At 42.8% G+C, this 72089-nt stretch overlaps 1 long non-coding RNA gene across 1 annotated transcript; it reads left to right on the top strand.

Annotated features, from left to right (window-relative positions):
* The first annotated feature begins 17457 nt into the window (after positions 1 to 17457).
* LOC146805525 (uncharacterized) lies at positions 17458 to 54298 on the top strand. The gene is made up of 5 exons (XR_014967467.1): positions 17458 to 17534; positions 17992 to 18082; positions 34988 to 35057; positions 53410 to 53485; positions 54090 to 54298. It is a non-coding gene; the product is annotated as an uncharacterized LOC146805525 (long non-coding RNA).
* The last annotated feature ends 17791 nt before the right edge of the window (positions 54299 to 72089 follow it).

Genomic DNA, 72089 nt, shown 5'->3' with positions numbered 1-72089 from the left:
AGTAGAAAATCGAGTTTAGTATGCCTGAACTCAGAATAATAAGGCACATCTTTTCGTAAGGTTTATTTTAATATACTGCGTTTGCAAATGCCACTTTTAGAAAGTTGGCCTTTGCTTGCCTAACCATCTCAGCCCGCCTCTGCGTGATGTGTATCTGCTGTCTGGCTTGTGTGAGTGACAGGGCTGGGGAAACCCAGATGGGCAGGGCTAGGTAGCCTGGTGGTGAATAGAAAGATTGCACGACGAAAACAAAGAGAGGGTGAGGGAAAATCACTCTTGATCCCCCTGGCTTAATAAATCAACAACGAAAGAGTGAACAGGGGAAGGAGCAAAACTAGGAGTAACAGCGTGGGCAAAAACCAAAATAATGTGTTAAAAGAACCCTCACTCACCAACCTAGTTGGTGACATGCTTCATCATCGGGTTCCCACCAGAGAGGCCGAGTGCCTCTCTGGTGTGCTGCAACGCCTGAACTACAGCGGAGCTGGTTTTTGAATGAAAAGGGAGTGAAATTTAAAAGGTGAATGGTTTTAACCAATAACCAATTTAATCCTGGTAAACCAAAGACCGAATAAAAACAAGTGAGTTGGACAGGAGCCGGCCAATTAGGTAAGACAGGGCTCGTCCGAATCAAGGAGAGGTCAACATGTTTCTGCTTAACATGCCCAGTCGGCTAAGCATTCATCAGGACCATATAGAACACCACGGCGGTATGCACACGCTAAGGTGCACCCTAACCAGTGGCGTTTAGGCGGTAAAACTCACTGTTCTACCGCAAAGCCATCCTACAATTCAGGGGCTAGTAACGCCTGTAAAAGAAAAAACAGACATAACACACATAAAGACATATAGAGACAAACACTTTTTGTCACTTGAATTGTTATACTTTACGTGATTCAGGTGAACACATAATTTGGTAGTTCCGTGCTGTGGAGCGGGTGTGGGTGTTAAATAACGATTTGTGGTTAAGAAACGCCCACAGTGGAGTGTAGTGCTCTATAAGCGACAAAGGACCTATAAATCTATCGACATGTTTCCTTAAGGTCCTACGCACTAGTTGTGCCTGCGAAGAATTCAATAAGTGTATTGACAGATCGACAGACAATGTACAGTCGAAAAAGGCTATTTAGCCGTTATGTATGCCGTAAAAGTAGCAGACTCGTGCAAGTGAAATGCATGCTGAAACGAGCGCACGTAGTGTTTGCCAGGCGCCGTTGCTCCAGTGCATGACTAGCAATAAAAGAATGATAAAAACAACAGCATGGAAAAAAGAACCTCTTACTCAGAAAGTTGGTACTGTTTGCGTCATGGGTCCGAGCGGGGGGTAGTGAGCTATAGTATCTGTGAGGATAGATAAACAGGAGAACCTTATCCATCTGGATACTCTTAAGCAGACTACACAGGGACCAAGGGGATGTGGCAGAAAAGAATTTCCACTTACTTCCATGCTCGCACACTCCCGCGAAATACCTGGTTCAGTCCTACTCGGCCCAGATATTGGTGAGTGTAAAGCGAACCCGGAAGAAATACTAACGGGATCCCGTCACGTGGTCTAAACAACGTGCGTCAGCGTGTGATGTCATAGGAAGGGGTGTGTTGAAACGGACGTGCTCCCAGGCATAAGTAAATAAGGGCTTGGCCCTTGTAAAGGAAAGGGGAACATTATTCCTTAGATATCTGAGCTGTATTTAAAAGAAACTAAGGGCTGTAGTGATATATGATTACTGCATGTAAAAAATGCGTAAACATTAAATCGAGTAGTGCTTTTTCACAGAAAAACCGCTGACCTGATGTGGGTTAACTCGTGTTGGCTGCTAATAGCTATCTGCTTGTAAATGGTTTGTTATGGTAAATGTCGTGATAAAAAAGCTTTGATTGATCATAAGTCAACAAAAGTAGATCTTATGTCAAAATGTAGACCAACGATATGTTAGCTGTCTTAAAGATAATCTTAGTCAAAGGCACAGAAAAAGACACCCCATGATCTTGCGGGTGATTGGCAGAGAAATCCAACGAAATTATAGACTATGCTGCACGGAGGCCATCAGGGTATTATCCTTGATTGGTGAAATTAGGTTAGCACTTTAGTTTTTAAGGACAGAGTTCCACGGAATATTGTCATTAAGACCAGAGACATGAGTCGAAAGGCGATAGACCCATCGTTGTTCTTTCTCGAAGAGTAACTGCTGGGTGTTCGATCCAGGTTTCAGTTTCTCAATGATTGTCCACTTCATGTCATTTGTTGTGTGATTAGCCACTAGAAAATGTTCTGTCAGTTTTGTGCTTAGTTTGCGACAGCGAATAGTGCTGCGATGTTCGCAGATGCGCTGTTTTATTTTCCTGCCTGTCATTCCGACATATCTCAGTCCGCAGGGGCAGGTAATTAGGTAGACCACGTCTGTAGAATTGCAGTTGGTATGCGTTCTCTGCACCCATTGTTTTCCTTGTTCAAGTTCAAGATACTTCGAAGGGGAAGTCAGATGGCAAACACTGCATGAGCCACAGGGGTAGTGGCCAACAATAGGGGGAAGGCCCCACGCACTGGTGATAGACAGATGCTGATCTTTGTCTAGTGCTTTAGGGCGAGTATGAACCAAAGCATCCTTCAGACTTCTCGCTCTTTTATAAGAGAATAAGGGTTTCTCCCAATAGTGTTTATTGCTAGTCAGGATATTCCAATGTTTCCTGATGGACTTACTGACTGCATTAGATGCTGCATTGAAGGTGGTCACACATGTGAGAGGTAAGGAATCCTGACCATCTCTCACATGGTCTTCCAATAAAGCCTCCCGGTTTTGGTTACGGGCTCGCTTATTACTCTTCGAGAGGATCTTATCAGGGTAGCCACGGGCTTTCAGTTTCCAAGTAAGTTCCTGCGCTTGTTTTTTGTATATAGAAACTTCGCTGCAATTTTGACGAAGACGAAGGTATTGGCCAAAGGGGAGGTTTTCCCTCAATGGGCGAGGATGGTAACTGGAAAAATGTAACAAATTATTTTTTGCCGTGGGCTTGTGATGAGTTTTGGTTTGCAAGGTGTTGCCTGTTCTGGTAATGACCACATCCAGGAAAATCATCTCGTCTTTGTTGTGTGTGTGGGTGAATCTAAGATGAGCATCGCAAGTGTTTATCCAGATAAAGAAATCCTGGAGGGATTCCTCCGAGCCCTGCCAAATGATCAGTACATCATCAATGTATCTTTTCCAAAAGAAAATGTTTGACAAACAAGGGTTACGTGGAGCTAGGATGAACTTGCTTTCAAAGTCGAACACGTACAGCCCGGCTACCGAAGGCGCAAAAGTGCTGCCCATTGATGTACCAGTCGTCTGCAGAAAAAGGTCTCCCTTATATTCGAAAAAGTTCTTTTTTAATGCGAGAGTAGCACAGCTGACAACGAAGTCTCGTGGAGTGGTATAGTTCCAGCTACTGGACTCAAGAGTGCACCTTACGACATTAATGGTGTCGTCCTGAGGGATACAGGTGTACAGACTTTCTATATCCATTGTTACCAAGAAAGATGCACCATCTGGGAGAACAATCCCTTGAAGTAGTGCTAGCAGACTCTTAGTATCTTTGAGATAAGTGCTAGTAGATTGGATGAGAGGTTTTAGAAAGAAATCACAGTAGCGTGACAGGGGTTCCAGCAATGAGCCGATCCCGGACACTATAGGGCGGCCAGGAGGGGGTGTTCTGTTCTTATGGGTTTTGGGCAGGGTGTAAAAGTAAGGGATCGTGCCTTCACATTATTTTGGTTTTTGCCCACGCTGTTACTCCTAGTTTTGCTCCTTCCCCTGTTCACTCTTTCGGTTTTGAATAGAAAGATTGACCTGTAGATGGGTGGGAGGAGTACACCTGGACTCTGAATAGGGCTGTGCTCTGCCACCACAATGCTGGCTCCGCCCCCTGTGGAGCATCTGATGGCTCTGCCCTGCACCCTGAAAGAAGAAGCCTGCATCGCATCAACAAAGTGCTCCAGAACTGTACTGAACTAGGCAAGGGCCCCCCTGGCCTGGAAGAACAAAAGAAATGGTGTATAAAAGAAGGAGCCCTGCTCCTAAGAAATCAGATCCGCTTTTGACCCAAGAAGAATCCCTGCCTGAGAAGGAGGTGCCGGGAAAGCTGCAAGGAGGAAGACTGTCCCTATCCTGGGGCACTGGCCTGCAGTGGTGACCTTGCTGCCAAAGGAGAGAAGAGGAACCTTTTGCTTTATTTTTACTTTAAAAAAACTTGTGCTTTTCAAAACGATCTCCAAGGGCTGAGAAGCGAGCTTGCCCCCTGAACTGAGCCCCAGGACCATTGGGCTCAACCTGACCTTCACTCGCCCGCCGCTGGACTGTGGTGTTACTTCTCTCGCCGGAGTCATGACTCTCGTGCCCCCCAGCCCCTCCTTGAGCCGTGACCGGACCGCTTAGCCGCCCCTACCTTGGAAAGAGCCTCGCTCAATCTGAGCCGCTCCCCCGACGCCGTGCTGGGCTGCCCCCATCACGTCGCTCGCCGGAGGCTCGCTGCGCACCTTCACCCCTCCCGCCGGAATCGGCGTTGTGAGCATCTCCAAGCCTCGGACGGCCCGGATGTAGACAGCGTGCCCGTCTGCCCCGCTTTGTTCACTTGCCACCTGTAACACCCCGCTCTTGCCATGAGCCTGAAGGACCAGACCCCCCTCGTGAAGTGTGGGAGCCCCGGACACCGCCTTGCCCTTCTAAAGAGAGCCGCTGAATTCCCGCACCCACTTTCACGAAAAGAAACAAGGTACTGTAATTACGAACTAGACCGCGAGCTCGCATCGGATCCAGGGTCCGCAACGTTCGGTTTTCCCTGTCATCTGACGTGTGCCTCCCGGTTGCCGCTTCAGCGCGAAGTGCGCGAAGGCCCGCAGTTCACCTTGTTACCCGCCTAAGAACTTTCCGTATAAAGAGAACTTTCCGTATGCACAGAGATTGTGGCCCCACCGTTTCACCGTTACTGGGTCTTGTACTAAGTCTGCTGAAAATATATAAAAGCCTTATTTTTGCATACAACCTGCTTGGTGTCCGTTTGTGGTGCATGCAAAGAGGTTACTGTGTGTATAATTGCAAATGCTTAACCGTGTATGCCCTGAAGTTTAGCCTTGACTGCTCGCGCCACGCACCTAGAGGGTGAGCAGGGGTTATTCTAAGGAGTCATCCTTCGCCCTGACTAGAAGTAAAGGGTCCCTGCTTGTCACTGGTACTTGCCTGCGCCAACCAGAGTCCCCTCATTTCTAACAAATACAATACACAAAACACTTGGGGCCAGATGTACGACTGTTTTTTGCGGCTGCAAACGGGAGAACGTCCCAAATATGTGTCCGCAAAAAAAGGGTAATAGCATATACAAATGCTATTTTGCGAGTCCCTGACTCGCAAAATAGCATTAGTGACACTCGCTATTAAGAAGGATCATCCATTCCTAATAGTGAGTGAAAATGCTTTGTACTAGTGTTTTGCAACCGCATTTGCGGCCGCAAAACATTCACAGTTTACCACCGACTTCAAGTAGGTGGTAAACCTCTCGCAAAGCCCCTTTGTGAGTATGTTGGAAAATATTTTTCAAGAGCAGGCGGTGGTACCAGAGACAACTGCCTGCCCTTAAAAAACATGAAACTCAAAAGTTTAATTTTTCTTTTTTAAATGCATCCCATTTTCCTTTAAGGAAAACGGGCTCCATTTAAAAAAAAAAGTTGCTTTATTAAAAAGCAGTCCCAGAGAAGGTGGTCCGCTGAGACCAGCAGGCCACAATCCCTGGGAGGGCTGTCATTCCCAATGGGCTCGCAAATTGCGAGAGTCTCATTAATATTAATGAGCCTCACAATTTGCGACCCCATTGGGAATCGCAAAACAGTGTAATAACACTGTTGTACATTTCATTTAGCACCTCGCAATTTGCGACTCGCAATGAGTTGCAAATAGTGAGGCGCTAAATGAAAGGATCGTACATCCGGCCCTTTATTCATAAGATGAAAAAACATGATTACCAGACCATATACATAAAACTTAGAGGTCGATTAGGATGTAGGGCGGATTGCCACCGCCCGCATGGCAGTGGCGATCTGCTCTACAACACACCCCGCCACCACCCATTTTCCCCCCGACATATTAGTATGGCGGGGGGCCACGGCAGATAGAAAGACCGTCTGCTGGTTTTCTGCCAGTCACACAGATGACCGGGTGGAAAAGGGGCCTGATATGGTGGCAGTGTCTGCTAGATACCGCCATCCATATTAGAAAGGCAGCGGGAAGCAGCCTGTCCGTGGAGGAATTGCCACCATGGAAAGGCATGTGGAATGTGCTTTCAGGGGCCCTTGCGGGCCCCCAGGTTATTGGGGGTGCACATGGAGGGTACCTACGGTACCCCCTACATTGTCAGTGTAAATTGTGGCTGTGAGCACCGCCCACCACAATGCTGGAATGGAGGATGCCACGGTGGCGGTGGCATCCTAATTGCAGGTGCGGGACCGCCACACCACTGGCGACCGGTCCCAGCACCGCTAGGGTGGCGGGCACACTAAAGTCTGCCCGCCATACTAATCAGCCCCTAAGTCATTAAAATACATGATTCGTAAAAACAGTAGATATATCTAATCCTAAATGTTATTCCTTGATCTGAGCAGCATTCTAAATGATATGACATCTATTATCAGCTAAAATAATCCCATATCTGTATAAGGTGAAGCAGTTAAACCTCAAAGTGGTTGTGCATAATAGTAATGTGCAGGAAGCAATCTAATTAAAAATGATAAAAGTATTAAATAGCCTAACATTAACATACTCTTAAACAAGCAATTTTAAAATGTAAGTTCTCCTGAAACAAACAGTTTGCAGGAATTTGCTAACCGCAAATACAATTTTTTGGGATGTATCACTTTTTAAAATCCTGAAAGCTGCCAAATGACATGTTGTGCCCATCTTGCGGCAGATGGGCACAATCCATTGGTGCCGTAGGTTGCTATACTCAGAGCAGAAGAACATCACATGCATCTCATCCTCAATGCTCAAACCACACACATGTCATGTTGCAAGATCTTGGTTTAAATGCCGTTTGCCTGTGAAAGATAGTATAGGAAGAGATCCATGTCAAAAAGGTAAAAACAGCTTCCTTGATAGGGGCAGGATATTAAAGATCTAAAAACGGCTTAAATACTGGGAATGACTTAAAATCTAAAAACATGTCAGTCAAAGACCCGCTAGAGCTGATAGTTATATATCTCTCATTTATGAAACTCAAGCAGCAAGTTTTTATCATCTTAAAATCATTATTACGAATCACAGTTGGATCGTCCCAGTAGCTCTGCATGCCAAGTTTGCCCAGCCAGTCTGAAAAAAGTTCGACCCAAGGTATGTTCCTTGCTCCTGGGATGTTTAGTAGGTCTAGTAAAGAGTCTCTGTATGTGCCAAGTTCTGGTGTAGTCCAGAGTCGGACCCAGTAAATTATAGTTTTTAAAACTACTAGATCAGCGATTCTTTTCATGAGGGGTGAGCTGGATGGGAGGGAGAGCAATTTCCTAATGAATGTATTTTCCGCTGATGCCAACAAGTGAGAGTCAGCATATCCCCAGATCTCGGCCCATACAGATCTGCGCCCTGGGCTGTTGCTCGATAAACTTCCAGGGCGGGTGAGACTAAACTTGATGCTGTTCGGTTAGTCTCACACCCAAATAATGAAAAGTATGTACTCTTTCTATGGCCTCTCCACCTGCATTAACAGAACAGCATTTCTTTTTGGTCTTCTCAAAGACCATATACTTGGTTTTGTGTACATTCAGCTCTAAGCCTCAACAGTTACAGAAACTTAAAAACTTATCAATTAAAATCTGGAGTCCCATAGGTGTTTTAGAAATCAAATGGGAGTCATTGGCAAATAAAATAATAGGAATCGTCTTGCCATTCAGGGCCAGTGAATAATTCCTACATTGCTCTAGGAGTGCTACCACATCATTAATATATAGAGAAAATAAGGTGGGTGTCGGACTCCTCTTTTAATGGGGATATGTTCTGTTTGTTCTCCGTTCGGGCCCCAGCAGACTTGTGCATAAAATATTTAGCTGTAGTTTATTCAATAAATGTACTAAATTACCAGGGGCCCTCCTTTCGATCAAAGTCTGCCATAATATTTGTTGAGGAATTAAATCGACTCTGCTCAAAGATCAATAAAAGCCACATAAAGTTTTTGATTCTGTAAAAGAATGTACTTCGAATAGAAAATCTAAAATCTAAAAATCTGGTCTATTGTGCTGACCTTTGTCCTAAAACCAGCTCGGAGGGGAGACAATATTTTATTTGTACCCAATCAAGAAGCCTTTCCAAAATCGGTTTAGAAAAATATTTTTGGGCATTATCGATAAGGCTAATAGGCCTATAATTTGATGGGTCACTTGCGTCTCTCTTTTTGTGGATTGCTATGATTTCAGCCCAGAGTCAGGAATCCGGTACCATATCCCCGCTGCTATTGCGTTGGACAGTAGGTTTAAATATACAGACCAGATCAGGGGTTCTGATTCATATAAGTTTCCAGGGATTTTAATTGGGCCAGGAGCTTTGGCAGGTTTTAGGGAATTGATTGCTCTACCTGTGTCATTAGGACTAAAAATGATCAGGGTAGTGGGACCCAAGGCTATAGGATCATCAGTCTTATCAGTAATAGTGCATAAATCATGCAGGTCCCCAGGCACATAAAGGGAAGAGAAATGTGACACCCATTTATCAGGTAAGATATTATAATTGTGTGATTTAAACTTATCTGCCTTTGAATTGGCAATGTTTTTATTTTTATTAAATTGAACCTATAGGTGTCTCAACATTCTGTTAATTTCTGCTCCTGTTGCTTCTGGTTTGATGTATGTGAATAGCTTTGGAGGGTTTGTTAATTTACATACCCAAAGTGAATTATACATTTGACATTGAGTCCAAGATTTTCTTCCAAAGATTATTATCCCAACTTCTTTTTGCCTTTGTCAGGGCTCCCTTATAGGTGGATCTTCCTACACTAATCCTAGCCCAGTTACCCTCAAGTACAGTCTTTCTTAACAATGCTTTTGCTATTTTACACCCTTCATCAAACCATTTTCTTCCTTAGCAGGGTTCAAATTCACACTGGAGACCTTCTTGTACAGGACCATTCTCAACTCTTCAAATAAGCCAACATGTATATGAACATATGAAAAATAGGAATTTCTTCCTCACTAAGTCCCACATATTTCTCAAAATGCATAATGGCAAGACTATAGAAATGCCTCTATAGTTCTTGATTAGACATTACATTTGGCCATGAGACATATCAGGGATTGTTTGTTCTAAGGGGATCAGGTACAATGGTTGTGCAAACATTTACTATATGTCTCAACAAATCTCCCTCCAGAGGAACTTCTAAGGAGTTATGATCACTATCAAGACGCATTGCAATTGACATGTCAACCAAAAGTGGCCATAATCTCAAATCAACAAGTACGTAATCGGGGGCGTGGCTTCGGAGCCGTTGGTGATGGCCGCTGCTTTCGGGAGCTCCGCGGCAACGTAGACAGCGGAGAGTTTCCACGCTTCTTTTCCTCTGTATTGGACCGCAGAAATCGGCATTTCCTTCGTTGGAATACCTCAGCTATCGATGTGAGGATTAGCGGAGAGTTTCCATGCCGTTAAGGTGATTTTATATCGGAAAATGCGGTCAGTCAGAACAGCGGCCGCCATTTTGTTTTCTGTGACGATATTTTCCTGATGCATTCGTTGCCTTTTTATCAGTGCCATTCACTACAGGATTTCTACTATAACATATGAACAAAGGTTTTTCTTCATTTGCGTTGTAACTTCCTGGTCTTCTTTGTGACAATTATTGGAGTACCTCCTGCAGAATCTTTTTTCTTCATTTTTCTTTTTCTTTTCAACATCGCTTTGTTGCGGATTTCCTCTAACTTTGACAAGTATTGCTATCCGAATTATCTCTCCTTGCGACCGTCTCTTCCATCACCAAAAGAGACTTTGTCTTCCTTCTCTTCATGGCAATGCCGCGTGGTGCTCGTAGTGGTACTCGTACTGGGGCTCACCAAGCTATCTCCCCGCCACTGGCTGATAACAACCCTTTTAATGTCCTACGAGATAATATGGATGAAGCTCCCCCGGAATCCTCTGACCCTAAAACCTCCTCCTTGGCGGATACTCGCCCCAAACAACTCTCCAAACTACCAGCAGCTTCGCCCTCTGGCAAGCGGGTAAAAATTAACCCTCCTTCTCCTACTAATCCACCTTCTTCAGTCTCTATGGAGCTTCTCCTTGATGAAATTCGTGCTCTGAAGCCTTATATGGAGGAAACTAATTTGCGCTTACAAAGCCTTGAAGACAATTGGTCTCACACCATCCAGAGAGTTGTGGCCCTTGAACAAAGAGTTGACGCGTCTGAGGATACCATACATCAAGTCCCCATTTTACAATTGATCGTCTTAAACAGCAAGTCGAACAATTGGAAAACCGCAACAGGCGCAACAACCTGCGTATTTATGGTTTGGTTGAAGGCCTTGAAGGTTCTAATCCAATTTCATTTTTCCAGTCATTCTTACCTTCTCTTCTTGGTCTTCCTGAATCTCCTCCTTTGAACATTCAACGCGCTCATCGCTTGGGCCGGATGTCTGCTTCTTCCTCCTCCTCAGCGAGACCTAGAGGTACTATCTTATATTTTCTGGAATATACTGACCTGCTCAAGGTACTCCAAGCTGCCAAACAAAAAGGAAAGATTTCTTGGCATGGCTCCAACCTATTTTTTACTCAGGACTATGCCAAAGTGACTGCAGACCGTCGGAAAAGGTTCTTGGAAATGAAACCTGCTCTTCGAAGTCTTAATGCTAGATATGGCCTTTTTCATCCATGCCTTTTTAAAGTGACATATAACAACAAGACTGTATCTTATGAAGACCCTGCTGTTCTCCAACAATTTTTGAATACTTGTCGTCATGAATCTATGGATGTTTCCAGATTGTAACTGTTTTGTTTTCCTCATGTAGATTGTTTGCTGTTTTACTGTATCTGGTTCTAATGTTCCGCATTGTTAACATTTGTATTTTGTCTTTTTCCCTTTAGTTTTGGATATTTGGGCCCCTCTATGTTATCCTCTTCAGTTTTCCTGGATGACGTCCTCCCTGTCGTTGTTGCCCTGTGGATTCCCGTTCGGCGTTCCATTTCCCTGATGTGGTTCCAACACCCTCATTCTTTCTTGTTTTCCTGTGGTATGTCATTTGCCATTGTGTTCTTACGTATATGGAATTGGTTTATTTTGCTTTGTTGTTCTCTTCTCTTTATTCTATTCTCTTCTTTTGCTCCTTTCTTCTTTCGCCACCGTTGTTTCATTCTTTTTCTTTTTACTCTTACCTCTTGCTCTTTTCTTTCTCTTTATCTCTTTCTCTTTATCCATTTACTTCAATCTGTTTTTTACCTCTTTTTTTCACCTGTTGATTCCTATTTTCTTCCTGTGTTTCATTCTCGTTTTCTCATTGTACTCTTTGATTTTCTTCCCTTTTCAATGCAATGTGTTTATGGCGGTTCCTTGGTTGTATTTATTAAATTATGTATCTGCTTTTCTTTCTTCTCCTTGCAATGTTTTGTTGCTCCTTCTCTTACTAATGTAAGGATTACTATCCAGTTTTTCTCTACTTATGCTTTTCTGTTTTTCTTTTATTTACATTTTCTTCCTTATCTGTGAATGTCTTTGAATATTTTATCCTGGAATGTTAAAGGTCTTGGGTCACCTATTAAACGCCAAAGAGTTTTGTCTCATGTAGCAAATTTAAAAGGGGATATTGTTTTTTTACAAGAAATTCATGTTAAAGATACTGAAATTCCTAAGTTGCGTCGTAATTGGGTTGGTCATGTTTTTGCCTCTCCTGGGTCTGGGAAGCGCAATGGTGTCGCCATTTTATGCCATAAGAGGTTAGACGTTCAGCTTGTCAATCAAGATAATGATTCAGATGGTAGGTGGGTAGCAGTTTCTCTGTTGATTAATAAAATTCCTTTGACTATTATTAATATTTATGCTCCCACTGTTCCAGATAAAGTCTTTTGGCCCCATATTCTTTCCCGGCTCATGCAAGTCACTGATGATTATCTGATTTTGGGTGGTGACTGTAATATGGTTATAGACCCCTTTTTGGACAGAAGATCTGATTCTAGGTTCTCCCCCTCCCACATGCATTCTTTGTTTACCTCCACTATTTCCCAAAGAGCCCTTGTTGATTCGTGGAGGCTTTGCCACCCTACCCTTAGAGAATACACTTTTTACTCACCTCCTCATTCCTCCCAGTCCCGATTAGATTATATTTTCATTTCCAAAGCCCATACTCAACTTATTACTCACTCAGACATAGGTTCTATCTTAATTTCTGATCACGCTCCAGTCTCTTTAAGTCTGGAATTACTCCCCCCCGTGAAAGGCACTAGGAGATGGAGGTTTAATAACTCTCTTTTATTGGACTCACAGTTTACACCAGCTTTTATGGATTTTGCCTCTTCATTTTTTGTGGACAATGTCTCGCCTCAGTTAACCCCTTCCCTTATTTGGGATACATTTAAAGCCGCTTCTAGAGACTTCATTATTACATTTGTTGCCCGTAAGCGTCGTAAAGCCTCTCAATCTACTCATTTGCTTAACGCACAAATTAAACAACTAGAACACTCCTTTTACCTCTCTAAGAACCAATCTGACCTGGATAATCTTATTAAGGCTAAGCTCTCCTTTAATAAAATTTCTACTGATTCTGCCAATTTATTTTTACTTAAGTCTAGTGCTAAATATTACACTGCCCAAAATAAAGCTGGTAATCTTTTAGCTAGATACCTCAAAGTCAAGAAGGAGCGTACTAAAATTGAATCCATTGTTACCTCCTCTAATGTTGTGGTTCATAAAGACGAGGATATTTTGGCTGAATTTACGGATTTTTACCAACGTTTATATACTCCGGAATCCTCTCCGGTCTTATCCGAAATTACTCGATACTTATCCTCCATTGCTCCACCTTCCTCTTCAGAGGTTGATTTCTCCCCTTTAGAAGCTGACATCACGCACAAAGATATTCTGGAGGCTATTCAAGTTCTAAAGAGGGGTAAGGCTCCTGGCCCCGATGGGTTTACTATAGAATTTTATTCCCATTTCTCCTCCTTACTTCTTCCAAGAATTCACCATCTATTCTCATCCTTTATAACATCTCAAAAATCTGACGGTACCTTTCAGGAAGCCCTTATTTGTCTTCTCCCCAAAGATGGTAAAGATCACACCTTCTGTAAGAACTATAGGCCCATTTCTTTAATTAATTTAGATTACAAAATTTTTGCTAAGATACTTGCACTTCGTTTAGAAAAAATTCTTCCACAACTAATCGCCAAAGAACAGTGTGGATTTATCAAAGGACGTCACTTGTCTGACAATACCCGTCTTTTCTTTAATGTCTTAAGTAAATCTCATTCTCATAAGACGTCATTGGCAGCTATTGCATTGGACGCTGAGAAAGCTTTTGATAGAGTCAACTGGAAATTTATTTTTTCTTCCCTTTCTTGGTTTGGTTTTGGCCCTAAGTTTCTTTCTTATGTCTCAATGCTCTATTCTTCACCTAGGTCCTTTATTTTGGCCAATGGCCTTGTCTCTTCCTCCTTTCCTCTTCTTCGTGGTGTTCAGCAGGGTTGTCCGCTTTCTCCGCTCCTATTTATATTAGCATTAGAACCTTTTTTAACTAAAATTCGTATGAACGCTGATATTTCTGGTTTCCCTTATGGTTCTACACAGTTAAAGATCTCTGCATATGCAGATGATATTTTGTTATTTCTCTCGAATCCTCATACGTCTCTCCCAGCATTTTTATCAGAAGTTTCGAACTATGCATCAGTGTCTGGCTATAAGCTTAATGTAGACAAGTGCGAAATCCTTCCTCTTAATAAATTCTGTTTTCATGCCGATTTCTTAACTTCTTCCTTCAACTGGAGCCCAAACAAAATCAAATATCTTGGTCTTTGGTTTACACCTTCTATTAAAGACACTGTGGCTTTGAATTTTAAAAATTTACTAGCAGCTCTTACTGCTTCTACGAAACAATGGCATCCTTTGTTCTTATCTTGGTGGGGTAGATTAGATTCTATCAAGATGATGCTGGTACCATTAGTCTTATTTCTCTTTTCGAATCTTCCGGTTCACATTCCTAAGTTTTATTACAAGAATATCTATTCCGTATTATCTACATTTTTATGGTAAAACAAAACTGCCAGAATGTCTTTTTCTAGACTTAAGTCTCCTAAGCATTTAGGTGGTGTCAATTTTCCTGACTTTTCCTCATATCATACTTCCTTTTTTCTTACTCATTCTGCTTCTTTCATTTCTGACCATACTCCTGACCCCTCTTCTTGTCCTTTGTGGGTAGAGGTTGAAACTTCCTTTTTTCAGCCCTTTGCGTTTGAAGAGTTTGTTTCATTGTCACAAGTTCCAAAGAAATTTTCTCTTCCTATTCTTCAACATGTTTGCAAGACCTTTCAACCTATTATTTTGCATAACCTGGATGACCGTGCCCGTTTTTTACAATCTCCTATTTGGTATAACTCTCTTATCAAGATTAAAAATAGATCTATTTTTTGGAATGATTGGCTATCTCTAGGTCTTAAATGGACTCATCAACTCTTTCATGATGGTTCTTTTATCCCCTTTTCTGTTCTTCAAGATCGTTTCTCTCTCCTCCTCTCCTCTTATCCCAAATATATTCTATTAAGAACGGCGGCTCAAGCTACTTTTGATGCTCTTACGGGTACATCCATTCAATATAACTCTTCTCTCATTTCCTTACCATTTTTACATTCTTCTCCATCTGCGTCTAAAAATTTACAAAAAATTACGGGATTCGTCTGCTCATCGAGTGAAATCTGCTGTGGAATGTGCTTGGGAATCAGATTTAGATGACTGTTTTCCGCTTACTACCTGGGATAACATTTGGATCAAAATAAGGAAATCGTCTAGAGCGGCAAATACAACTCAAACTCTATTTTTTATATACAATAGACTTTTAATCACCCCACATAAATTACACCACATTGATCCTTCTATCCCATCCATCTGTTGGTCCTGTTCGGCTTTAGTGGCTGATCTTAAACATATGTTGTTTACTTGCCCTGCTGTTCACCTTTTTTGGGGCAAAGTTTGGCAACAAATCAATTCAATTTTTTCCACCAATTTCCCCTTTTCTCTTTCTCATATTTTTCTCGGGAGTCTCTCACAAATGTGGTCCTCCTCCAACACTGATACCTCTATTGTTGATCTCCTTCTTGCTGTGGCATTTCAACAAATCACGAAAGCTTGGAAGGATACCTCCCTTATTTCCTATCAAGCATGGTGGTATGGGGTTTGTTATAACCATAGATTAGATAGAGCTTATGTCCACCCTATTTCCCTTGCGATTAAAAGGGACTTATTATGGTTACCCATTACCTCTTTTTTGAATTTGTCTGCCCAACCCATTCCCTTACATAATCCTTGCAGGGAGGAAGTACCTTAACCTCCTTGATGTTCTTGTTATTATTAATAATTTTGATAGTATTAATGTATGAAATTTGCCAATTTGTTCTATCTCTTGTTGAATATTAATTCCTGTATTATGAAATCATATTTTTTCTTTATACTGCCAATTAATTAATATATTGTTGTAATATGTTTCTGATGATACCCCTTTTTCTTTCCTTCTTTTCTTCTCTCTGTTTTTCTCTTTACTTCTTTTTATTGTTCTGAAATGTTTTACATTGTATTTTTTTATCTCAAATGTATATTATTATTGTATTGCAACTTTTTCGTTCTTCAATAAAATCCTCTTTAAACTGACAACAAGTACGTAATCGAATATACTAGTGCAATTTCCTCTTTTGAATGTTACCGATCTGTTGGCATCAGAAGCAGTACGCCTGTTACATGCTCTAAGCCCCCTGCTAATTGTTAATGATGCAAGTTGTAGTGCAAGATTGGAGGGTTTTTTATTGGTTCACCTGCTAATGTAGGTATATCCCATATTTCGTCTTCCAGTCTTGTAATCTCATTTAGATCCTCAGAAGGTTCAAATGAGAGGTTAAAATCTCCTGCAACAATCATTTTTGTCTTGGCTTGCAATTTATCCAAAACGTCTTCTAGAAGTGAAAGGGTAGGGGATTTATCAGATCCCCTTAAGGTTCTAACATAAATATTAAAGATAGCTATACTAAATCCTGTGAAAAAGGTAATAATAACCCCCATTAAATCACGACTATCAATGGTCATTTGTGTGGCTATACTAATGCATCCGTTTCTAATGAAAACCATAAGGCCACCAATCTCGCTCCCAAATTGCCCGGCTGGTTTTACATCTATACTGAGAGTGGTATACCCATTTATAAATACCTTCTCTGTTGCCCAAGTTTCTTGAAATAAACAGATATCATATTTTGATATATACGTCAACCATTCCAGGTCAACCAACTTATTCCCAAACCCGGCTACTTTCCAAAACAATAGAACCGTTGGTATGAAATTTGGGCCTGCCTTTGCCTTCTCACATGAGTTGGTATCAACCCCCTCAGGTTACTCATTGCGTTAACTTTGGTCATCCTAGCACAATCCCTGTGCTCATTGATGGTGTCACGGCTCCTTTTTGAATAAGGTATGTTGGATCTGACTGCCTTAACACCATCCATGAGTTCAGTGTTGTTATCTATAAGATAATTGACAAAAAATTCAATTACCTCAATAGCGATTGTATTTAACCCTCCGTTATCCCCTGGCATACAACCCACTCCCAATACATTTTCATCTGGTGCACATAGGAGAAGGTGACATGGGATCATTTGGGGATTATACATTAGTCAGTCAACCTCTTCCAGATTTGTTTGATCCGACACAGGCTCCCTTTGAGACTCAGCTGGAGGGGGCGATGCCCTCAATCTTATTCCCATTTGTTTGCTCCTGGACCATTGAAGGCAACATCTTCTCGGAAGGTCAGACGAATTGTCAACACAATGAATTTACCAACTGTAAAACACGGAATGTAGTGTATGCAATACAATGTCCATGCCCAAAGAACTATATAGGCAAAACCAGCCAAGAGGCAAAACAAAGAATTGTACAGCACCGATCACACATTAAAAATAAAACATTGATGGCCCCCATGGTGAGCCATTTCGTTGAAAAGGCTCACACTGAAAGAGACTTTAAGTGGACCATACTCTGTTCAATTTCACCTAATCCTCGAGGAGGAGATACTGAGAGTTTGCTATTATAAAAAGAGGCGTACCTCATTTTAAAATTTGATACAGTACAGACAGGGCTTTATGAGATGTCCGAGGCAGCAAGGTCGCAGTCATAAGCACCCTCCTTATAGAAACCATTTATTAACACACTTTATTTAGGACTACATTTCCCAGAACACACATGCTGATCAAATAATCCATTTCAGGTTTTGCTTTTCAATGACCATTCATATTCCTGCAGCAGCGCCAGAGACAGGCTTGTTTCCTGCTAAAACGACCGCGTTTACACGTTTAAAACAAACAGTAAGTTAAAACTGCCTGAAATGTCCCCCCTGAGAAGCACGCTAGTTAACAAATTGACCCTGCTCACCGTCATTTTTAAGAATACAGCATTTCAAACGTGCTCATGCTCCGAGAAGTTAAATTCCGGAGCTCGCATTTCTCCGTTTTGAAATAATGAGCCCCTTTTGTTGAAAAAGCCTCCATTAGAGACACGCGCTCATTAAAAAGTCTGCTGCTTAAATTTGAGGATTCACGACAGTTGAAACGTTGGATTACAGTTTAGAAGTCCTCAGACCTTTAAGCACGTAAATGTCATGCTTTTAAAAGCTGCCTGGACACAGATGTATATCCTTTTTACAAAAGACCACCTGATGCTTAGACATAACAGGTTCATTTCAGAAGCAAGTGTCACATATTCAGAGTTAGTCCTTAAGTTATGTTTGACGGTGCAATAAGCATTGGTATTTTTTTTAAACAGGCATTCTAACTATGTATCGGAATTGATTCGTTGAACTGATGCAGCGACCGTTGGCTTCCATTGGCACATTTAAGAACCGCAATTAACGCAGGCAAGTTTTTTTTAGTACAAATAACAAATAAGTACGCTTCCTTCTACATTAAACACATCATTTATGAACAGTCCTCTTCCTCCACAGGCCTTACTAATTAATCTTGTACCAACAATTTCTGAATACTACCGAGCAACCTGCAGCCGCCACAAAAGGTGCTAAGCGTATCATTGGGGATTTATCACACCACTAATAGGTTGATAGGTGTTAGGAACCCACACCTTGTGTTTTTTCTGATTTCCCTCCATAGACACCACCATGTCCAAGTCCTGATGAAAACCCCTTAATGGTGACGGGGTTGGAAACGCGTTGATGACAGTGTCTGGGAAAAGCTAACCTCGAGGGCTTAGGGAGAAGGTTCAATTAATTTCCCTCCCATGTTACCCTAAACTTGATCAAAAGGATCCCCAGAGCTGTGCATATAGGCAGGAGAATTTATAGTGGTTTGTACATTTGGACTTGCTACTCCGCCTGATTGCTATTTTTGATTTATGTACTGGTGCTTTGACTACCTTATTTTTGTTTCCTCAACTGCACAAAAAATTGCTGATGTATTATACACATTTGTATAAAATGGTCTACATATATTATTTGTCTATGTAATTCATATGTTGAAAAATGTTATCAGTGTATATTGTCCTTAATGTTTGACATGACTTGAATGTCAATAATCTCATAAAATCTTTCAAAAAATTGTGAAATAAATCACACGAGCCTCTGAATTGATTCCACTGGCTCAGTTGTGAATAAGTTCTAACTAAAGCTACTGGATATTCATGCAAAAATATAAAAATATAATTTAATTTCACTGCAGTAACGGGTGCTATGCAGAAATACTCACATTTAACTGCAGTGTGCAAAGTATTACGGGACATGTACTTACTACTAGGCACGTGAAAATGAATTTAAATAAGCACTCATGGCCTGTGGAGTTGACTCACCTGTGATCAAGGCAGTTAGGACCTTGTTTCTATTAAAAATGCATTTTTTTCTTTTTCCCAATATCTTTGGCGCTGTTTGACAAATCTTTGCAACATTTTCAAAACTAATGGCCACTCACTAACTTCAGATGATGTGTTGAAAATTTCGGGGTGATTTGTCAAGCGGGGGCTAAGAAAAGGTGGGATCCCAAAACACATTCTCTCCATGTTAATTTCCCTAGGAAACTTTAGACCCGGCTAAAGCCTGAACTGCTGATCAGAATTACACCAAATTTGGCAAAATGGTCGCTCTTGGTTCAGTAAGCACTCTTTTTGTTAAATGGTGTAAATCCGTTCAGTAGTTCCTGAGAAATGTAAATATTTCTCAGATATACAACTGGGGACGCGGAGGATCCGCGAACCCTCCCAATCACAAGAAAAAAGGTAACAAAACATGAAAAAAAAAAAAAAAAAAAAGGGGTCAGGGTAGAAACACACTGATCCCCTAGGCCTGCTCAGGGGGTCCCCAAGGGCCAAATAAAGCATTATTTTAATTTTTGGGCAGGATTCGCGGTGGATCCGCGAGTCCGGCCACATTTCTTTTAAAACATGATGTGCTCTTTGTTTCCTTTAAGCCCCTGGGTGGGCCAGGTCCCGGGGGCAATGAAAAAATGTGATGGTCCCCCCGGGGACTGCCACCCACAGGGGCTTATAGATTGAATGGGGAGGCTAAGTGGACCCCCGGCTGCCCCGGGGAACGCCACCTACACAGGGCATTTTTTAATATAGAAAGTGCGTGGGGGCTCCCGCTCCCCACGCTGCCCCAGGGTCTGCCACTTCTCCAGGGTTAATAATCTTAAATTCATGAGTGCCACCTCAATGAGGCCAAATTCATAAAGATGCGTGGGGGGACTCCAGCCCCCCCCCCCACACAGCCCTGGGCCTAAAACACTGTTAGAGGGTGGCCACATGGACCCCTTTGGGGCTGTAAATGGCCCTGCGGACCACCACCCCCCAGGGCCAGCTCCAGCAATGTCATGGGTACTCACCCCCATGACATTGCAGTTTGCTATGGCTTGGCGGGAGCACCGCTCCCGCCAAGCCATAGCAAGCTCAGGTCCGCCTCATGGAAGCGAGGGCAGGAAAAATGCTCTTGCTTCCATGAAGTGGTTCCAAATTGCTTTTGGGCAGAGCCAATGCCCAAAAGCAATGTGGCTCCCCTGCATTGTCAATGATGTGGCCATGCCCCCGAAGATGTTGTCCCGGGGCAATATTGGCCCAGGTATGGTGGTCACTCAGCCCCCCCAGGCCACCCAACTCAAAAGCATAAGGCCTGGCCCCAGGGGATGGGGTCCCTGTGCCGAAATTAGCCTGAGGAGGGGGGCCAAGCACCCCCCTAAAACCCCCCCACAAATTAATACAGGGCAGGCCCCAGGGGATAGCGCTCCCGGGGCCAAAACTGGCCCAGGAAAAGGGAGCCACATGGCCCCCATTCCTAAAAAAAAAAAAAAATGCTGGGCCCCTGGGGATGGAGTCCCCAGGGCCGAAATTGGCCTCTGGAGGGGGGACAGCGGCCCTCCTCCCTTTTTATAACTATTGAAAATAAAAAATATTTAAGGCCCAAGGGGATGGGGTCTCCGGGGCCCAAAAAGGTAAAGGGAAGGGGAGCCACACAGCCCCCCTTTCTAAAATTACAAAAGAAATCGGAAGCCGGCAACTCCGCCCCCTTTCTCCACGACTTTGCAAACGCACCTCCTGGTGCACTCTTGGTTGGGGGATGAAGTCCCCTTTGCTGTTGAGGGTTGTTTTCGGTCAACTAGCCCACCTATAACCTCCAGAAAGACCCACACAATGGGATTGATCGGAGGTGGTCAGAGGCCATGCCCCTTTTTTCACCACACTGCAAAGGCGCCTCTCAGTGCATTGCTGGTGGGGTGATAGGGTCTCCTTTCTTCCTGAGGGCCTCAGGAGTAAAGTAGACTTCATCCTCCAAGCAGCAGTGTGCCAGAAGGCGCTTTTGCATAGTGGTGGAGAAAGAGGGCGTGGCCTCTTGCCACTTCTCAGCAATCTAGCTGTGCAGGGCTTGCTAGAGGTAACAGGTAGGCTAGTTGGCCCCTAAGGACCCCTAGCAGTGAAGGGGACTTCATCCCCCAACCAAGAGCGTGCCAGGAGGCGTGTTTGCAGACTGGTGGAGAAAGGGGGCATGGCCTGCTATCAGAACTCAGCAATCCTCATGTGTGGGACTTACTGGAGGTAACAGGAGAGGTAGGTGTCCCACAGGGATGTCCTTGGGGCCAACTACCCCTCTTGTTACCTCCAGTAAGTCCCACACAGTGGGATTGCTATGAGATCTTTGTAGGCCCTACCCCCCTTTCTCCACCACTCTGCAAACGCACCTCCTGGCATCCTAGTGGTTGGAAGATAAAGTACACTTTACTTCTGAGGGACCTTGCGGACCAAGAAGGCCTCCTGGTACCTCCTGTGAGTATTTCACAACGGAATTCAAGAGAGCTGGCCAAGGGCCCAGCCCCCTTTCTCCACCACTCTGCAAATGTGACTACTACTTAGTAAAACCTTAGAAATTCACTGAAAAAAACACAAGTTTCAGGGACGTTATAAATGAAATTAGCATAAAAAAGTTCGAAATTCACGGAAAAAATTATAGGTTACAGGAACGATATAGTTAGGCTGACGTTTCACTTGTACAAAACCTGTGAAATTCAGACGTTATAGTTAGCTGAGCTAACAATAACTTGCGCCCCCGCAATGCACTGCTGATGATGATGTCACATATTACATCACTTATGACATGGTCAGTGACATCACTGAGGACATCTCAAATTACATCACTGACATCATCCAGTGACTGTGAGTGTTTCTAAAAAGTTTAGGATATATATATATCTACCTGTGGCACCGGTCCCCCTCGTTTCATGACAAGTCCACAAGTGCAGGACTTGAGAATCCGCCATCCACGGCGGCGGGACTGCTCCGCGGCTGGACAGGCCGCTTAACATAAACACCAAGAGTTGCCCCACTGAAGCAGTCACACACGAGGGGGCATATCCATACTGCTGCCACAGGCGGTAGCAACACAGCGCTTCTGCCACGCTTCCTCTTTTGGAGCCATGTTAGCGGCCTGTCCAGCTGCGGAGCAGTCCCGCCGCCGTGGATGTGAAGTACTGGGTATTTTAGTCCCAGCGGTGCAGGGGCACACACCCTATGACTTCTGGGTTCACCCTGTTCCAGACCTACAGAAACACAGAGTCTTCTGGGTGAAGTCAAAGATCGTTTATTGGCTGCAGACCAATTACAGGTATCCTAGAAGTACAACAGCGTGTATGTTCTCAGGAGACTGCTGAAAATCATAGAAACGGACTTCATCTTAAATACGCTTTTCCCTGCCTCAAGCATACATTCCTAGGTTTTATGATACGGTAATAAACAAGTGTACATTACAAAGAAAAGGCAGAGTCATGATGACCATCCCACATTCCAGTTCGGCCAGCCCACAATGATTTACACAGTAAGGTTCAGATCCCACATTTGATATCAATAGGCCCCAATAAAACACGGGCAGCTCCTGTTTTGGGAAACAAGTCATAAAGCAAGAACAGTCAGGTGTGAAAGAGATTAGCCGGAGGCTCGTGTAGAATGAAAGGGTTTTATGATGGGTTAAACCCTGATGCTAATCACAGGTGGACGGAGGAAGGGGAGCTAGTGAGACCAGTTTGACCTGGGGCAGCAGAGCCAGCTGCCCAGGTCACAGAGAAGTCACGGGAAAGCACATGTACTGTAAGGCCCGTATCTGCTCCATTATAGCCTATGTGAGGGCAATCACAAGATGGCCACTGCCTCCAAAATGGAACCCGCGTAGTGAAGCAGAATAACGTGTAAACAGTGCATTCATAGCTAGAACGATATATAAAGCACTCGTACATACCGCATTAATCATTTGCGGTTCGCCAATACCAGGATAGACAGGGGTAGGGCCCTGTCCCCTACGCGGTCACAGAGATTAAAGTACGACAGACCCTCCTTTTGCCCTTACATAGGCAATCACTATACTCATCTTAATCCGAGTCTAGGTCAATGTTCACAAAGTCATGGAGATGTTGCTGTAGCATCATCCTATTACTTAGCTCGTCCCTCGATACAGGTTTCCTTACACATAAGGTAGCACAGAGGCCACATATCGCAGGAGCACACTGTATGCACAGACAGAACAGGAAAAGAATGGCTAAGATCATTCCAATGACCATCAGAACTTTCCAACCCCAGGCAGATATCAATTCCCAGAACCACCCCACCAGTGACCAATCTCCTTTATCCACGTGTATGGATTCAGATATTTTATGGAGTTTGGAGATGGCTTGATAGACTGTTGGAGCGTTATCTGGTATGAAAATGCAGCAACTAGATTGGATAACCTTACATACCCCACCGCGGTCTGCAAGAATAACGTCTAGAACCATGCGGTTCTGCAAAGTCATAAGGCGATCCGCTTGGAGCTCAGCTGTCAGATTACCAAGGGCACCAGCCGTTACATTTACAGTGGATTCAACCACACGTGTCAGTTGTCTCAGGTTCCTACTATTCACCATAGGTCCCCAAAACGGCAGGAAACCCAAAAAGAAGTCTCTCGCTTCTTGACCGGCAGTATCCTCCTTACTAATCACACCTCTCACAACTCTGGTCTTGTGATAATCAGAGGCAGCAGTAAAGGTAGGCGGTAGCAAGTTCGCAATATAACATGTGCCCGAGAAATCAGGGGGCAACCATGTATATGCTCGGTCATTGCAGATGAAATATGTGCCCTTGGCAGCCAAAAATGCAGGGGAAAACTGTGACAGGAAGGTGTATGTTTCAGTACAGTCACTTCTTCCCAGTTGAGCTCTAGGATTCTGACCATTACCCTGTAAGCAGAACCGACCTATGTGGGGTACGACCCAGATTGGAGATGAGATTTTTCGCTGTCTTTCACCCAGACTAATACTATACCCCGTCGCGTTCCATCCTACATAAGGTCTCAATTCTTCTTTGGGAATGGATGAGTATGCATCAATATCTCTACTCATATCGGCAACTCCTTTCATCAAAGCCTTATTATTGGTGATAGGTCTGATGGAACGCGGTTGGCGAGGGGAGTACGTATCTAGAGCATAGAGAAACATGGTCTGGAATGCCCATGACGATCCATTGTAACTAAAGGGCAGCACCAAATAGGGAATACCCTTGTTAATGGTATGTGGCATTAACCCACACACCCAGCAATTGGTCGTATTCATTACTAGTTGGTGCTGGTGCAAAAGCTGGATAAACGAGTTATTTACAAATTCTGATCGTCTGGTTTGTTCATGTTCAGGCAGAGGGTGAAAAGAGTGAGAGGAGGCAGTAGAAAGAGGTATAGGCTGTACAGTGGGCGCAATGGTCTTTTGAGAAGAGAAAAACACAAATCCTACAATGAACATTATTATACTACACAGCGTAAATAGGCACAGAAATACAAAACATTTACTTTTTACAATTCTACACATCCTTGCTTTAGAGTTTATGTCCTCAACGGGTCTCTCCATCTTAAAAAACTCCATCCTCTAAGCGGGCCGCTCGCGGCGGATGAGTTTCTTCTGCTAAGGAGTACGCCTGTCAGTCCAGGTAAAAGCCCTAGACCAACCAGAACCGTTGACCTAACGTCTTCGGCCTGTACCCCAAAGTCTTGACACCGCGACCCTGCGGCTGAACCTGGATGGTGGTTCGAAAAACAAAAATCAAGAAAGTCCTTCAGATGGGAGAGCCAAAAATGTCAAAAAGGCAATAGTAAAGAAATCTTTATTTGTCCATGGGCCTTGGTCTCAAATTATAGCGGAGACGGCCAGGTGCTGTTTGGTCTTGGAACAAAAGTTCAGGCTCAGTGGTGTCCAGTCGATTTGATGGTGGCACAGCTTCTTGCAGAATATTGTCACTCTCTTGGTCTGAAACTGTGCCTCTTATGCGTGCGTCACTGAATGGTACAAAACGAGGTACAATGTCTGCCTCAGAGTCAGCGATACCCTCCTGGACCCACCGGTCATATGGCAAAGGCAAGGGGACTACTTTGCAGTGGGTGCCATGGATCCAGTGTTTCTTCCCCTTCACTCGCACCGCTGATCTCGTTGATAAAAGCACAAGGTGAGGGCCGATCCAGCAAGGCTCGTCGTTGCTCTTGCGCTGGAAATTTCGGACCAGGACCCACGAGCCAGGGTTGATAGGGTGTCCAGGAGGTTCAGAAGCTTGGGGAAGAGTATCATGTACCTGTTGGTGCAAAACACGCAGTTTAACAGTCAAATCATACAGGTAATCGAGTAGTACTGGATGCTCAATCTCACTAAATTTCGTAGGCCTCGGTACACCCCATACGTTGGCCGGGCGGCCAAAAACCACTTCGTAAGGACTAAGTCCCACTCGTGAGTGTATGGTTATTCTGGTGGACAGGAGTGCTAAAGGCAGAGCATCAGGCCATTTAAGACCGGTGCTCGCCTGAATTTTGGCCAGCTTGAGCTTTAAGGCTCCATTGTAGCGCTCTACTAGTCCAGCTGATTGGGGGTGATTTGCAGCGTGGAACTTTTGCTTTATGCCTAAACCTTCACATACATTCTTCATCACTTTACCCACGAACTCACTTCCATTATCACACCACACCATTCTTGGCATTCCAAACCTAGGGAAAAATTCTTTCACAAGGGCTTTGGCTGTGGATAGGGCAGTGTTATCTTTCAGAGGATAAGCCTCTATCCATTTTGAGAAAGCACAAACAACCACCAGTACATATTTCAGGTTGTTGCATCTTTCCATGTGAATAAAGTCCAGCTGCAAAACTTCGAATGGACATGATGGGGGTGCAAAGTGACCAGCTGGAGTTGGGGTTCCCCTACCAGGGTTGTATTTCAAGCATACCACGCAATTCTTGACCACATTCTCTGCACACTTGGGAATTCCAGCATTCTGCCATACTGGAGCCAACAACTTACAAATTCCTTTCGTACTGATATGTGCCATTCCATGTGCCATAGTAACCACTGGGAGCACATATGCGTCAGGTAGCAACCATCGCCTATGTTCTGTCAGATCAATCCAACAACCATTCTCATCCAACTTACCCATACTTTCTCTCCACTTGCTTAGCTCTTTCTCTGTGGCCTCAGCTTGAAGCGACTTCACACTCTCTATTGTATTCTCACACATTCCGACATCATCAACCCATCTTGCGGGGCCTGCAACATACATTCTAGTCTTCACATTCTGTGCTGTTTCTTTCGCGGTCTCATCAGCAAACGCATTCCCACGTCCAACATCATCTGTAACTTTCCTGTGCGCACTGCATTTCATGATCGCAACTTGCAACGGTAGGGTCAGTGACTCAAGGAGATCATTCACCAACTTGCCATTCTGAATTTTAGCTCCATGCGACGTCAGAAACCCACGCTCTTTCCACAGTCGCTCAAAATTATGAGCCACGCCAAAGGCGTACTGGCTATCTGTGTAAATATTCACTCTCATTCCTTCAGACAACACGCACGCTCTCGTGAGGGCGATTAATTCTGCTGCTTGGGCCGAATTATGTGGCACTCGTGCAGTTTCCACGACCGTGTGTAAAGTCGTGATAGCATATGCAGCAGTCGTGTCACCATTAGGGAGCTTGAAACATGAACCATCCACCCATAAAGTGCCATCACACTCAGTCAGGGGAGTATCTTTTAGATCTACTCTCCCTTTCGTCTCTTCCTCTGTTCTGAACAGACAGTCATGTTGCTCAATCTCATCTGAGTCTGCTGGAATTGGCAATAACGTAGCTGGATTCAGCGTATTGCATCTCTTTATGTGTATGTGATTTGCTAACAGTGTAAGCTCATAGCCTGATAATCGCGCACTAGTCAAGTGTTGTGTCTTGGTCCTATTTAATAATGTGTCTACAGCATGTGGAACCATAACGATCAATGTGTTGTCCATTACCAACCCAGCAGATTGTCGGATAGACATCGCTGCAGCAGCTGTCGCTCTCAGACAGCTTGGCAATGCCCTCGCTACAGGGTCCAAGGTGGATGAAAAATATGCGCATGGGCGCGGTCTGTCGCCAAAGGGCTGTGTTAACACTGACAACGCACATCCATCTTTCTCGTGAACATACAACGTAAAAGGTTTGCTGTAGTCAGGAGTACCCAACACAGGAGCTGAGCACAATGCATTGCGCAATTCCACAAAACTTTTCTGGCACTCCTCAGACCATGGGAAAGGATTCGGTGTGTCTTTGCATGTTAAGGCTAACAAAGGTTTTGCCAACAAGGAAAAACTAGGAATCCAATGCCTACAGTATGAGGTAATGCCCAAGAAAGCACGTACTTCTCTCTGTGTTCTTGGCACACTCAACTGTGCAATGGCTTGAATTCTTTCTGGCATCAGTTTCCTTCCCTCCTTCGACAAGAGATGACCTAAGTAGGTCACTTCTTGTCGACAATATTGCAGCTTAGAGAGAGACACTTTGTGATGGAAAGCAGATAAATGGCGCAACAATGACAATGTGGCTTCTTTGCAAATCTTTTCAGTATCTGCGGCGATTAGTAAATCGTCCACGTATTGAATCAGAATAGCGCCACTAGGTAAAACAAGTGCATCAAGCTGTGCTTTCAAAGCTTGACTGTATATGGATGGACTCTCACAGTAGCCCTGGGGAGCGCGTTTGAAGCGGAAGCTTCGGCCTCCCAGACTAAAGCCAAAAATATCTCTGCTCTCCTTTGCAATTGGGATGCTAAAGAAAGCATTCTTTAAATCGATCACTGAAAACCATGCAGCAGAGGCTGGAATCATCGTTAACAAGGCAGTTATATCAGGGACAACCGGAAACTGTGGCACAACAATCTTATTAACCTCTCTAAGATCAATCACAAATCTGTAAACAGGTGGCTGTGAAGGGTCCGTTCGTTTTAAGACAGGTAAAATCGGACTATTGCAAACGTTGCCTCTTGTTTCTTCAATCACACCCTTATTAATCAAGTCGCTGACAATGTCTAACAATGCTTTTTGGCCTTCATTAGAGATCTTGTACTGTGGAATACGTGGCAGTCTGACATTAGCCTTTAAAGTCACCACGTATGGCGGTATCTCCAAGAGGCCCACATCATTGGGACCAGTAGCCCAAAGGGCATCCGGAAGGGATGACAATTCAGGTGGCATTGTATTTTTAGACAAGTACATTGGGGAAATCCCTTTCTTACCTAATGTAAGTTGTACTCCTGAAGGAGAACAATACAGTGTAGCGTGCAATCTTTTCAACAAATCTAATCCTAGCAAATTCTCACCACAACCTGTCGTCAGAATCAGGGGTGCTTTCAACTCGCAAGGCCCAATAGAAAGTGACATGGGACTAGAAATCGGGTTCCTAACCGAGGCGCCAGAAAAACCTACTGAAACATTTATATCGCCAGACAAAGGTGCGCCAGGGAGTTTTGAATGCATGATTGAACTCTTTGCAGCACCAGTGTCTAGCAGAAAGGGCTCCGTTACATTTTCTGTAGTTACCTTAACATACGGTCCACTCTGATCCACTGGCACTGAAACAACTCCCTCTCTCTGTCTACGGCTGTCCTAGTAATCATTATTTTCTGCATCGCCGTCCTTTGCATAATAATCAATATTGTAATACTGAGCTGTATTACTAGTCGCGTTAGCTTGCTGGTCAAAACTATTGATGGTATTTTGAGGCGGCAGAGGACGCGCGTTCTGGGGAGCATTTCCACGCCCTCTGCCTCTAGGAGCTTGCTGACCACCCCTACCTCTTGCGCCATAAGCATTACCGTTCCGCTGCATTAATTTAGGGCAACTATATTTAAAATGACCTTCCTCTTTGCAGTATGAACATTGGTTGGGACCTACAGGGACACGTGGTTGATAATACCCATTCATTTGCTGATTGTTCTGAAATTGTTGGGGTTGGTGATAGACACCTTGGGGTTGCCTATAATTATTCTGACCTCCACGTGGCGGATAGGCCTGCTGCAAAAGGACCTTCGTCTTTAGTTCCTTCGTTTTCTTTTCTGTTCTATCCTTTTCATCTTTATCTCTGTTTTCATAATACTGTGCAGTAGCCAGTATTTGCGCTGAAGAGGAAACAGCCCAAGAACTTTCTGAATCTTTTAACTTTTTACACAGGTCAGGAAGTAGATTCTGCACAAACTTATCCACAAATAACCGTTGGCCACCCTCAGTACTCATATCTTGCCCACTGTGGTCAACAAACGTTTCTTCAAACCTAGTAAAGAAGTCTGACACTGTCTCATCTTTCTTCTGCTTGCATGCAGATAACTTGTCCCAATTTACACGCATCGCGGGCATTATTGTCTTCATATACGTGATGATTCTACCAGGCAGTTCTGCTACTAAAGGCTCAGGTTTCGCACCACCAGTTTGTCTAGCATCAGCAGCGATGATGTTAGCCTATGTGTCTCCTAGTTCTGCAGCATGATCCGTATTACGTATGGATCCCCACAAGGGCTGTGGAACCACATTCCCAAACAGCATATCTACATCAGCCAGATTCATTACACAAGATTCTGCAGTCTGTGACAACTCCTTATAATAACCAGTAGGGTTTTTACGGGGATCAGGCAATGACTGCTTGAGTGCTAACACCTCAGATCTTTTCCATGGAACATGTACCCAAATACGCTGGAAATGTGCTACGACAGGTGGAATAGCATTTGCATCAGCGGGTCTCCAAACTGGGGGAACCTCACGCATCGGATATTGGCGTGCTTTTACCCTCTTTCCCACAGAAACATCAGGTTCAAACAACGACCGTTGACAATCATCATTCCTGAAAGACAATACAACCGCAACTGCTTTATCTACCTCGCGATCCACAATTATACCAGTTCCAAAGTCAAACCTCACTCTACACAACTCCTGCGGGCTCGGGTCTTTACCACTATCCTCCAATTCTTCACAGAGAATTTCGCACATTTTCTCAAACACATATCTCTGTTTTGGGGCATCCCACTGATGGAAAACGTTGACAACTGATTCCACATCATACAGTGAAGGGAAAACAATCCATCTACGCGCCATACTATCTATTACCTTTTTCTCATCAGGGTTAGGCAATTGACTACGCAGTTGCTTATGCTGTAAACCAGGAGTCGCACCAGATGACTCAAAAAGAGGCGACATTAATGTAGTAACCACATTAGCTAAGCGCTGTCGCGCTGAAGGAGAAGCTGAGGCGAAAACAGGGGGAAAAACAGAGGGAAGAAAAGAGGATGCAGAAACAGGTACTGGAGTGGTGGAAGGAAGAGTGTCAGGGGAGGCAGCTGCTGAATTAGGCAAAGTCGCAGGAAGCGCGGGGGCAGTCGGGAACACAACTGGCGGCCCTTGAGAGGGCTGCGCTATATGGACAAGAGCCGGCTGCGCAGCAGCTGGCGGTAGCGGCAAGGCTTGCAGTATATTAACTGGAGGTGGCATATTCACAAGCTGGGGAGGTGCCGTGGCATTTTGAGCATACGGGGGTGGTGAACTCAACAAATGCGACATCAGGGGATCTTTCTCCTTTTCTTCTAACTCATTCTGCTTAGAGTGTGGTAAGGCTGGGTAACATTTGTCGATCCCTAACTTACGCTGCCTGTGCAATTGCTCATTCATCTGCTCCTCCTCATTATCTTTAAATTGTACAGCTGCTTGCATTACTGTCATACCTCTCTCCCTTTTATTCTTTTTCGCTAGCTTAATTTCCTTCTGTTTGGCTTCCTTTCGCCATAAGCGGAAAGAGTCAAACATCGCCGGCCGGGCTTTCTTTTTGAACAATTTAATTTCTAAATTATCTAAAATATCGGTATCGAAACTACCATTTTGGGGCCATTTTAAAACACCGTCTTTCCTGGTGTAGTGGATCCATACTTCGTTATATGCAATGGGGCCTACGCCATGCTTTACATAGAGCTCATAAGTTGGAGTTCCAACCGGAGGGACCGGGCATGATTCCTCCAGCTGGAAATCTTTTCCACAACCCAAACAGAATAATCTACCAAATATTCTAGAACCAGGCATCTTTGCTCACTAGTCTAGATCCAAACGTCAAAGGATTATCAATTACGATAGTCTCGTGAATACACGAGTCCTCTGGCTTTGGCGTTTGCAAACTCCAAATTACCAAATCAAACGATCCCGAGGGATACCAAAACAAATGGGAGACGCTCCACTTATACTTAACTGAATATTGCTGATCGGTGGCGTCACCAGAAGACTCTCTCGATTGTTTCGCTCTCTCAAAACTCGTCAAGGGTCCAAAACAGGTCGATTAATCAGGGCAGCAGTCCTTCGTAGCCGTCGGGACGCGGAGAACCTCGCAGAAAAGACTTTCGGACCACGTCGACATGCAGGGGTCGATGAAGTGGCGGCCTTCCTCCGGAATTTCCACACGAAGCTCCTCACGAACCTCTGGCTTGGACTGGTACCGCTGAAATCGGTCCGAGTTGGGCGCCAAACTGAAGTACTGGGTATTTTAGTCCCAGCGGTGCAGGGGCACACACCCTATGACTTCTGGGTTCACCCTGTTCCAGACCTACAGAAACACAGAGTCTTCTGGGTGAAGTCAAAGATCGTTTATTGGCTGCAGACCAATTACAGGTATCCTAGAAGTACAACAGCGTGTATGTTCTCAGGAGACTGCTGAAAATCATAGAAACGGACTTCATCTTAAATACGCTTTTCCCTGCCTCAAGCATACATTCCTAGGTTTTATGATACGGTAATAAACAAGTGTACATTACAAAGAAAAGGCAGAGTCATGATGACCATCCCACATTCCAGTTCGGCCAGCCCACAATGATTTACACAGTAAGGTTCAGATCCCACATTTGATATCAATAGGCCCCAATAAAACACGGGCAGCTCCTGTTTTGGGAAACAAGTCATAAAGCAAGAACAGTCAGGTGTGAAAGAGATTAGCCGGAGGCTCGTGTAGAATGAAAGGGTTTTATGATGGGTTAAACCCTGATGCTAATCACAGGTGGACGGAGGAAGGGGAGCTCGTGAGACCAGTTTGACCTGGGGCAGCAGAGCCAGCTGCCCAGGTCACAGAGAAGTCACGGGAAAGCACATGTACTGTAAGGCCCGTATCTGCTCCATTATAGCCTATGTGAGGGCAATCACAAGATGGCCACTGCCTCCAAAATGGAACCCGCGTAGTGAAGCAGAATAACGTGTACACAGTGCATTCATAGCTAGAACGATATATAAAGCACTCGTACATACCGCATTAATCATTTGCGGTTCGCCAATACCAGGATAGACAGGGGTAGGGCCCTGTCCCCTACGCGGTCACAGAGATTAAAGTACGACAGATGGCGGATTCTCAAGTCCTGCACTTGTGGACTTGTCATGAAACGAGGGGGACCGGAGCCACATGTAGATATTGGTCGCATTGCAGCAAACCTGCCTACCACTTTTGAACTATTTCAGTTTCAATATTGCAACAATGGTGCTTGGGATATTACGGACATTGCAGTGACCCACTGGGGTTTTTTAACGGGACTCAAGCCTGGCTCAACATTGAGGAACTACTATAACCAGCAAGCCATGCAAACTGTGAACGCCCATTTGGGCGGGGCTTACATTTACAATAAATGTCCTGAAAACGATCTGCTTCATCTGTGCACCTGTGTAATGAATTGCCTGCCAGTGATCAAGGGTTTGTTAAACTCAAAACGCGTTTGGCTCCAAAAGAGGAAGCGTGGCAGAAGCGCTGTGTTGCTACCGCCTGTGGCAGCAGTATGGATATGCCCCCTCGTGTGTGACTGCTTCAGTGGGGCAACTCTTGGTGTTTATGTTAAGCGGCCTGTCTAGCCGCGAAGCAGTCCCGCCGCCGTGGATGGCGGATTCTCAAGTCCTGCACTTGTGGACTTGTCATGAAACGAGGGGGACCGGAGCCACAGGTAGATATTGGTCGCATAGCAGCAAACCTGCCTACCGCTTTAGAACTATTTCAGTTTCAATATTGCAACAATGGTGCTTGGGATATTACGGACATTGCAGTGACCCACTGGGGTTTTTTAACGGGACTCAAGCCTGGCTTAACATTGAGGAACTACTATAACCAGCAAGCCATGCAAACTGTGAACGCCCATTTGGGCGGGGCTTACATTTACAATAACTGTCCTGAAAACGATCTGCTTCGTCTGTGCACCTGTTTAATGAATTGCCTCCCCCTCCCCAAAATGATTTTTTTTTTTTTAAATAAAAAAGGGCCGGCCCCGGGGGATGGGGTCTCCGGGTCATAAGTGGCCACAAGAGGGGGGAAAGGCAGCCCCCTCCAAATAAAAAAAAAAGGCCCATGCCCCGCTGGATGGGGTCCCCAGAGCATATTATGGTCTCAGGAGAGGTCCGATTTATTTTTTATTTTTTTTATTTTTTTTTACATATTGGGGGCAGGCCCTGGGGAATGGGATCCCCAGGGCCAAAAAATTAGAAAAAGAAGGGGAGCTACACAGCCCCTCTTCTTACAAAAAAAATAATAAGAATTTAAAAAACGGGATCGCGGATGGAGGCCACGCCCCCTCATTGCACCACTCTGCAAACGCTCCCCCTGGCGCGTTTGCAGAGGGGGAACAAATTCCCCTTGAACACTGGGGGTCCCTGGGGGCCAAAGAGCCCACCAGGTACCTCCAGTGTGCGCCAGGGAGCTGCGTTGCAGAGAGGTGTTCTGAGGCCACGCTCCTTTTACACCTATCTGCAACACAGCTCTATGGCGCTTACTGGAGGTAGCTGGTGGGCTAGTTGCACCCCAGGGACCTTCAGTATTCAAGGGGAGTTAATCCCCCAACTTAAAACGCACCACGGGGCGCGTTTGCACAGTGGTGAACGAAGGGGGAGTGGCCTGAGGTGATATGTCTGCAAACACACCCTGTGGCACGTTTTAAGTTAGAGAATTAATTCCTTGTCAATACTGAGGGTCCCTGGGGGCCAACTAGCCCATCAGGTACCTCCAGTAAGCACCACGGAGCTGCGTTGCAGAGTGTTATAAAAAGGGGCGTGGCCTCTAAACACCTCTCTGCAACGCAGCCTCCTGGCACATACTGGAGGTACCTGGTGGGCTAGTTGGCCCCCAGGGACCCACAGGATTGAGGAGGAATTAATTCTCTAACTTAAAACGCGCCACAGGGTGTGTTTGCAGGCACATCACCTCAGGCCACGCCCCCTTCGTTCACCACTGTGCAAACGCGCCCTGTGGCGCGTTGTAAGTTGGGGAATTAATTCTCTTTCAATACTGAGTGTCCCTGAGGGACAAATAGCCCAACAGGTATCTCCAGTATGCGCCAGGGAGCTGCGTTGCAGACAGGTGTTCGGAGGCCATGCCCCTTTTTACACCTCTCTGCAACGCAGCTCTGTGGCGCTTACTGGAGGTACCTAGTGGGTTAGTTTGACCCTAGGGGCCCTTAGGATTGAAGGGGACTTAATCTCTCAACTTAGAACGGTGACCGGGCATGTTTACACAGTGGTGAAGGGAGGGGACGGGGCCTGACGTGATGTGTGCAAACACGCCCTGTGGCGCGTTTTTAAGTTGGGGAAAAAATTCCACTTGAAACCTGAGGGACCATGGGGGCCAAGTAGCCCACCAGGTACTTCCAGGAAGCGCCACTGCGCTGCGTTGCAGAGAGGTGGTGCAGGCCGTGCCCCTTTTGACATCTTTCTGCTATGCAGCTCTGTGGCGCTTAGTGGATGGACTACGAATTCCGATTTACTCACCTGTTATCAGGAGAGACCTCAGTGCTGCATCTTTGAGCCCAGTACTGATCCTGAAAAGTAATTCTAACCATACTTACCAGTAACTTGTATTTCCTTCCATAGGAATCCATTGTCTGGTTTTCACCTGAAAAGTTTCCAAGTGACTATTTTCACAAACTAAAAATATTCCTTAAAAATCGCCTGTATGACTTAAATGCATTCTTTCAACTGTTTACAGGAGATGCACCAGTGCTGGATCCAGGATCCACCACTGATTAAGAAAAAGTGACGAACACGCTACTTACCTGGTAAGTGAATTTCCTTCCATAGGTTAACATTGACTGGTTTCACTTGGAAATTCTTCTAAGTGTGGAGTTTTGGAACTTTAAAATATTCCTATAAAATTAGCAGAACTACGAATTCCGATTTACTAACCTGTTATCAGGAGAGACCTCAGTGCTGCATCTTTGAGCCTAGCACTGACCCTGAAAAGTAATTCTAATCGTACTTATCAGTAACTTGTATTTCTTTCCATAGGAATCCATTGTCTGGTTTTCAGCACAAAAGTTTCTAAGTGTCTATTTTCACAAAATAAAAATATTCCTTAAAAATCGCCTGTATGACTTAAATGCATTCTTTCAACTGTTTACAGGAGATGCACCAGCCCTGGATCGAGGATCCACCACTGAGTAAGAAAAAGTGACAATAACACTACTTACCTGCTAAGTGAATTTCCTCCCGTAGGATAACATTGGTGATTCTATGTGAAACAATTTCTAAGTGTCAACTTTTAAAATACAATAACATTCCTTAAAAATCACTACTTTAACCAAAACGCTTTTACTCAACTGTTTACAGGAGATGTCCAAGGACTGAATCTAGGATCCAGTCCTGTGGTTAGAAAAGTAATTCATAAAGTAACTAATTGCATTTGACTAGAAATTCACATTGAGCTCAATGGTGCATTGTGTTTGAAATTGTGTTGCCCATTGCAACAACTGTAACTACTGTACATAAAGGTTTATTGCCTATTTGCAAAGTATTTAAACTAAAGTAATTAATTCTGCCAAAGTATATTTTGTACTTAATGTAAAAATGTAATTATAATGTAATTTAAAAAATAAAATATCTAAAAATAAATAGTGTAAAAAAATGTAGGAAATCAGTAACAAAAAAATCAATATAACAATTAAAACATTTAAAAATTGGACTTTACAAAACCTTTGAAATTCACAGAAAAACCATAGGTTTCAGGCGCGTTATAGTTAGTTGGACATTTCTCTCGTACAAAACCATTGTAATTCCCCCATTATAGTTAGTTCAGCTAACTATATCTCGCGCGTCCGCAATGCACTGCTGATGACGTCACATATTACATCACTCATGACATGGTCAGTGACATCACTGATGACATCACTGATGACATCATCCTTGTGATAGTGGCAGACCTCCTCTCACCATAATAGAACCTTTGATACACACACTCAAAAATAGAAACAAACATTTTCAAATGAATGGACATAGCAATACCAGTTACAACACACCAATTCAGTAATTCCAAGATCTACACACATATCCACTCATTCACCAACAGTCCTATACAGTCACTCATACATGTACTCACTCATCATGTACTTATACACCTATACATTCTGTTACACAGTGACACTCATCCATAGAGTTACTCAGACACATAGTCACACATGCAAACAAAGTATCAAACATCCATTAAATTGCATATATACACTTAAACACACACCACCACACTTACTGCTACAGAAACATACAGATACTTACTCTCTTAAACAATCACTTATAGAAACACAGACTAATTTATACAGGAACTCTTCCAATCTCTCACTCTCACATATACTCACTTATATACACCAATACTCACAGATACTAGTTTACAACATATGTAGTTCCTCATGAAGACACTATTGAGACAGTCATTCATACTAACATACCCATACACACACTCATCCACCCATACAGTGCTACACACATGCTGTCTCCAACACATACAAACAGTGAGTCACTCATTCATGCATCTATGCACTATGTAATACCCCCCACCGAACCATACAGACACTCATACTGATACTCCAAAAACCAACTAATAATCTAGCTAGACACTCATGTAGCTACTCAACAACCCATGCAGCCACTTATACACAAAGTGAGAGAATAATACAGATATTTACATATTTAAAGATTACTTACTAACCCATGTATTCACGAAGATACAGTTAATCAGTCAGTTATTGAATCAATTTTCCCCCCAAAAATGCATCCATTTAGACACTAATATACCCATTTATTCTTCCATCGACCTTGAGATATACATATATAAAACATTTGATTTTCAGAAAAACACACATTCACTGGATGATGTCATCCGTGATGTCATTTGAGATGTCATCAGTGATGTCACTGACCATGTCATGAGTGATGTAATATGTGACGTCATCAGCAGTGCATTGCGGACGCGCAAGATATAGTTAGCTGAACTAACTATAACGGGGGAATTTCAATGGTTTTGTACGAGGGAAATTTCCAACTATCTATAACGCACCTGAAACCTATGGATTTTTCAGTGAAAATATATGCGCCAAGGTGTATTAAACAATGACTGACTGTATAATTGAGTGACTATACGTCTCTCAGTGAATGTATCGGTGAGTGACTAATCTGCGTGAATGTCTGTATCAGTCTGTCAGTTGGTGTGTAAATGGTTGCATGGGTTGGTGAGTAGCTGCTTGAGTGTCTATATGGGTTATTGGTTCATTTTCTATGTACCTTTATGAGTAAAAATAAATAATGTATTGTAAGAATAAGCTTTAATTTTTCTTGCATATTATGGCAACTGGACTTTTATTTAAGCCCCAACCTATTTGTAACTTCCGTCCACAAATCACATTAGTTGATGTCAGTCTCTACCTTGTTTAAATGAAGGACTGTTTGCACTTAAAACTTTACTGGTAGCTAATGTTTGCTCCATATAACTATTAAAATACTGAATAAGACTTGTGTCCAGGACTAGAGCATCTCTATTTTGTACATGCACATTTAGTCTATCTATCCTGTATATGTTTGTGGGCCATTTACTACCTTGTTTTCTAAAATGATCTTTGGTTTTATAGACTAATTTGAGGAGCAGTAGCTGGAAAGGTATCATCAGTGATGTCATCAATGAAATCATTTGAGATATCATCAGTGATGTCATCAATAATGTAAATGAATATGTCAAGAGTGATGAAATACATGAGATCCTAAGCAGTGCATGGCAGAGGATCAAGTTATAGTTAGGTCATTGAACTATCACTGATGAAGTTTAGTGTTCTTTTTGTTTTTTAAATCAGAACTACAATGTCAATTTACCCCTTGGTATTTTCATTACCTTTCTAAGTTTTTTTTAAATGTACGCTAAGATCTTATTACTATACCTAACAATAACTTAACTTCTAGTGTTTTTGTAGTAAAAAAAACAATACTATATATATATATATATCTATATATATATATCTATATATATATATATATAAATATATATTATTTATTTATTTATTTATTTTCTACTGGCGGTCGCCAGTAGATAGTTATAGTTAGGACCTGGTTTCCATAGGAAAAGCGTTTTTTTGTTTTCCCAATAACTTTGGCGCCGGTTGACAATCTTCGCGAAATTTTCAAAACTGATGGCCCACTCTGGTCAGCTCCTATCCTGAAAGTTTCAGGGTGATTTGCCAAGCAGGGGCCGAGAAAAAAGGGGGTCCCAAAACATGTTTATTTCATGTTATTTTCCATAGGAAACTTTAGACATGGCTACAGCTCGAACTGCTGAACGGAATTACACCAAATTTGGCAAAAAGGTAGCCCTTGGTTCAGAAGGAGACCTTTTTGTTAAATGGTGTAAATCAGTTCAGTTGTTCCTGAGAAATTAAAAAACATAGAGGTTGAAAAATGCATTTCCCATAGGAAACTTTAGACATGGCTACAGCTTGAACTGTTGAACGGAATTACACCAAATTTGGCAAAAAGGTAGTGCTTGGTTCAGAAAGTGTTCTTTTTTTTTAAAATGGTGTAAATCCATTCAGTAGTTTTTGAGATATTAAAGGAAAAAAATCTTTATATATCTAGGCGGAACCTAAATACACAAGCAGAAGCTTGGCTCTAATTGGCTGCCAACACTTGAATCCAGCCTAGCAACGCAGCACATGTGCTGCTCACTACACAAACACCACTACACTACCCTAAACACTAAAACAATACCCCAGCATGACCCCCTACACTACCCAAACATTACTGTACTACCCTAAACCCTAAAACACTACCCCCAGCATGACCCCCTACATTACCCAAACATCACTGCACTACCCTAAAACCTTAAACACTACCCCCAGCACGACGATCCCCTGCACTCCCAAACAACACTGCGCTACCCTAAACCCGAAAACACTACCTCCAGCATGACCCCCTACACTACCCAAACACCCAGCGCTACCCTAAACCCTAAAACACTACCCCCAGCACAACCTCCTACACTACCCAAACACCAATGCGCTACGCTAAACCCTAAATCTACCACCAGCATGACACCCTACACTACACAAACACCACTGTACTACCGTAAAACCTAAAACATGACCCCCTATACTACCAAAACACAACTGCACTACCCTAAACACTAAAACATGACCCCCTACACTACAAAGACACCACTGCCCTACCCTCAAATCTAAAACACTATCCCCAGCATGACCCCCTACACTACAAAAACACCACTGCACTACCCTAAAGCCTAAAACACTACACCCTACACTACAAAAACACCACTGCCCTACCCTCAAATCTAAAACACTACCCCCAAGCATGAACACCTACGCTACCCAAACACCACTGCACTACCCTAAAACACTACCCCCCTACACTACACAAACACCACTGTGCTACCCTAAACCCTAAAACACTACCCCTAGCTCTACCCCCTATACTACCCAAACACCACTGCGCTACCCTAAATCCTAAAACACTACCCCAGCACAACCCCCTTAACTACGCAAACACCACTGCGCTACCCTAAACCCTAAAACACTACCCCAGCACGACTCCCTACACTACCCAAACATCACTGCGCTACCCTAAACCCTGAATCTACCCCCCGCCCAACCCCCTACACTACCCAGACACCACTGTGCTACCCTAAACCCTAAAACACTACCCCCAGCAGGACCCCGTATGCTACCCAAACACTACTGCGCTACCCTAAACCCTAAAACACTACCCCAGCACGACTCACTACACTACACAAACACCACTGCGCTACCCTGAACCCTATAACACTACCCCCAGCACAACCCCCTACACTACCCGTACACCACTGCGCTACCAGAAACCCTAAAACACTAACCCCAGCACAACCGCCTACACTACCCAAACACCACTGCGCTACCCTAAACCCTAAAATACTACCCCCAGCATGACCCCCTACACTATCCAAACACCACTGCACTACCCTCAACCCTAAAATACGACCCTCTACACTACCCAAACACTACTGCACTACCCTAAAACACGTCCCCCTACACTACACAAACAGCACTGCACTACCCTAAAACACTACCACAAGCATGACCCCCTGCGTTACCCAAACACCACTGCGCTACCCTAAAACCTAAAACACTACCCCCAGCACGACCCCTACACTACCCAAACACCACTGCACTACCCTAAACCCCAAAACACTACCCCCAGCATGACCCCCCTACACTACACAAACACCACTTCACTACCCTAAAACACTGCCCCCAGCACAACCCCCTACACTACCCAAACACCACTGCACTACCCTAAATTTCTACTCCCTGCATGACCCCCTACACTACCCAAACACCACTGCACTACCATAATCCCTAAAACACTACCCCAGCACAACCCTCTACATTACACAAACAGCACTGCACTACCCTAAACCCTAAAACACTGCCCCCAGCATGACCCCCTACTCTACAGAAACACCACCGCACTACCCTAAACCACTACCCCAGCATGACTCCCCACACTACCCAAACACCACCGCACTACCCTAAACCCTAAAACACTACCCCCAGCATGACCCCCTATGCTACCCAAATACAACTGCACTATCCTAAACCCTAAAACACTACACTCAGCACGACCCCCTACACTACAAAAACACCACTGCACTACCCTAAAACACTACCCCAGCACACCCTCCTATACTATTCAAACACCACTGCACTACCCTAAGCCCTAGAAAAGTACCCCCCACCCCTTGCCCAATCCCCCTTACCTGTCACTATTCATGGTTCCTGCTTCACGTCGTCTCTGAGGGGCGGTGCATGTCGTTGTGAGGAAACGGAACAGCCTATGTTTCCTTACAACGACGTGGATCGTCTACATTTTTTTAGAACGTATGGTCATTTACCATACATACCTTTACAACCAAATTAATTGTAAAGGCATGCATGGTAAATGACCATACGTTCTAAAATAATGCGTAGTAATGATTTTACGATGTACAATGCATGCATGGTAATGCATGCATTGTATTGGTGTTGCGAAGTAAAAAAGTCGTTGTAACAGCTGTTTACCGATTGAAGCTGGCCCCTGTTCTTCAGTGAGTCTTTTAATTGATCAGGAGGAAGGAATATGCTTTTTTACCGAAAAGGGCATTCCTGACTGTTGTATTGTGAAAGTGTCTGCGTGGCCTGGTTTCACTACCGGTGAGAGAGTGGAAGAGTCTGTTTCGATCTAAAGGAGTTCTGTTTTTGGACGGGACTGGCACAACACGTCATCAGAAAACACAGCAAATGGAAAGCATCCTCCCTGAAGTGTGGAGCAGTGCCATGAGAGGTCAACGAGTGTGGGTTCCACCGCAGTTTGACCGTACTGTGCCGTTCTAGGTTACAGGAGGCAGAAGCGGCATCCATCGCAGGTCCTCTTGTACACTAAAAAAGGACCAAACAATGCTTTCCTTTCTTTTCTTCTTCTGCTGCACCATCTGTTCTTCCTCCTCTACTGCATGTTGATCAACTTCGGCAAAACTAGAAGCCATAGTTGTATTAAAAATAAACAAACACACAAAAAATGTATTTCAATATAAAGAGAAGCAAGAAACAGGTCTTCTCTCTATCAAGGACACAAAGTAAGGGAAATATCAGAAGGATAGATCCTCCCTCTTTCACAATGAAATTGATTTCAACCAATCCGATTCCTTTTTTCTTTTGCTGACATGAAGTCGCGTAGGGTGTACGCACTCGTCACGCACCCGTGAAAATCGTATATATCATTATACACTATAAACAAAAATTTCTATAAACTTTTAATAAGTATATTAGCAAAACTGTTCAGTCCAATGTATTCAAATTTTCTATATTAATTTTTTCAACTTTAAAAGTATGCCGAAGTCTCAACTTCGGCTCGATCTCAGCGCGATCATGGCACAACCCCGGAAATACGTGTGGGGAGATGTTCCCACATTAAGCGGCTACACCACACATTTCTTAACTTTACTTTCGTCGAAATTATATTGAAAATAATACTTTAAAAATACTTTTATTAATAAATTTAGACACACACTTAAAGGAAAACTTTTTTTTATAATTAATTTAAAGATATTTCATACTTTACAAATTATGCCAAAGTCACGACCCCAGCGCGACTTTTCAAAATGGCTACCGGAATGCGCGCAGCCATTGTGTAGGATGCGCGAAGGTTGCGCGACTTCTGTATAATATTTTTTTTAAAAGAATGAATATAGTTTTCCTAACTGAAAATGATTCACAATTTTTTTAAATATATATATGTATAGAAATTTATAAAAAATCATAGGATTGAGGTACATTAGACTTACAAATTTTCTTTTAAAAACCTTTGAAATTCACTGGAAAAACCATAGGTTTCAGGAACGTTATAGTTAGTTGGACATTTCACTCGTACAAAACCATAGAAATTCCGGTGTTATAGATAGTTCAGCTAACTATAACTCGTGCCCCCCGCAATGCACTGCTGATGACGTCACATATTACATCATTCATGACATGGTCAGTGACATCACTGATGACATCTCAAATGACATCACTGATGACATCATCCACGTGAAAATCTGATGCACCTCCTCACACCTGAATATAACCTTTGATACACCCACTCTAAAATACAGACTACCATTTTCAAAAAAATATACACATCAATACCAGTTACTAAATACATGCTGATTGATTCCTAGGTCTACACACGCATCCACTCTTTCACCCGTACAGTCACTCATACATGCAGTCACTCATCAATACAATATCATATACACTCATACACCTATACAGACACTGCCACATATCCAGCTACTCACACACCTAGTCAGTCATGCAAAGAATCAATCATACTTCCTTTTAATCACCTATTCAGACACCACCTCACTTCTTCATACAGATACTAACACATAATTACTCTCTATTAGAATCACTGATAAAATACACACTCATCCATGCAGCCACTCTCACAATTACTGACTCTCGCATATAGTTATTTATATACACCATGTTATGTTATGTTACGTTAGAACTATATTTCTTGAGCGCACGGCTACCCAGAACGGGTGTCCCGGCGCTTTGGCAGAGAGTCCTGAACACAACCAAGAAAAAACCCAGCGGCAGAAACACTGTAGGCCCACTGGTTAGGCGGAGAAGAGGAGCGTCTTGAGCTCCTTTCTAAAGGCCAGAAGATTGTTAGCCTTGCGGAGTGACAGAGGGAGCTCATTCCACAAACTGGCCGCCATAAACTGGAAAGACCGGCCTCCCATCCGCACGCGTTTGATCACTGGTACCTCCACTTTAGCCAGGTCAGCAGATCTCAAACTCCTCCGGGGAACGTAGAGAGCAATCCGCTTCCTGAGGTAAGCTGGGCCAATGCAGTGGAGGGCTTTAAACGCCAACGTGAGGACCTTGAAACTAATTCTGCTAGGGATAGACAGCCAATGCAGCCTACCGCGCAGTAGAGAGGCACTGGCTCTCCGTGGAAGGCCAAAGATGGCTCTGGCCGCCGAGTTTTGGACAACTTGCAATCTGGATACCAGATATTTAGGCAGACCAGAGAAAAGTGCGTTAGCGTAGTCTAAACGCGAGCCCACAAGTGCTTGCACGATGTTCTTGCGATATTGAAGGGAAAGCAGTGGGAGAAATTTCCTCACCATCTTCAAGATACCGAAACATTTCCCTGCCAGGCCCGTGATGTGGGGACGAAAAGAAAGACTATCGTCAAATACCACACCCAGATTTTTTACTTGGGCAGATGGTTTCTCAGGGGGGAACATGTCGGAAGGCCACCACGATTTCCAGACAGGGTCCTCAGCGCAGCCAAAAAAGAGCAACTCGGACTTATCCGAGTTACATTTCAGGTTCTGGTGCTGAAACCATGCAAAAACAGCACTCAGGCAGTCTCTGATTCTGTCGCCATTAAAAACCTCTCCCTTCCATCACTCACATATACTGCCTTTTACATATGTGCTTACTTGCACATGTACCACTGAGACATCCATTCACTCACCAACACACCCATACACATGCTCAACCACCCATACAGCTGTTTCCACATGCACTCTTTCACCCATACACCCAGTGAATCAACCACTCACACATCTATACACAGTCACAGTCACACACCCCCCACCCACCCACACACACACACTCAGGCAGGCATACAAATGTTCAGGCAAGCAATCAATAACCCATATAGACACTCCTGCAGCTACTCATCAACCCATGCAGCAGCTTACACAACAACAGACTGACTGATACAGACTTTCACACAGTTTAGTCACTAACCCATGCATTCAGAAAGACACATTTAATCACTCACTTATACAGTCAGTCATGTACTCCTCCATACAGACACTTATACACCCACTCATTCTTCAGTACAGCTTGGCATATATATAAAATAAATTTAAACTTTACGGAAACACACAGACACTGGATGATGTCATCAGTGATGTCATCAGTTATGTCACTGACCATGTCATGAATGAAGTAATATGTGACGTCATCAGCAGTGCATTAAGGTGGTGCGAGTTATAGTTAGCTGAACTAACTATAACACCGGAATTTCTATGGTTTTGTACGAGTGAAATGTCCAACTAACTATAACGTTCCTGAAAACTATGTTTTTTCAGTGAATATATATATATATATATATATATATATATATATATATATATAATTACCTACTGGCAGTCACCAGTTGGTAGTTATAGTTAGGACCTATTTTCCATAGGAAATCTGCAACATTCTATTTGGAATAACGTTGACGCCGATTGACGAATCCTCGCAAAAATTCCAAACTTTTGGCCAGCTCCGGTCTGCTCCTATCCTGAAAATTTCACGGTGATTCGTCAAGCGGGGGGCCGAGAAAAAAGGGGGGTCCCAAAACACGTTTTCCCCATGCCTTTTCCCATAGGATCTGTTGACGCAGCTACAGCCCGAACTGCTGAACGGAATTACACCAAATTTGGCAAAGAGGTAGTCCTCAGTTCAGACTCGTGCCTTTTACTTAAAAGGTGTAAATCCGTTCAGTAGTTCTTGAGAAAATTAGAGTTAAAAAGATAGATATATCTGGGCGGAGCCTAACCACACATCTCATCGTGAGATCTGATTGGCTGTCAGCACTTCATCCAAAAAGTGTTGGCAGCCATCTTGGGACCAATATACATGATAGCACCTCATTAAAAAGCATTGCAGTTAATAGAAGGTTTTAAGACTTTAGTTACATTATAAATCATTTGTTGATGGTACCATACTCATTTTAGGAATTGTGGTGTGTTCTAAGGTGATTTAACAATGTGAAAAAGCCTTCAGCTGTGATATCATGAATCATGTTTGAGAGAGAATTATTTTCACATGCTTTTCCCACAGAGGTTTGGAAGGTGATCTGTAAGCTAAACTGAGAGCATATTTTCTGTAAATTCACATTATCTTTCTTAGTCATGTGAGAATGAAGTCTGACATTCTCAGTAAAACATGTATATCCAACAAGGGCAGAGACTGTCAGTTGATTCCTTTGTGTTCTACTGCAGCTTCGCAGAGTGTTCTAAAGAACAACTAGAGCGCAAACACTCCTACTTATGATAAACGTATGGCACACCTGAAGCCGTCTTGATTGGAATAAAGTGGTAACTCTTAAAACATTTAATTTAAAAAGGAACAAAATGAAGGGGTTCATTTTGCCATAGAATGTATGATTAGTGCTGCAGAATGAAAAAGTAGGACACATTTTGAGAGACTTCTCAAATCCTCTTCTATTTCATTAAAGAATTCTGAAATGCAGACTGAAACATGCACTTTCAATACCAGCAGCAGACTTCCCTGGTGAGCAGTAGCTTTACTACAGTGATCTAATGAGCAACTAGAGTGCTAACATTCTGAATTTATGGCAAATGTGTGACACATCTGAATGCCTTCTTCATTGAAGCAAAGTAAAAAACTGACAGTATGCCTACTGAGGAGACTGTAGCAAATGAGGAAATTAGGAAATTCATAACCAGTCTCCCAAGAAGGCCACCGGAGTCAAGAGCCCAAATGTAGCACAAATATCACCGAGATGTAGCCCAAGTATAGCCCAATGACAGAAATCCCAGAGTGTTTTAAAGAACAACTAGAGCGCAAACACTCCTACTTATGATAAACGTATGGCACACCTGAAGCCATCTTGATTGGAATAAAGTGGTAACACTTAAAACATTTAATTTGCAAAGGAACAAAATGAGGGGGTTCATTTTGCCATAGAAATTATGATTAGTGCTGCAGAAAGAAAAATTATGGCACATTTTGACTTCTCAAATCCTCTTCTATTTCATTAAAAAGTTCGGACATGCAGACTGAAACATGCACTTTGAATACCAGCAGCAGACTTTCCTGGTGAGCAGTAGCTTTACTACAGTGATCTAATGAGCAACTAGAGTGCTACCATTCAGAATTCATAGCAAATGTGTGATATCTGAATGCCTTCTTGATGGAACCAAAGTAAACAAGCATTGAAAATGCAATAGGTCTCACCCTCGTTTAAGTTAAAGCAATTCTGTTTGTCATTAGATGTCTTTTTAGCTTTGCTTTTATTAGTGTTTTTCAAAATTTCATGTACATAACATGCATATATGTATATGTATGCATGCATTTATATTTGTATTTATATAGATATGCAGATTATATATGTTTATGTGTATATATATATATATATATATAATATATATACACATACATATATATATATATATATATATGCATATGCATATATGTGCATATGTGTGCAGGTAGAGGTAGAGGTGTAGAGGTAGAGACGTAGAGGTAGAGAGAGAGAGGTAGAGAGTAGTAGAGAGAGAGGTAGAGAGTAGAGGATGAGTAATAGAGAGTAGAGAGTGTAGTAGAGAGTAGTAGAGAGAGCAGGAGAGAGTGAGAAGTAGAGAGTAGTAGAGAGTAGTAGAGAGTAGTAGAGAGTAGTAGAGAATGAGTAGTAGAGTGAGTAGTATAGAGTAGTGGAGAGAGTGAGTAGTATGAAGTAGTAGAGAGAGTGAGTAGTATAGAGTGAGTAGTATAGAGTGAGTAGTATAGAGTGAGTAGTATAGAGTGAGTAGTATAGAGTGAGTAGTATAGAGTGAGTAGTATAGAGTGAGGGAGTAGTATAGAGGGAGTAGTATAGAGGGAGTAGTATAGAGGGAGTAGTATAGAGGGAGTAGTATAGAGGGAGTAGTAGAGAGTGAGTAGTAGAGAGTGTATTAGAGAGTGGAGTAGTGGAGAGCGAGTAGTGGAGAGCGAGTAGTGGAGAGCGAGTAGTAGAGAGCGAGTAGTAGAGAGCGAGTAGTAGAGAGCGAGCAGTAGAGAGTGTGCAGTAGAGAGCGTGCAGTAGAGAGCGTGCAGTAGAGAGCGTGCAGTAGAGAGTGAGCAGTAGAGAGTGAGCGGTAGAGAGTAGGAGAGAGTAGTAGAGTGAGTAGTAGAGAATAGTAGAGAGCGAGTAGTAGAGTAGTAGAGAGTGAGTAGTAGTAGCAGAGTGAGTAGTAGCAGAGTGAGTAGTAGCAGAGTGAGTAGTAGCAGAGTGAGTAGTAGAGAGTGAGTAGTAGAGAGTGAGTAGTAGAGTGAGTAGTAGAGTGAGTAGTAGAGTGTAGTAGAGAGAGAGCAGAGAGTGGTAGAGAGCAGCAGAGAGTAGGAGAGTGAGTAGTATTGAGTAGTAGAGAGTGAGTAGTAGAGAGTAGTAGTAGAGAGTAGTAGCGAGTGAGTAGTAGAGAGTAGTAGCGAGTGAGTAGTAGAGTAGTAGCGAGAGAGTAGTAGAGAGTAGTAGAGTGAGTCGTAGAGAGTGAGTGGTAGAGAGTAGCGAGTGAGTGGTAGAGAGTAGTATAGAGTGAGTAGTATAGAGTGAGTAGTATAGAGTGAGTAGTAGAGAGTGAGTAGTAGAGAGTGAGTAGTAGAGAGTGAGTAGTAGAGAGTGAGTAGTAGAGAATGAGTAGTAGAGGGTAGTAGAGAATGAGTAGTAGAGAGTAGTAGAGAATGAGTAGTAGAGAGTAGTAGAGAATGAGTAGTAGAGTGAGTAGTATAGAGTAGTAGAGAGAGTGAGTAGTATAGAGTAGTAGAGAGAGTGAGTAGTATAGAGTAGTAGAGAGAGTGAGTAGTATAGAGTGAGTAGTATAGAGTGAGTAGTATAGTAGTAGAGAGTGAGTAGTAGAGAGTAGTAGAGGGTAGTAGAGAATGAGTAGTAGAGGGTAGTAGAGAATGAGTAGTAGAGAATGAGTAGTAGAGAGTAGTAGAGAATGAGTAGTAGAGAGTAGTAGAGAATGAGTAGTAGTGTGAGTAGTATAGAGTAGTAGAGAGAGTGAGTAGTATAGAGTAGTAGAGAGAGTGAGTAGTAGAGAGAGTGAGTAGTAGAGAGAGTGAGTAGTAGTTGAGTGAGTAGTAGTTGAGTGAGTAGTAGAGAGTGAGTAGTAGAGAGTGAGTAGTAGAGAGTGAGTAGTAGAGAGTGAGTAGATAGAGTAGTAGTAAATAGAGTAGTAGTAGACGGTGAGTAGTAGAAAGTAGTAGAGCTTGAGTAGTAGAGCTTGAGTTGTATAGAGTGAGTAGTATAGAGTGAGTAGTATAGAGTGAGTAGTATAGAGTGAGTAGTATAGAGTGAGTAGTAGTAGACAGTGAGTAGTAGAGCTTGAGTAGTAGAGCTTGAGTAGTAGAGAGTAGTAGAGATTAGTATAGAGTGAGTAGTATAAAGTGAGTAGTATAGAGTGAGTAGTATAGAATGAGTAGTATAGAATGAGTAGTATAGAGTGAGTAGTATAGAGTGAGTAGTATAGAGTGAGTAGTATAGAGTGAGTAGTATAGAGTGAGTAGTATAGAGGGTAGTAGAGAATAAGTAGTAGAGGGTAGTAGAGAATGAGTAGTAGAGGGTAGTAGAGAATGAGTAGTAGAGTGAGTAGTATAGAGTAGTAGAGTGAGTAGTATAGAGTAGTAGAGTGAGTAGTATAGAGTAGTAGAGAGAGTGAGTAGTAGAGAGAGTGAGTAGTAGAGAGAGTGAGTAGTAGAGAGAGTGAGTAGTAGAGAGAGTGAGTAGTAGAGAGAGTGAATAGTAGAGAGAGTGAGTAGTTGAGTGAGTAGTAGTTCAGTGAGTAGTTGAGTTAGTAGTAGAGAGTAGTAGATTAGTAGAGAGTGAGTAGTAGAGAGTAGTAGAGAGTGAGTAGTAGAGTCAGTAGTAGAGAGTAGTCAGTCAGTGTCAGTCAATCAGTGTCAGTCAGTGTCAGTCAATCAGTGTCAATCAGTGTCAGTCAGTCAGTGTCAGTCAGTGTCAGTCAGTCAGTGTCAGTCAGTGTCAGTCAGTCAGTGTCAGTCAGTGTCAGTCAGTCAGTCAGTGTCAGTCAGTCAGAGTCAGTCAGTGTCAGTCAGTCAGTGTTAGAGTCAGTCAGTGTCAGTCAGTCAGTGTCAGTCAGTCAGTGTCAGTGTCAGTCAGTCAGTGTCAGTCAGTCAGTGTCAGTGTCAGTCAGTCAGTGTCAGTCAGTGTCAGTCAGTGTCAGTCAGTGTCAGTCAGTGTCAGTCAGTCAGTGTCAGTCAGTGTCAGTCAGTCAGTGTCAGTCAGTGTCAGTCAGTGTCAGTCAGTGTCAGTCAGTGTCAGTCAGTGTCAGTCAGTGTCAGTCAGTCAGTGTCAGTCAGTGTCAGTCAGTGTCAGTCAGTGTCAGTCAGTGTCAGTCAGTGTCAGTCAGTGTCAGTCAGTCAGTGTCAGTCAGTGTCAGTCAGTGTCTGTCAGTTTCAGTCAGTGTCTGTCAGTTTCAGTCAGTGTCAGTCAGTGTCAGTCAGTCAGTGTCAGTCAGTCAGTGTCAGAGTCAGTGTCAGTGTCAGTGTCAGTCAGTCAGTGTCAGTCAGTGTCAGTCAGTGTCAGTCAGTGTCAGTCAGTGTCAGTCAGTGTCAGTCAGTGTCAGTCAGTGTCAGTCAGTGTCAGTCAGTCAGTGTCAGTCAGTCAGTCAGTCAGTGTCAGTCAGTCAGTGTCAGTCAGTGTCAGTCAGTCAGTGTCAGTGTCAGTCAGTGTCAGTCAGTCAGTGTCAGTGTCAGTCAGTGTCAGTCAGTCAGTGTCAGTGTCAGTCAGTGTCAGTCAGTCAGTCAGTGTCAGTCAGTCAGTGTCAGAGTCAGTGTCAGTGTCAGTGTCAGTCAGTCAGTGTCAGTCAGTGTCAGTCAGTGTCAGTCAGTGTCAGTCAGTGTCAGTCAGTGTCAGTCAGTGTCAGTCAGTCAGTGTCAGTCAGTCAGTCAGTCAGTGTCAGTCAGTCAGTGTCAGTCAGTGTCAGTCAGTCAGTGTCAGTGTCAGTCAGTGTCAGTCAGTCAGTGTCAGTGTCAGTCAGTGTCAGTCAGTCAGTGTCAGTGTCAGTCAGTGTCAGTCAGTCAGTGTCAGTGTCAGTCAGTGTCAGTCAGTCAGTGTCAGTGTCAGTGTCAGTGTCAGTCAGTGTCAGTCAGTCAGTGTCAGTGTCAGTGTCAGTGTCAGTGTCAGTGTCAGTGTCAGTGTCAGTCAGTCAGTGTCAGTGTCAGTGTCAGTGTCAGTGTCAGTCAGTCAGTGTCAGTGTCCCAGTCAGTCAGTGTCAGCTAGAGCAGCTCTGCTGACCTGGTTCTCTGGCTCTAAAGCAACTCTGCTGACCTGGTTCTCTGGCTCTAAAGCAACTCTGCTGACCTGGTTCTCTCTCTCTAAAGCAGCTCTGCTGACCTGGTTCTCTCCCTCTAAAGCAGCTCTACTGACCTGGTTTCTCTGGCTCTGCAGCAGCTCTGCAGACCTGGTTCTCTGGCTCTAGAGCAGCTCTGTTGACCTGGTTCTCTGGCTCTAAAGCAGCTCCGCTGACCCAGTTCTATGGCTCTGAAGCAGTTTGGCATTAATAGGAATAAGAAATTCAGCAACAATTCACGAGAATACGCAATAAATTGCTTTATCAACTGCAATACCGATTTCACGGTATATATGATTATATGTGCCTGCCAGAAAAAATACTTTGGGAGCAGTATACGCAGTTTGAAACTGCGTATACAAGAACATGCAAGAGCTATAAAAAATGGCAATGACAAATATCCAGTTTCAATACATGTTCAATGTGAACACCCCAATGACAAAAATTTCAAATTCATTGGTATCGATCATGTTAAGATGCCAGAACGTGGAGGCGATAGACAATTGATCTTGCGACAACGAGAGGCGTCATGGATATGTCGTCTTAGAACTGTGCAGTTTGGTCTTAATATCTATGATGAGATGCATCACTTCCTATGATCTAACTGGGGAAGGGAGTGATCCACATATGTTATGACTATGTCGCGCCATACATTTACCTAACTTGATCTGTCTATAAAAGTCTGTAACAGCACACCGATTAGCCACCTTATTTAATCTCTTTGAATTCTGTGTTCAATTGAATATATGAATATGAATCAATAACTATTATATAAAGACATGTTATGACAATGAATTAGTATAATATTGTTCTAAACACCTTTTACCGATATATTGACACGCTGACTTTCTAAAGATACCTAACGTGTACACCAATTCTGTTAAAAACTTGCCCATACCTTACCTTATGCACACTAATCATTAATAAACATAAATAGATATTTTAAAGTAATGAATAAATCATATACTGTTTCAAACGGATTTGCTATGGCTTCAATATTCACGGCATTGTATTTGATGCCAACAATATATCTATTCATGAGTTATTAAACCCGTATAATTTGTTATTATATATTTGGAATGTTGTTCTTGATAAGTTGGCTGGCCTTCACCTGTTTACTAAGATATATGCTTTAATTACATTAGACGATTTTACCACTCTAAGATGGCCGCGCTAGTAGTCCCGACACCTTTGTCAAAACGAACCAGGTGCCATGTAGGGCACGTGATATGAATAAATTTAGGTGTTGGGTTTAAATTGTTATAAAACGGAATGAAAGAAACTAAGCAACTAACTATAAAAAGTAAATTTTTATAGTTTGAATATTGCCCAGAATACTTTAATTAGCTTTCACCTTTAATTTTATGCGATGATGTTTACAGCATATGTGATCTTTACACCATTCCAAGATGGCCGATAGTGTTGCACCAACATTTTTGACAAACACTCTAAACGAGATACAGGGCACGTGACACTGGTATCATCGGGCGCCGGATTTAAAAAGCCGAGGTCAATACGCACACGGCTTCGCTGAAATCATGTCCTGAGTCGGTGGTTACCAGATCGTCACAAGTAAGTTGATTAGATAGAAAATCCCTGTTTAACTGAAATGCAATATGGGCTTGGTACAGTTGGAGGTTTAAAAGAGGAGGACTTTTCACATTTTAATTAGCGTACTCGTTTAAACAGATGCACGCGGTTTTTGTCGATTCTAAATAGACGTAACTAACTCCGCGAGTATTTTACACCGACACGGGTTGGGTGGGGTGTAAATACAAGAGGCACGATCTTTATGATCGGTTGTGCTCTTGCAATTCTCCGTTACACGCGGTCATAGTTCATTTCCGAATATATGTGAAAAGATGATGAGATCGTTTAGTACATGCGAATATGATCTCGTATGGAGCAAAGATTGCTAATTGGTGTTATGAGGCCCACATAGGCGGACATTTACATAGCACCTGTATTTTAGTTATATATGGAGCGAAGACTCTTAATTGGTGTCACGATGACGTATACAAGTAGACATTTATTCTTTAATATGGAAAAATATTTCTTTCTATGTTATCGTGTTAATAAGTGAGAACAAGGAAAAATGTTTCTATGTTAATTTTGAAATTTGTCTGTTTCATTGTCACTTCTCTAAAGATAATTTGGCCATATCATAAGCCCAAAATGTGACTACAGTATTGATCCATTTATAAAACATGTTATGTATTATAGCTTTTAAAATGGAATTTATGTTTTAATATTTATTCTTAGCAATGGAACTACATGATTATGTAGTACGGTTTTATTCTTTAAAAAAGTTTAGTGTACCAATAAATGGACATCACTACTGACTAATATGGTCAAGCAAAAACTATTTTGGTATGAAGATGCAAAACGTCATTAAGTATAAAATTAGAAACATAACAAATATGGAATGAATATTTAAAGACTATATAAATATATTTATTATAGAATACTTTATGACTTAGATAAAACCTGAATCGTGGAAACCATATCCAAAAGAGCGGCAAGACAGAAAAGAATCATACTCACCATATCATTGAGGTATGCAAATTAGATATGACTTGAAAGGATGACATGTAATAGCGATGTAAATGTTTATTCCTGACCTGTGTTAAGATTACCTTATACAATGTGAAGTTATTCAGAAGTTAAATGCACATATAATATACTCAGATTTATCGAATTGCATATCATAGAGTCAGCTCGCACTGCATGATTTCAGCGGCATAAGACAATTTGAGCATAGGATAGTGGCAATGAGGATATGACATTGGATGATAACAACACTATGTACTTTTTAATGAAGCTAGATGTACCTAAAAAGTCTTTACCCAATATGTGTTTTGTAGGCAAGTATGATATCACATATTTGTGAGTTAAGGCACTCATGAATGTATTTATGAAGTCATCAATGCAGAGAATAGTTATTACTGAGAAACAGTAACACTGATGTTTTCTCATGCCTTCCATAGGCTGGGCCCTCCGTCTGTGCATGTAAAATGCTTTGTGAATGATATGGTCAATGTAGAACTATACAGATATGTCATGTTTTTGTTTTGTGAAGGAATCAAAAATGATTTTCAAACAATGTTTAGAGATGCTAACATTGAATCCTAAAATTCTTTCGTGTATGCTCTTTTGATAGCCCTGAAGAAGTCTCATGGGAGACGAAACGCGTTGGCTATGGCTATGAAAATATGAAATATGACATGGAAGAAATCTTCACTCAAAATCAATAAAGAAGAAAAAATCTTTACATGTTATATGTGTCGTATGCTTTATCAGAAGTTTACTTGTTACCTGGAAAAGATACAAAAGTGTATAGGTACTTGGAGACCTTACGAAAGTACATAGTGCTGAACCTCCCGTGTATCCAAATAATATAAATATATTAAAATAAAAAATGAAAACAAGAAAATTAATCAATATTTCAGTTTTAATAATAAAAAATGTGTGCAATTTTCAGAAAAATATATAATTTTATTTAATGAATAAAATATTTATAAATAAACAGTTAAAAAACTGTAGAAAATCAGTACAAAAAAATAGATATAACTACTATCACACTTAAAAGTTAGCATTTAAAAAACCTTAGAAATTCACAGAAAGAACCATAGGTTTCAGGGGTGTTATAGTTAGCTGCCCATTTCACTCATACAAAACCATAGAAATTCCTCCGTTATAGTTAGTTCTGCTTACTATAACTCACACGCCCGCAATGCACTGCTGATGATGTCACATATTGCATCATTCATGACATGGTCAGTGACATCACTGATGACATCACTGATGACATCTCAGATGACATCTCAAGTGACATCACTGATGACATCATCCACTTGACAATCTGATACACCTCATCATACACTAGTATAACCTTTCATCACTCACTGTAAAATACAGAGTACCATATTTGAAACCATTGACACACCAATACCAGTTACTACATACCCACTCACTGATTCCTAAGTCTACACACACAACTACCCATTCAACAACAGAATCATCTATACATGCAGTCATTAATAATTAGAACACCATCAAATGCACATATACACATATATAGACATTGATACATCAGCAGTCATCTTAGTCGGTTATGCAGTCATCCTACTCACTCATGAAAAAAATGTATCGCACTTAAATGTACTCACTTACACAATTATCCAACAACACCTCATTTATTCAAACACATAGTAACTCATCTTTAATATTTTTAAAAAAACACCATTACAATTATACACTCATTCATATAGTTACTCTCACAATCACTGACTTACACATATTTATATACACCAACACAAACATACAATGCCTTTTATTTTTTTACTTTGTTGAAGATGTACAACTAAAACATATATTTGCTCACCAACACACAAATAAATACACTCAGTCACCCAAACAACTGTTTCCACATGCACTCTTAAACCCATACACCTAGTCAATCAACCATTCACACATCTATACATAGTTACACACACCCCATCCAACCACACACAAACTCAGTGTCCCATACAAATACTCACCCAACTAATCAATAACTAATATACACTCATGTAGTTAGTGACCAACTGATGCAGCATGTTATACAACAACAGAGACAGTGCTGCACACATTCACATAGTTTAGTTACTAATCCATGTATTAAGTGAGACACTTTTAATTACTCACTTAAAAAGACAGTCAGCTACTAAATCCTCCATCTAGACAGTTATATATCCACTCAATTTTCAATACAGATTAGTATATATATATAATACATATTTAAATTTCAAACTAAACCACATTCAGTGGATGATGTCATCAGTGATGTCATTTGAGATGTCATCAGTGATGTCACTGACCATGTCATGAATGATGCAATATGTGAAATCATCAGCAGTGCATTGCGGGCGCGTGAGTTGTAGTTAGCAGAACTAACTATAGCGGAGGAATTTCTATGGTTTCGTATGAGTGAAATGGGCAGCTAACTATAACACCCCTGAAACCTATGTTTTTTCTGTGAATATATATATATATATATATATATATATATATATATATATATATATATATATATATATAATATTATCTACTGGCAGTCGCTAGTAGATAGTTATAGTTAGGACCTATTTTCTGTAGGAAATCCGCACAATTCTATTCCCAATAGGTCTGGCGCCGATTGACGAATCTTTGCGAAATTTTCAAAACTTTTGGCCAGCTCCGCTCCGCTCCTACCCTGAAAGTTTTGTGGTGATTCGTCAAGCGGGGGCTGAGAAAAAAGGGGGGTCCCAAAACTTGTTTTCCCTATGCAATTTCCCATAGGATCTGTTGTCGCAGCTACAGCCCGAACTGCTGAACGGAATGACACCAAATTTGGCAAAGAGGTATTCCTCAGTTCAGACTCGTGCCTTTTACATCAATGGTGTGAATCTGTTCAGTAGTTCCTGAGAAAATGAGGGTAAAAAAGTTAGTGATATCTATGGCCGGGGAGGATCCGTGGACCCTACCCGCACCGTAAGCGCACACTCCCTGAACCGAGCACACACCCTCCCGATCGCGCGCTGAATGCTAATTGGCGGTCGAGTGTCTCTCTACATTCTAAACCAGGAACTGTTGGCGGCCATTTTCTGCCTCGGTAGAAGCGAGGCTGAAGAAGCAAGGGGAATAAGTGTGTAAAACATATAAAGGGGCAGAGTGGAAATTACCTGACCCTCTAGAGGTGCTTAGGGGGTCCCAGAAGGACCCCCTGGGGCCCCCTTTAAAAAAAAAAAAAAAAAGCGAAATACGCGCCCGGTGCGCGCATCCTAACGCGTTGGGTGCACGGATTCTCACGCGTTGGGTGCGCGGATCCACGGCAATGTTTTTTGAAAAAAGACAAGAAATCATTGGTTGTATGAGTACTTTCTACACTGAAAGGTAGGCTGTATATTTCTGTTTTTTAAAGGTATGATTCTTATTGGTTAACAAAAACAGATTGTAAGGAACATTATATATGATAAGCTGATATGTTGAAAAGTCAAGCACACTTCCTGTCTTGTTTAGTAACATTGTGTGCTGAACTTGTGACCTGTGAGCTCAGTGCAGTGTTCCATGAGCTGTTTCTATGGTAAGAGGCAGAAGGCAGATTGGGGGAAGGGTTGAAATGTATTTCAGTTGGAAAGGGTTGAAATGTTTAACCAATAGAAATGTGTGTTTGCTTTTGAGTTTGTGTGAAGGATTGTGATTTGATGTTTACATGTATATGTGTGGAAAATGAAAGGGAAACTTTTCCATTTTTTTTTTTGCTGAGAGGTGCACAGTGCAGAGATTCTGTAAGAGAAAATATGGTGAGTGACTGACATACTTAATCTACAAAATAACTTGAAAGATGAGTTATTTAATTGTGAGGGGATGTATGTAGACTATTTTGATTTTAATCAGACTAATGTATTTCTCCTGCTAAAGTGTAGGGAGTACTTTTTTTTGTCTACAATGTGTGTGCATGTAGAAACCATTCTGTGATAAGCATTTGTGTTTTTCATGTGTTTATAGACAGATAACTGCTGTTTTTATATTTTGGTAGAATTAGAAACCAGTCATTGTTTATGAATTTGTGAAATGAGTTATGTTATGTTTCTATACTAAAATGTAGTACTACTTCTAGATGAAGAAATGTGTTTTGGTATAGTGCAAGGGATAGTGTTGTTTGTCTAGAATCACACAGTGAGTCTGTGTGCTTTTGGGAACCACTGTGAGAGAAGCATTTGGTAACATCGTGTATTTGCTGACAGATAACTGTTTTAACTTGTCATGTTGTAAAGTTTTAGTAGCATTAGAAGACAGTTATGGCTTATGATTTGATTAAATGAGTCAGGCTTTGACAGAAAAGTGCAGTCCTGAAATATGTAGATTGTTTGCAGTTCCCTTACCACTTGCACTGTAGTGAATGAGTTTTGGTAAACTCCTAGGGATAGTGGTGCTTGTCTAGAATCACAGTGTGAGTTAGTGTGTATTTGGGATCAGTGTGAGAGAAGCATTTGGTGACATCATGTATTTGCTGACAGATAACTTTTTTAAAACCTGTCATGTTGTCAAGTTTTAGTAGCATTAGAATCCAGTCTTTGCTTATGCGTTGATTAAATGAGTCATGCTTTGACACTGATGTGCTGTACTTAAATATGTAGATTGTGTTCAGTACCATTAACTCTTCTAGACTAGTGAATGAGTTTTGGTTAACTCCTAGGATAGTGTTGATTGTCTAAAATCACACTGTGAGTCTGTGTGCATTTGGGTAAGGATTGTGAGAGAAGCATTTGGTAACATCGTGTATTTGCTGACAGATAACTGTTTTAAAACCGGTCATGTTGTCAAGTTTTAGTAGCATTAGAAGCCAGTCTTTGCTTATGCTTTGATTAAATGAGTCAGGCTTTGACACAAAAGTGCAGTCCTGAAATATGAAGATTGTGTGCAGTTCCCTTATCACTTCCACAGTAGTGAATGATTTTTTGTAAACTCCTAGGTATAGTGGTTGTTGTCTAGAATCACACAGTGAGTCTGTGTGCATTTGGGAATCACTGTGAGAGAAGCGTTTGGTAACATTGTGTATTTGCTGACAGATAACTGTTTTAAAACATGTCATGTTGTCAAGTTTTAGTAGCATTAGAAGACAGTTAGGGCTTATGCTTTCATTATATGAGTCAGGCATTGACAGTTAATTGCAGTTGTGAAATATGTAGATTGTGTGCAGTTCCCTTACCACTTGCACTGTAGTGAATGAGTTTTGGTAAACTCATAGGGATAGTGGTGCTTGTCTAGAATCACACTGTGAGTCTGTGTGCATTTGGGAACCACAGTGAGAGAAGCATTTGGTAACATCGTGTATTTGCTGACAGATAACTATTTTAAAACTTGTCATGTTGTCAAGTTTTAGTAGCATTAGAAGCTAGTCATTGCTTATGCATTCATAAAATGAGTCCGGGTTTGACACTAAGGTGCAGTACCATGTACTATTCTGTTCACTGTGGCAGAATTGAAAATGTAAAAGTTTTACCTAAGCACTGTCCTAGAAGTAGTCTGATTGATTATTTAGTCAGTTTCTAAGTACCAAATAGATTGCTTCAAATGTCTATGCAGTATGCATGTAGTGTTCTAACATACTATACACTTGTCTTTATCCAGTCAGTATCCATACACTTCCAGGAAACATCCTGTCACTTCCTTTGCAGTCCTCTAGAGACCCATTCAACAGCATGTACTAATCCATTCACTGTGCCAAAACCCAAACACTTATAAATTCACCAAGACACTCTCTTTCCAGTATTCTAATGATTCAGTCACTGCCTAAGTATTCATGCACTGAGCCAAGTCTTAGCACATGGACTTCTTCAAACCCCTATACACTATGCATGCAGTCCTCTAACCACCTACACACTTGTCTTTCACACCGTCAATTCCCCAGTCAGTATCCGTTCACTTCCAGCAAACACCCTGTCACTGCCGTTGCACTCCTCTAGTGACCCATTCAGCACCATGCACTAATCCATTCACTGAGCCAAACCCTAATAAATTCACCCAGGCACTCTCCTTGCAGTATTCTAATCATTCAGTCAGTACCCAAGTACTCATCCAGTGACCCAGGCCTTAGTATATGGACTGCTTCAAACCCTTATCCACTATGCATGCAGTCCTCTAACCACCTACACAATTGTCTTTCACACCTTCAATTCACTAGTCAGTATCCATACACTTCCAGGAAATACCGTGTCACTCCCTTTGCAGTCCTCTAGTGATCCATTCAGCACCATGTACTAATCCATTCACTGTGCTAAAACCCAAACACTTATAAATTCACCAAGATACTATCTTTGCAGTACTCTAATCATTCAGTCAGTGCCTAAGTATTCATGCACTGAGCCAAGTCTTAGCACATAGACGTCTTCAAACCCCTATACACTATGCATGCAGTCCTCTAACCACCTAGACACTTGTCTTTCACACTTTCAATTTCCTAGTCAGTATCCATACAGTGCAGCACTTGTCACTGCCTTTGCACTCCTCTAGTGACCCATTCAGTACCAAGTACTAATCCATTCCCTTTGTGAAAAGCCTAGCGCTTATAAATTCACCTAGGCACTCTCCTTGCTGTACTCTAATCATTCAGTCAGTACTCAAGTAGTCATGCAGTGAGCCAGGCCTTAGCACATGGACTGCTTTAAATGCCTATGCAGTATGGATGCAGTCCTCTAATCACCTACACAGTTGTGTTTCACACCTTCTATTCACTAGTTAGTATTCATACTCTTCTAGGCAACACCCTGTCACTCACCCAGTGTGTCTCCTTATAGTACTGTAATCATTTAGTCAGTTAGCATGTAGTCTTTTAGTGAGGTAGGCTTTAGGGCATGAACTGCTTCAAAGTAGTATGCACTATGCATGTAGTGTTTTAACGATCGTCACACTTGTGGTCAGGGCTATAGTTTCTTAGTCAGTTTTTATATAAAATGTGTTTTTACAGTAATGGAATAGTATACATTTGAAAGTTATTAATATACATTCATTTGTGATTCTTTTTTACAGATACAGAACAGGAGTGTTTCTCATCTGTTTGCACTCTTCTCGTGCAAGATTGTTTGGATGAAGGGTCCTTAGGTGTTTCATCATACTTGCTGTGCCGCCGAGTATTTTTTGTTAAGATCCCCTCGTAACAGAACTCTTTGGCAAATCTTGCGAGTGACGAAGGTGGCATTGGTCTTTGTTTGCCCCTTGGGAAAAGTAAAAAATTTCCTCACCACTGAAGAAAAACGTTGTGGGCGTGGTGCCTTCTGCAAAAAAAATTCCTCAGATTCGGTAAATATTTTAAAGCGGCAACATTTACAGTTTTTGTAAGTTAAACTTATAAAATTTTGTTAGCTGTATGCATTTTATATATCTGTGATTTGTTTCTCGTGATATTTTGTTGAGAATACCATGTTGTTTTTTTTTTAACAATCTTTCTGATTTTCCAGGTCTGTCGTCGACATCCATGGTCCCCACAGGAGTGTTCCGCCTTGTTGTTTTGTATTATTGTTGTTACATTTTGTTTATTAGTTTATTATTCATATATATGTTAATAAAAAAATAAAGTTTGAAAATAGTTTATCGTTTATATATTTATTATTATAAAAAATAAAGTTTGAAAAAAAAAATAACGTTTTTGGTTGTTCTCTAAACTGCTGTGTGACTCTTTCTTGTTCTTATTACTGTTATTTGATGGAGTCCACCATGGTATTAAATTTTGGGGCACTTATCGCTGGAATACTGGTGATATCTGCAGTTTGCACCAGCTTCTGAATAGTGTGTTAGATTTATCTCAACTTTACTTCCGTTAAAGTGCTGATAATGAAATGGAGAGTAGCCGTTCCCGTGCAAAAAGACACGAGGTGCACCTTTCCGATTTATTCTAAATACTAAAATCCTGTATTGAATTGCACTGAGGTATTGGCTGCACTTACAGTGTACACACAAAATCTATTAAGAAATCACATTATATTTATATTGATTGGGAATAGTGCATCAGGTGCTGGATCTTGCAGAGATACACTGCTCAGTTCGTATATTGTTCTGCACACGAAAAAAATCACATCACAACTTTCACACCAATTGCAATGCGAAACAAATTCCGGCGATAAGACACGTTAGCACCAGGGATTTTACACCTGCTTTCTGCTGGTGTTAAGCAGGACAACTACCTGCACCATGAAAGGGAAAACAGCCAAGAGCCACACCAGAACACCCACAGGTGCTATAGAGTCAATGAGCATGATACAGGGATACCCATGAGGGCCAGAAGACTCATCTAAACAACTCCAGGACCGCCAATGCCCCCCAAACCCACATCTTAGTAAGTGTGTCCCTGTTGTCATTGTCTTAGCATGATAGGCACGAGCCCTGCAACATCACAGTGTGCTGTCACCTCAGTGTTGGCAGTGAGCCTGGATGTGTAGCTATGCACGCATCCTCCTGCATGCACAACTAGCGTGTGCTGGTCTGGGGTTCACAGGTCAGTGCAGGGGTGTGCCTATCCAGCAAGGGGAACGGGGTGTCTCGGACATGTCCGTGTACAGGAAGTGCGGTAAGTGTGTCTCTGTGTTCTGGTGTGGCCTGCTACAAGAGCCGCAGCAGTCGATGTTGTAAAGTGGCATGCACCACCTCCAAACGGCACTGTGATGTTGTAGTTGGAATGTAGCAGGACATGCGCAAATAGGCATTACAATGGTGTGCCGTACGAGTGCACGAGATACAACAGCGCACCGTACAAAAGTGTGGGGGCTCGTGGGAGGGAGGAGCAGCCGTTTGGCAACATAACACACAGTGAACTCGACCATGTGCCACATGCTGGGCATCTCATCCATGATGACCACGGTCGCAGACATCCCACAACACCAACGACTGGCCTTTGTACACATCCTGTATAAATGCAGCGTGGTTTTCACTTCTATGCTTGTTCAGAGTGGTGTGATGTTGGCGGGTTATGTGACTTGTGCTCCTTTTTGGTGTGTTTCATTTTGGCCATTGTTAGTCTATATGTGTGTTGTACTTAATTGTGCATGTGTGCCATTCTGCCCATCTCCCCCCCTCCCCCACTCCCTGCGTCTTCCTCTTCCTAGTGCTGTTGTGTCGATAATTTTGTTGCTGCACACATAAATACATGTAAAGAATAAATTAGAATAGTTCCTTGATTCTTTTAGGTTTCAAAACTTCTCTATTGGTTTCTTTTTAATTTTCCATATGAATCGTTTTTTTAATATTCAACAACACATAGAAGTCAGAAGTGCAACGTATTCTATCAACACACTTTCTAGAACATTCTACAACACGTGCAGGTTAAAAGTTCATCAAGTTTTTTAAAACTTAACGATATTCTTTTGTAACATTTTCTTGAACATTTAACGACACGTGCAGGTTAAAAGTTGACAATTGTTTTAAGTTCGAACAGTGCCTTCCAAATGCAAGTAGCAGGTGTGATTGAGCTGAGCAAATTTTATCCTATGATATGTACTCCACGTTGAAACTGCTTTTTCTTAACCAATCACAAAGATGCTTTTCCACAAAACTAATGTGCACCCTACTTTTAAAAAAGAATGCTTTTCATGATATCTTTAGAGATAATTTATAGAAGAGTTAGCATTTAAAAAACCTTTGAAATTCACTGAAAAAACCATAGGTTTCATGCACGTTATAGTTAGGAATTGGCATTAAAAAAAACCTTTGAAATTCACTGAAAAATCCATAGGTTTCAGGCACGTTATAGTTAGGAATTAGCATTTAAAAAACCTTAGAAATTCACTGAAAAAACCATAGGTTTCAGGGGCGTTATAGTTAGCTGGACATTTCCAGCGTACAAAACCCTAGAAATTCCCCTCTTGTAGTTAGTTCAGCTAACTATAACTCACGCCCCCGCAATGCACTGCTGATGACGTCACATATTACATCACTCATGACATGGTCAGTGATATCACTGATGACATCACTGATGACATCTCAAATGACATCACTGATGACGTCATCCATGTGATAAATTAGTACATCTTCTCACACCCTAATATAACCTTTGATACACCGACTCAAAATTTCAAACGGCCATTTTGACAACCATAGATACTCCAATACCAATAACTACACACCCACTCATTGACTTTTAGGTCTACATACATTTCCACTCACTCACCTGTACAGTCACTCATACTTAGTCACTCTGTGTATTTATATACCTATATAGACACTCACACACTGCCAATCATCCATTGAGGAACTGACACATCTAGTCAGTCATGCAAATAATTAATCACAGTCCAATTTACTCACCTATACAGTTAAACACACTCAAGTTCACTTACTCATAAAAATACGAACACATTCTGTGTCTTCCTGCAGAAAAATAAACAGCACATGACACAGATATCATTGCACTATGGCGCATACAGCCACTTCCAAAATCACACACTCTCACATATAGATAGTTATATACTCTTACACACATATACACTGCGCGTTTCACATATGTAGTTACTGACACATGTACAACTGAGATATACATTCAATCACTAACACACCCATACGTATACTCACCCAACCATACAGTCCATCACAGATGCACTCTTAAAACCATGCACCCACTGAATCACCCACTCACACATCTAGTCACAGAGTCACACACACCCTACCCACACAAACACTCAGGCACCCATACAGATACTCAGACAACCAATCAATAACCCATATAGACACTCGTATAGCTATTCACAAAACCATGCTGCCACTTATACACCAACACACAGACACATACAGACATTCACACTAGTCTGCAGTAAGATACATTTAATGACTCACTTATAGAGTCAGTTACGCACCTAGAAAATCATCCATTCACACACTTGTACACCCACATATTCTTCAACAGGCCTTTCCCTATATATATATATTAAACATAATAAAACTGTTCAGAAACACATACTCAATGGATGATGTCATCAGTGATGTCATTTGAGATGTCATCTGTGATGTCATCAGTGATGTCACTGACCATTTCATGAGTGATGTAATATGTGACGTCATCAGCAGTGCATTGCTGGGGCGCGAGTTATAGTTAGCTGAACTAACTATAACAGGGGAATTTCTAGGGTTTTGTACGAGGGAAATGTCCAGCTAACTAACGCCCCTGAAACCTATGGTTTTTTCAGTGAATTTCTAAGGTTTTTTAAATTCTAATTCCTAACTATAACGTGCCTGAAACCTATGGCTTTTTCAGTGAATATATATATATATTTATATATGAAAATACACAGTCCTGACACGCTTCTTACAGCATTTAACCAGGTACGGACCACAAAATGCCTTTGCAGGTTTATTCCATCCACAAACAGCTACATAACAAACAGCAAGTGCTCCGCATGACGCGTTTCGACAGCAGGACGCTGCCTTGATCACATGATGCTTGCAGGGCCAATCCACAATAAATACTCTCAGTGGTAAAAAAAAAGGTAACAGACATTTTTTTAAAAAAATCAGAGCGATAGAAATGTATATATATATATTTTTTTTTTCACTGAAAAAACATAGAAGAAGGGGGAGAAGACAAGCCCAGAGAAACCGGAGAGAACAAGAAAAGAGGACGAGGTCGAGGGAATCGCAGATAGAAAATACCTCGGATGAAATCCACACCGGAACAGATACCAGCTTAACCCCAGCAAACTCCATTATTGATTTGGCGGATATCAACTTAACAAAGGCGGAACAGCAATTACTGTCACTAGGCTTATCATATTGCCCGGAAACAAACTTCGATTATACACAAACCAGGGCTGATATTTATAGATTTATTAGAAAACTAAAGCTTGCCAAATTCCACAGACAAAAAGCAGCCAACAGCATGTCAGATAATACTGAAATTATCAACACGTATACAGACCAAAGACATGCAGGAACTGCAGATGGGAAATCCAAATACAATAACTTCACGTGGTACAGGCATAAGTTAAGAAGAGAATAGCCTGGAAACAGATACCGCAGTAATAACTGCTGCCAAACCATTGACCCTCCTTTAAAATAAAGTCCAAATTTAAACACATCATGGCCCGCGAATCGTTGGATATATTTAACGAACAAATTGTGGCACAGGTGAAAAGGTTGAACCACACCATAAATAAATCTAAAGCAAATATGTCATATCAAGAAAGAAGTTACCATCAACTTATAAACAAACTGAGCAAAAATAACAATGTGGTCATAAGGAATGCGGACAAGGGTGGTAATATAGTCGTATGGTCCCTGGAAGAATACTTAAAAGAAGCCTACAATCAATTAAATGACCAAAACTGTTATAAAAAGAGTATGATCCTAAAATACAGACAAACGCAGGAGCTATTTTTATCTCAGTTACTAGCATGGAAAAGTCTGGGTCTAATTAATTGGGACAAATATAAGTTTTTAAAGAAAGAACATCCTTCCATACCTGTCATATATTTTGTGCCTAAAATTCACAAAGATATTCACAGACCACCAGGTAGACCCATTATTGCCGCATGTAATGGTCCATTGGAAAATATGTCAAGGTACATAGATTTCTTCTTACAGGAGCATGAGATGAATTTGAAATCATATGTGCAGGACACTTGTGACTTTTTACGTAAGATCAAAGACATGGAATGGAAACCGGAATATGTCCTCATAGCCCTTGATGTGTCGTCCCTCTATACGTGCATCAGAAACCGGGACGGAATCAGGGCTGTTGAATGTTTCCTGTCTAAAAGGGCCAATAAGATATGCACAACATAACAAAATGCTTATTCACATGCTACTGTTTAGTCTGGAGAATAATCTGTTTATTTTTAACAACCAAATGTACCAGTAAATACAAGGAGTTGCCATGGGGGCCAGATTCTCCCCCAGCTATGCCTGTTTATTTATGGGGTGGTGGGAGGAGCTGATCCTCATGAGGAAGTACGAACAGGTATTTACTAAAGAGATTATAACTTGGCTCAGATTTATAGATGACTTATTTAATATATGGTGCGGAATCCAACAAAGTGCTATGGATTTTATAGAACAACTAAATACAAATGATGTCAATCTTTGCTTTACTTATACTATGAGTAAAACAGAAGTCACATTTTTAGATGTGGAAATCAAAATTGTGAACAATTGCATTACGACTACACTGTTTAGGAAACTGACAGGAGGTAACACACTGATCCATGCTTCAAGTGCACACCCAGCTCACCTCATTAATAGCATCCAGTATGGGGAAATGCTCCGCATAAGGCGAATATGCAGTGATGAGGTAGATGCAGACAATAAACAAACTGAATGTCGTGCACATTTTATAACAAGAGATTACATAAGAACGGTTATTGACGCAGCCACTATAATATCCAAGAAGCAAGCTAGAGCAGACCTACTGCAATATAGGAAAAAAGTAGAAGACAAGAAAAAGATGACTGAACTAATCAGACTTATCTTAGGTTTCTCTAAACAGGAAAAACAGATCAGAAGTATTATCCAACGTAATTGGCCAATCGTGGGAGACGACCCACAATATGTAAAGTATTACCCAACAGCCCTTCTATTACCTTCAGAAAAACAACTAGTATGGCCAATTCTTTGGTCAGAAGTAGCCCGGTGGATCAGGGAAAAACTATGTGGCTGACAGCTAGAAAATGATTTTTCAGGTGCACTTCATGCAAAGCCTGCCAACAGGGTGTCAATACCACCACGTGTCAAACTGCATTCAGCAGTAGAGTGTGAAACATCACACAGCACCTTGCATTTAAAACTGAATTTTCAGTGTATGTACTTGAATGCAGTTGCAGACTAAAATACATAGGTAGTACCAAGCTGGCAGTGCACAGGAGAATCTTGCAACACCTGAGGGCCAGCACTAATCATGATGACAGTTACCCAGTGGCCAGACATTTCAGCGAACGAAATAGTAGCAATCTGAAAAACCTTAAAATACTATGCCATAGAGTCAGTACCCCCCCAAAAAGGAGGTGGGGACAGGGAAGGTAAATTCAGACGCCTAGAAACCAAATACATTTTAGAATTTGACTCGAGGCATCCAGGAGGGCTTAACAACACAGAAGATTTGCACACCTTTTTATAACAGACAACTTAAAGAATCTCATGGTATTTTATCGGTTTTATGGGTTTCCATATTATTGATTGTATTAATTGTATGAATTTCCATGAATTTCGATGTATCTTCTTCATTATGTCCAGGAATAGACACAACAAAAATTCTAAACATAGCATCATAGATTTTTACAAATTTTGTCGCCAGCAAACAACTTAGGTGCCGATTCCGATCCGTTAAAAAAAATTTACCGTCCGACTCGAATCCGTATTTTTGGACGTACGAATCGTACAAGTCCCGTACAAACAGCGAAGTACAATTCGTACGTGAAAAATCCATACGAACGAGTCGTACGCCCCCCCACCCGCGCATATCCGCACCGTACCCCCCACCCCAGCACCCGTGTATGTACGCGCCGTGCACCAGCGTATGTACGTGCCGTACCCCCTACGCCAGCACCCGCACATGTTCGCACCGTACCCCCACCCCAGTAACCGTGTATGTACGCGCCGTACCCCAGCACCCACGTTTTTTGTACGTGCCGTACATCCCACCCCAGCACCCGTGTATGTACGCCCCGTACCCCCACCTCAGCCCCATACTCGGACGCACCGTACCCCAACACCGTACCCCAGCATCGCGTATGTACGAATCGTACAACACCATTGCATATGTGATCAATGTACAACAACATGGCACATGTACGCACATTACATTCGCGAAAATGACTCGCACTGAACCAGGACACTGTAAAACAGCACAAGGACCGTCAATTCGACTCGCACAACACCACAAAACACGTCTACAGGACAAAAAACATCTAAAAGACTGACCTGGAACATCCAAACAGGCAAACAGAGGCCCAAACTCACAACCACCTCTTATAACACACACACCAAAAGTTCAAACCCAGCCACACCCTCAAATGGACCAATAGAAAGGGCCCACACTCACAAACCATGAGCCTTTGCAACAGACCCACTGCTGACAGACATCACACACAAACAACTGCACCCATACACCTTAACTTACACACCTTCACACAACCTCCTTCACAGATACCCCCTCTACACATACACACACACCCACAACCATCCACACCCACACCATGCCCACAGACAAGAATCCAAAGTTCACAAGGGAGGAGCTGGACATCCTTGTCAACGAAGTCATCAGAGTCGAGCCACAGCTCTTTGGAACATTGGTCAGACAGACCAGCATAGCCGAAAAAACACGCCTGTGGCAAAGGATCGTCGATCGGGTCAATGCTGTTGCGCCCATCCGAAGGACCAGGAATGAATGCCAAGCCAGGTGGTACGATCTGCGGAGGGCTGTCAAGCGCAAAATGAACGAGGACTACGCCCAGAATAACATCACAGGAGGTGGGCTGCCCCACAGACCGGTACATTACCATCCCTGGGAGGAGAAGGTGATGGCCCTGCTTCCGCCGGTGGGAGTACACGGAGTCGAAGGAGTTCGAGAGCCTGGTGAGTACACAAACAACTTGTGTAACATGGGGGGAATGGCATCCACACCCCAACTACAACAAATGCACTCACCTACCCTCAAGCCCTCACCGGACACAACCACACTCAAAAACAACGCTCATGCCACTAACATGAGTATGCCCCATTCACAATGCAAGGCCATGCCATGTCCCAGCCTACACAAACCACAAACCCAAGACAGGATGTCCGGGAGGCTGGGAGGGTGGGGATCACTAAACATATTGTACAACTCAGAAACAGACACCATTGTCCTCAGCCCATATGACCCAGGTACATACCCATGCACCATGCGCAATGCACAGGGACTGGCAAAGTACTGACAAGGTAGCTGACACTTGGCCCTGCTGTAGGCAGCACAAGGCCCTCCTGTGACAGCTGCAAACTCGAACACAAACACAACAAGCTCAGATATCTAGGACAGGAACTCACACTCACTGACATGGCAACATGCGCCATGGGGGGACAGATGCATCACCTGGAACACCCACTGCCAAATCACACCACACCCACCAGCAGGCACCGTCAATCAATCAACAATCGATCAGGGTACTTGTAAGGCGCGCAACTTACCTGTCAGGGTCTCAAGGTGCCACCACTGCTCAAAGAGCCAGGTCTTGAGGAGTCTTCTGAAGGCAAGTAGGTCTTGGGTCAGTCGTAGGTGGGTTGGGAGGGTGTTCCAGGTCTTTGCGGCGAGGTAGGAGAAGGATCTGCTGCAGGCGGGCGTACGTTGGATGCGGGGGACAGCTGCGAGGGCGAGGATGCCAGAGCAGAGCTGGCGGGTGGGGGTGTAGAAGCTGAGTCTGATGTGCAGGTAGGCTTGTCCTGCGGTGTGGAGTGCCTTGTGTGCGTGGGTGAGGAGCTTAAAGTTGATCCTCTTGTTGATGTGGAGCCAGTGCAGGTCACTCAGGAGGGGGGTGATGTGGCTGTGGTGGGGGGCGTTGACGATCAGTTGTGCGGAGGCGTTTCAGAAGCGTTGTAGCCGCCGTTGGTGTTTGGATGGGAGTCCTGCGTAGAGTGCATTGGCGTAGTCCAGTCAGCTGCTGACGATGGCCTGTGTCAATGTTCTACTTGTTTAGGTCGGGATCCACCAGTAGATCCGGCGGAGCGTGCGTAGGGTGTCGTAGCAGGAGGAGGAGACGGCGTTGACCTGCTTGGACATGGAGAGGAATGATGCAAGGATCAATCCTAGGTTGCGTGCGTGTTTGGTGGGTGTCGATGATGTCCCCAGAGCGATCGGCCACCAGGAGTCGTCCCAGGCTGAGGGTCCCAGGATGAGGACCTCTGTCTTGTCCGAGTTCTGTTTCAGATGGCCACTCCGCATCCAGTCGGCGATGGCCCTCCGTCCCTCGTGGATGTTGGTTTTGGCGGTGTGAGGGTCCTTGGTGAGGGAGAGGATGAGCTGGGTATCATCGGCGTAGGAGATGTTTTAGAGGTTGTGGTGGCGGGCCACTTGTGTGAGGGGGGCCATGTGGATGTTGAACAGTGTCGGGCCGAGGGATGATCCAACTGCCAGCTCATGGGAACACATGACACACTCATGACATAGTCACATCGTGACACGCTGGTCGTTCAATGTCAGTTATTAGTGTCCCTGTCCCTGGCATCAGGCGACAGTTGCGGGTGTTGGTGACTGTGCCATACCAGTGATGCTGTGCTTGACACGTTTGGACTACATGCACACATGTGCAAAGTGTGAAGGGGAAGTGTGCCACATAGTGCCACATCACACATGACCTGTGTACACAGGTCATCACACATCTATTGTGCTCAAACATGAGGAGACATATGCAATATCACTGCCTGACACACCTAGGCCCTGCACATGAAGGACATTAAAGACAATGACTTGATGTACAGCCTTGTGCGAGTCTGAGACCTCCATGGATTTCGTGTGCGCCCCCTATCACCAGTGTAAGCGTGTGAAACGCACCGTACACACGCTCTGAGGGTGTGTGTACGGTCCGTATCACTATAGTAGTGTTGCTGTAGGAGCACGCGTGTTACGGGACGTACACAAGTACGTGTACTGCCTTAGTACACGTACGTGTACGTACTAGTTGTACGTGTACTGAGGTAGTACACGTATGTGTACTCCCAGTGCCTACGCGTACGTGTACTACCTCAGTACACGTACGCGTAGGCACTGGGAGTACACGTACGTGTACTACCTCAGTTTCCTTAGTACACGTACGCGTAGGCACTGGGAGTACATGTACGTGTACTACCTCAGTACACGTACGCGTAGGCACTGGGAGTACATGTACGTGTATTGAGGTAGTACACGTACGTGTACGCACTAGTTGTACACGTACGTGTACTGAGGTAGTACACGTACTTGTACTCTCAGTGCCTACGCGTACGTGTACTACCTCAGTACACGTACGCGTAGGCACTGGGAGTACACGTACGTGTACTACCTCAGTACACGTACGCGTAGGCACTGGAAGTACACGTACGTGTACTACCTCAGTTTCCTCAGTACACGTACGCGTAGGCACTGGGAGTACATGTACGTGTACTACCTCAGTACACGTACGCGTAGGCACTGGGAGTACATGTACGTGTATTGAGGTAGTACACGTACGTGTACGCACTAGTTGTACACGTACGTGTACTGAGGTAGTACACGTACGTGTACTCCCAGTGCCTACGCGTACGTGTACTACCTCAGTACACGTACGTGTAGGCACTGGGAGTACACGTACGTGTACTACCTCAGTACACGTACGTGTACTACCAGTGCCTACACGTACGTGTACACGTATGTGTAGGCACTGGTAGTAGACGTACGTGTACTACCTCAGTACACGTACGCGTAGGCACTGGAAGTACACGTACGTGTACTACCTCAGTTTCCTCAGTACACGTACGCGTAGGCACTGGGAGTACATGTACGTGTACTACGTCAGTACACGTACGCGTAGGCACTGGGAGTACATGTACGTGTATTGAGGTAGTAAACGTACGTGTACGCACTAGTTGTACACGTACGTGTACTGAGGTAGTACACGTACTACCAGTGTCTACACGTACTACCAGTGCCTACACGTACGTGTACACGTACGTG

The sequence above is a fragment of the Triturus cristatus genome, chromosome 8, assembly GCF_964204655.1.
Source record: "Triturus cristatus chromosome 8, aTriCri1.1, whole genome shotgun sequence".
Taxonomy (NCBI): Eukaryota; Metazoa; Chordata; class Amphibia; order Caudata; family Salamandridae; genus Triturus; species Triturus cristatus.
This window is presented reverse-complemented; position numbering and strand designations above follow the sequence as displayed.